The following is a 72089-nucleotide window of genomic DNA, read 5'->3' on the forward strand; positions in this document are numbered from 1 at the left end:
GAATGTGTGTATTGCAGATTACTTCGCAAGGAATATAAATATATTTAAGTAAGTTATCTTTAGACAATAACTGTATTATTTCATGTAGATTAAATAATAATTATATTGTAAGATTAAATTATTAAAATATATTCATATAAATTTCATATTTTTTAATTATCCACTAAAGCTAACCTATCTACCTATCTATCATATTCATGAGTCATGAAATAGAACAAAAACTTAATAAACTAATTTAGTTTGAGCACCAACCGTGAAGAAGTGGCTGCGTAATAATATGAATTATTTATTTTGACTTTATTCATAATGCGGCGGAAAAATCCTTAATACCACTGGCACTGCTTTGGTTTCATCAAAAGTTGCAGGTAATTTCTTAAGTACTTAATATAACCTATTTTATGATATTGCCTGTTACATATTCCAATGAACTTTGTGATTAATCTTTATTAAAAAAGATAAATAAACAGTAAAGTATATCTCGTGCGATATTACCTACATCAATCCTACAAGTCGATATTCGTATTATTCTAAGCATTTTTCCAGCACAATAATTGGAAATTTAAATTTTGTTGAATTGGCAAAATGCTTAAGAGAATAGGAATTGTTTCAAATTTAGTCCAATTGCCATTCATTCATTGGCCATTAAAATAGCAGAACCGGGGCCTAGGTTCGAATTACTATTTCCTACACTCTTTGGGATGGCTGAACTAACCAGAACTACCCCCTAACTAAAAATACCCTTATTATTCCAAGAGGAGTCTAAACGCACCCAAAGAAGTCTACCAGAAGTACCACCACCTACACTATATTTCGTATCATCGTACAAATATTTAATAGATACGTAGGTAGACAACTACACAAATTATAAACAATGGTATCATTGTCTAAAGTTCAGGTCGTGGATTAGCGCCATCCATCAATCGGCTAATTGGACCAATCAATGGAGACTTTCATCAATAAAGCTATAATTATTTAATTGGGACCAACTGCAGTTGGAACGAAGCGACAATACATGGGAATCGGGACGGAAGTAACGGGATTAGGGGAATTTAGGGAACCATAGATACAGACAATATGTCACAATTTGCCGTCAAACAATCTTGAAAGATTATTCCATTCCTTTATTCAAAACTACGTAGTGTTTTCAGGTGCATGTATTTTTTAACAAACAAAGTAAAGGGAGAAAGAGAGAAAGAAATGCAGCATCTGTCTTAAGAAAATTTGACAAAAGAGTTTAAATATGACAGAAAACTCATTAATGAAGGACCCTAAAGTGAAAATTGTGAGGTATCAATACTAATCAAAATTAATTGAAAAGGTCGTCTCTCCCAGTCGCAACTAATTAATTTTAATCCTGCACATCGTTTCAAGAATGTAAATAACAACAATATCATTACGTAACTGATAACAATCACAAGTGGAACCAGTCGGTTACAAGCAAGGCTTTCTTGCGACCTTTTGCCAGCCTACACCCGAATACTTTAATTAAATATTAATTAGCAACTGATTTACCGAGATGGGTACAATACGCATTAAGAACTGAAGTTGTTCCGGTTTGTGTTTGTTGACTAACACATGTGGAGTTTCTTCTATTAAGCTTTTGGGCAGTAGAAGTTTGTTTTTTCGACTGTATTTTGAGTGCGTCTTATATATTTGTGTGTGTCCTGTGTGTTTTGTGTTTTTGTGTGTTCAATTTACTGGTAAGTACATAGTACTTCTTTATTTTATGCGGCAGTCGCCGCGCAATAATGGACGCTGACGACCGGCCTCCGGGCCGCCCGCCAGATCCCAATGATCCCCCCATACTCGACCCTAATCCCCAATCCGACCCCAATCCCCAAGCCCTAGACCTTTTTTCCTACACTCCCGTTGTAACAGCTCCTTTGTCATCTTTTGAGGCAATGGAGACACAAACCTCTACTAAACGAAAACGGCCAATTGATAACAAAGAAAACGACACGAACACCGAGGACTCAGTATCTTCGGCATCGAAACGTGATAGAGTCTCCGCACCATCACTCATAGCTCGATCGAAATACACAGATACCGACGTTGCCCCGTATATAGTATTCGTATCGTATGCAGAGGTGGACCCTAAGGCGGGTTCAACTATGCATCCTGTAAGGTTTGGTCAGTTGCTATTAAAAAACAAGGTTAGAAACATAACTGAGGATGGCATAAAAAAGGTAGGTAGGAACCGTATCTCTGTGGAATTTAAAGCCCCAGCAGACGCCAATGCTTTCATGGACAGCAGTTTCCTCAAAGAAAAAGGCTATGTTACATTGATCCCTACTTTTAATATTACCCGCATGGGAGTAGTAAAGGGTGTCCCAGCAGACTGGACAGATCTAGAATGCTCGGATAACCTAAAGTCCCCTACAGGTTGTGGAAAGATTCTAAAAATAAGGCGGTTGAACAGGAAGGTTACCAGTGACGGAAAAGCAGAATGGTTACCCACTTCTTCAGTGGTTTTAACTTTTGATGGGAGAGTTCTTCCTGAACGTGTATTTTGCTGTCATAATTCACTTCTTGTTGAGCTTTATAACTACCCCACAATTCAATGCTTTGGGTGTTGTCGGTATGGTCATACCAAGACCCAATGTAGGTCCAAACCACGGTGCTTCCGCTGTGGTGGAGACCACTTTGGTGAGGGATGCTCAGCGGACGAAACGACCTGCCTATTTTGCGAAGGAAATCATCTGGCCACCAGCCGACAATGTCCAGAGTACCAAAGGCAGAGGAATATTAAATCCTGCATGTCACAAAAAAACCTATCATATTCTGAGGCAGCAAAAATATTCCCACCAGCCAGAAAGTCCTTTGCTGATGTTGTTGCATCAGCTCCCTCCCCCCAACAGTCTCTCCACACACCCCAATTAGCTCGTCCTTACCGCTCTCACCAATCACCCACTACCACATCTTACAGGAAAACTGTTTTCCTGCCCCCAAAATCCCATGCTCCCCTCTCCCCAGGGTATGATCGTCAGGCCCACCAGAATATCCTGAATAGTTTTACTCTCCCCACTCCCGCCAACGGCTGTGCCCTTCCCAACAGCCCCTCTCCCACTGAAAATATCCCAGCAGTAGAGCAAATAGTAATGTTGCTCACATCTATTCTCACATCCTTCCCATTACCAGACCACGTTGCCAATAACTTGATTCATCTCTTTTCCAACCGCAAAATTCCATCTCCTGCAGTGGAACGCCAGGAGTGTCCTTCCAAAAAAACATGAGGTCACTCACTTGGTTAACCTTCACACTCCAGCTATCTTTGCTATAGCAGAGACGTGGCTAACGCCGCGCCTCCATTTTAATGTCCCCGGATATAGCGTGCTCCGTGATGACCGTCCCGACGGCTATGGCGGAGCCGCTATACTCATAAATAATTCCTCCTCCTTCTCCCCTCTCTCCCTACCCCCCCATGGAGATGAGATCAATGCTGTAGGTGTTAACCTGCTGGGCATTGATTTTATTTCTATCTATATCCCATCCCCGAATCCCACCTGTCTCCAATACGTAAAAAATATTTGTACCGCCCAAAACCCCACTATAATCTTGGGTGATTTTAATTGTCACCACGTCCTTTGGGGATCTGACCACTGCGATGGCCCGGGGCTGGACCTTGTCGATTTAATCGATGAGGTCGGGCTCTGTGTTGTCGACGGTGGGCTGGAAACCCGACTTCCCAGACCCGGACAGAGTAGAAGTTGTGTGGACCTTGCTATTTGCTCAACCAGCCTAACGGGCCACCTGGAATGGCAGCGCCTAAACCACACCCACGGTAGTGATCACTATCCTATCCGCACCACCCTTACTAACAGATCGCTACCCAGTAGAGACAAACCTCCTCTCCTAAAATACAAGCTCCCGAATGCAAACTGGGACTTGTATTCCCAAACTCTTGACTCCCTGGTCCCTTCCTTGCCAGAAATTTCTCCAGATAACCTCGATGCCTGTATAGAGCAATTCTCTGAGGCTGTCTCGTTGGCCGCTGAACATAACATTCCCCATAAAAACTCGGCCTCTGGAAAGCTTTCGTCCCCACCGTGGTGGGACCGTGAGTGTTCCGCCATGGTAAAAGCCCGGAAGGATGCCGAGTCTAGGTACGTGGGGTCTATGTCGGTGACCAACCTGATTGAGTACAATCGGATTCTTGCTAAATCCAGGCGTCTCTTTAAAAAGAAGAAATACGAAGGTTGGAAAAACTTCTGTGCTTCCCTTTCTCCAACGTCCCCTTCCTCGATCATCTGGAAAAAGTTTAAGGGATACAGCCGTGGCTGCTCAACCCAGAATCCTTCCACTATCCCACATGATCTGGCTCCCAACTTCCTATGTAAACTAGCCCCGCCCTACGTTCCGCTTAGCGAGGAATGTCCCTCATCCCCAAACCCCCCCATCCTGTCCAACAATCCCTTGGATCTACCGTTCTCCATGTCTGAGTTAGAAACAGTTCTGAACCACGTCCGTGACTCAGCTCCGGGGATTGATGGCTTTCCCTACTCCTTTTACAAGAGGTCTGGAGCTCTTTGCCGCCAGTACCTCTTATCCCTTATCAACTCCTGTTTCTCACTCTCCCATATCCCAGATAACTGGAAAACCCAGCTTATCATCCCTATCCTGAAGTCAGGAAGAACTCCCGACAGCGCAGACCATTACAGACCAATTGCTCTTTCTCCCGTCATTGGTAAGATTCTTGAACACCTCATCAAGAACCGGTTGGAATGGTTTGTCGAAAGCCGTAGCCTTTTGGCCGAATCCCAATTCGGCTTTCGCAAAGGCCTCAGCACCATGGATAGCATTGGCGTCCTCGGCACGGATGCGCGGATCGCTCTCTCAAAAAACGAGTCCGTTTTAGCGGTCTTCCTAGATATCTCAGCTGCGTATGACAATGTCCTCCTTTCCGTGCTCAGTAGTAAGCTACGCCAGCTGAGCATTCCGGCTAAGATGCGACAATGCATTTGCAACTTGTTTTCCGGACGATTTGTCAAGCTCCACATTCCCGGTGTAGAATCTGTTACCAGAACCGTTTGGAGAGGTCTCCCTCAAGGCTCGGTCCTCAGTCCTCTGCTTTACAACATCTACACTTCTGATCTCCACAGATCCCTTAACAGTGACTGCCGGATCTTGCAGTATGCGGATGATCTCTGCCTATATCTGCCGTATGAATCTATAGATCAGGCCTCGGCGTCCATGCAGGTATCCCTCGACTCCCTAAATCACTGGCTCGTCTCCCATGGTCTTAGTTTATCCGCCCCCAAAAGCTCAACACTCATTTTCACTCGGAAAAGAGTTATCCCGGATGTCCGCCTGGAAGTTGAAGGCCTCCCTATAAATTTAGAGGACCGCGTGAAATTTCTGGGTGTCATCCTGGACTCCAAATTAACAGGTGTATCTCATATTGACTATGTCACGGGCAAATGTGAGAAGAAATTGAATTTGTTGCGAGCTCTCGCAGGCGTTTGGTGGGGCGCTCATCCGTTCACCTTGAAGCTCATTTACAATGCCACAATAAGGAGTTTACTGGACTACGCCAGTTTTTGGCTGGAGCCGTGCAGCAAAGCTGCACTGGCTCGGCTCGGCGTGGTTCAGTCAAGAGCCCTCCGCATTGTATTGGGTTGTATGAGGTCTACACCGATTAACGCACTGCAGGTTGAGAGTGGCGACCCTCCTCTTCTCCTTCGCAGGCAGTACCTTGCTGATAAATTCGCGTACAAGATGGTCCTTAATTCTAATCACAAGCTACTGCCGAAGCTGTCCACTTTGGACAACTTGCTCGGACGTAGTTCATATTGGAGACACAAAGATCCCCCTTTAGTTTTAACCTCCTTCAGAAAGCTACGTATGGTTACAGAGAACGCCCCGATTCGCCAGTGCACTAAATTACCTGTCTACACCTCCCCATACAAGGTCCTACACTTTCGCCCTAATTTCACCCCTTTCATTGGCGTTAATAAGGACACTATTCAGGCAAACGTTTGGTTTTCCCAGTTCGTCAATGATAAGTGGCCTAACCACACCCAATTTTACACAGACGCTTCAAAACTTAGTCCGGATGGCAAAACTGGGGTTGCCGTCTACCTTTCCAACTTCCAAACTTTTCTTCAATTCCAGTGCCCTCCAGAGACATCCGTGTTCACTGGAGAGTGCATTGGAATTTTAGAGGCATGTAAATTCATTTTTTCGCATAACAATATCACAAAAGCTATAATTTTCTCTGACTCCAGAAGTGCCCTGGAAGCTATCGTTAAAAACTCTTTAAAAGATAACCTTCGTAGTCCGATAATTATAAATATTAAAGAACTTCTGTGCCTTCTCTCCAGTAAGGATATAGAGGTTATACTTGTATGGATACCAGGCCATATGGGCATCACGGGAAATGAGTGCGCAGACTCAGCCGCCAAGGCGGCTATCTCCAGCAGCTTAGCAGACACGACACATTACCGCATAGAAACCTATGACTTGATCCATAAGGCGAAAGCTGACCTCTTCAAAGCCTGGCAATCTTACTGGGATGTTTCCAGTAAGACCAAGGGTGGAGCACTGGCAGCAATTCAGCCCTCTATCCCCTCCAAACCTTGGTTCCACAAGTTCAAAAAGGTTCCAAAGCGGGTTACGTCAGTAATATGCCGTATCCGCATTGGTCATTGCTGCACTCCAGTTTTCCTACACAAAATCAGAGTCCTTAGTAATCCCCTGTGTGAGTGTGGTCTAGAGGAGGGTACTTTGGACCACATTTTCCTCAACTGCCCCCGGAACAAAGCTTACGATATGGATCAAGTCATAAGCAAGCTTAAGATCCAAAACCCAGTTAATGTCCGCCACCTCCTTTCCTTTTTCCCAAATCCCCAAATTATATGTGCTTTTATTAAATTTATTCACACTAACAATATAAAATTGTAAATATTATATTTAGTCTATGGTTGTAAATAATCTCTATGATAAGTATGTATCTACTAACTCATATTTTGTGTTGTTACAGGCAGCGAAATATCGCCTGAAAAAACTTAAAAGTTTTAAGCCCGCAGAATACCCATGTGTGGTCACTACGCGACACTGGCAGTAATTGTTGCGCAAGTTAGCAGATTGCCAAAACACTAAAAAAAAAAAAAAAAGAACTGAAGTTATGCAGGTCACCAGGTTTGACTAAAGGCCCATACACAGGGGAGTGCGAGTCTCCGATACCTGACGCCTTTTGGTTTCTGTAGAAAACAGTACTTATGTACGAATTTTGTATGAGTTTCCATGGTTTTAGACGGAAAAGTTCTCGGCACGGATTTACTCATAATTTTAGTCTAAACAGTTTTCTTGATCATCAGCATTGTGTATCGCTGTGATTAATAAAAGCAGCACTAAAATTGTTAGGCAACGCACGGCAAAGAGAGAAGCATTCTTTCATTATTATTTATAAGCCAATTAGACAAAAATAAACCAGATTGTAGAGCATCATTAAGTAAAATATTTTCTGTAATAACTATTATTTTAAAGACAATTTGGAATCTTCATTAAAACAGAATTTGATGAGGGACTACAAGTAGCTTATGATTTTCGGCAGAACCCGTCCTATTAGCATTGACCACCTACAGTGTGTCACTTAAAACCTTCCAACAAGCGGTATCCTAGAAACCTACTATTACACAGAATTCCTCGACACCTACAGCTCGAATATTTTAGACAAATACCGATCTACGCGTTTCTAATGATCGCTGGTCCCAATCAATTAGTGTTACTTAGATATCAACTGACAATGTACCAGAGGAAATAAAAACAAACGCCTTCGCGAATCCAGTCTTAGAATCCAATGAAAAACCGTATGAATCAAATATATCATTAAAACTCGAGAAAATATGATAAATTACCAATAAAGTATGCTCTCGGTAGCTCAAGGCGTTTTTGTTGAAGATTTTTTGAATTTGAAACGAATTCTGCAAAGAAAACTAAGCTTAAGCTTTACAATTTTGTAAGACTATCATTCAATATTGAACTTTACAGGTTAGTAAATACGGTTTGAGTTAAGTTTGAGTTGATTTAATTACTGGTTGCCGTCCTTCAAGTAATGACCAATTAGTGCAAACACTGGAGTTATCTTCAATGAAGAGGATTCTGTTACAGTGCTTTTTGTTGTGAACACTCATGAATGAGGCGGCGTGGAACGCGTTTCAGACTTGTTTTATATTTTCGTTTATACCAATCTATTTTATAGACGGGTGTAAACCTAGTTAAGTAATTCGTTGTTTAAGTTTAAATGCGTCGATTACTTTTTGTGTCTCAAGCTTTTCAATTTCGTCGGAAAACTCACGTGTATTGTGGGTTTCTCAATCAATGTACTTTATTTTGAGATTATAAATTCAATTTCTAGGTATTTCTTCATATACTCGGAATAAATAATTATAGGTACCAATATGACTTCCAACCCATGTGTTACTGCTTTACTTTTTAATTCTTAAGCCGGCTTTAGCAAAACATAAACATACAACTGTATTGACAACCTCCTTCTTTCAAAACGGATTAAAAAGTAAATTACGTTCTTAATTTAAAAAACTGTTGGCTACACTCATTATACGCTTCAAATTAAGGTTATGAGCCACAATCAATTTTGTTTTTCTTTTTATAATTATTATTTACAAATGAGGGTTTAATACTATAATAATATATTAGTAATCAATTATTATCAAAGTATCGCCTTCTCGAAACATTTATATGTAATTGGATCCTATTCATTTGAATGTCCACAATCGTCACTAATCCAAACATGGGATAATGACCTTTATCACGTAAGCAATAAGTGTTAAATCACGTTAAAAACCCACTTGAGCCGTTAATTTTAATGTAAACAGTTTCTTACCTAATGCAGGGTGCACTGGAATTAACAAATCTATAATTTCTGTCATTTTAAATATCAGTAGCTTCTATTCCGATGCGATAGAGTTGAGTTTTCTGTGTCTTTAAGTTTATGGGTTTTCCGTTAAGATTGTCGATAAAAGGTTGGTTTCATCCTTTATATGGAAAATCTGCATCATTCTTATGCGCGTGCGACTCGATGAAGTTAGATTCGAGTGTTAGGCACCTGAGTGAGTAATGATAGATGTTATGGCCTAATTGAAATGTTTATAGACTCTTAAATTCTAGGTCTCAATGATCTAGGCTAAGTTATTCGTGTATTGATCACGATTGTTTTTAAAGCTAAGTAATAAGTAAGTGGGAATGAGATGGCGCGACGAACTGGATGCATATCACAAAAAAATGAAAGGAAAAAGCAATAGACCGGACAGAGTGGAAAAATCTAAGGGGGGCCTTTGCCCTGCAGTGGGACAGTGGATCAGTGGGTCTACCATGTTAAAGTGGCAACAGTATCATTGGTTGTGGAAAAGAGACAATGCTTTAAACTGTGCACTGTCTCCTTTCCCCAACTGCTACAGTCTTCGTTCGACTAATAGTGCTACGCCTTCTAGGAGGCTTTTCTTGTAAAGTGAAGGAACTAGGATCATATGAATGTTTCTTTAGGCTTTTATAGAACAGCTAGATCTCAAGTTCATCCTATTGCTACAATTTGGCTAGTGCTCTTTTCAATTCAATGGCAATTCAAAAATAACATAAAAAGAGAACTAAAAAATGGAGTGGAGCAAAGACACCATTAAATAAATAAAAAATGTCATGACCTTCAAATATATACCAAGACCAACACACGATATGTGTTAACGCACCCACGATAATCCAAAACCGGCGTGGGTTATAATTTAAACAAAATATGCATATTTTGACACACACAGGATGTTACGTCACAAATTTTTGCATTGGCCATAAATTCTCAATGACATTTATTGGTAAATGACGTCTTTTTGTCTAGATTTGGTCAATTAAAACATTTCCGGTGTCGGCCCACATAGAATTCCCAACCTAAAGTAAGATAGAACTAGATTTAGAAAAGAGATGCCGCTTTACACCACGTAGTGCTTTCTCGCTCTATCAACAGGAACAACACTACTTTAAGAGATAGTGGAAGACCACCCAATTCATATAAAGAAGACTAATGATCATATTTAAGTTGCCTAGCAGTTTTATATGAAGTTGGTCATGTAGACAGTTAAATTCGACCAAGAGATCGTATAATCCATAAGCTACGAGGGAAAATCCTCCACCTCTTTAAAGGGTATAATTACTGTATACAGGGTTAATTTATTATTTTTTGCTCTAATGTTACGATAGAAAATATTCCTGCTCCTCTAGCTAAGTAATATTGCTACAATCATAAAATTCAATAGAAAACGCTCGAATGTATGAAGATGACAGGTCAAGGTCACGTGACTTACCAAAACGAAATGTCATATCTATACATTTGAACGATATTTGTCGATTTCACGATTATAGCAGTTACTTGGTAAGAGGGACTGACATCTTTTTAAGTACAATATTTAAAAATATGCTCCAAGCGTGGGGCACAATTTTAAGAGATAAAAGAATATGTAGAGCTTCTGAAAACACGTGTCATCTTTATACATTTGTCTTTTTTCTTATTAATATGCATATTATTTGCATGCATATGACGGTTCTGTTACAAGTGTTCTGCACCTGATTTGAAACAAATGAGAACTTATATTTAAAGAAATAAGTAACATAGGGTTTGTCATGGGCAATATGGATTGTAGAGACGAACCAATATTTAATTGCATAAATACTAATATCACTGTCGTTTAGAATAAAGTTTAGATTTATACATTATAAGTGAAACATTTGGTTATAGGCATTTTTGAATAATTAATTTATTGTTGAAACAAGCTTTTTTGAGGCTTGAAATCAAGGATCGTACTAAATTTTGTCATAATTAAAGACTCATTACGCCGTTTGAGCGTAAAAAAATAACAAACATACACACCCTCACTAACTTTAATCTTTATAATATGAGTTCGAATGGGTGATAGCAAACTGCATTATTAACCGATCTATACTGAACCCCGGTTTCGTCTGCGTTCCCTTACAATAAACTAAAATGAAAAAATATTTTAGCAAAATAAAACTCTTCCTCAAACCTACACCTTACAAATGCGTCATTAGCTTATCAACTAGATCTTAATGATTCATCGAAATTAGCATACTACCTACCGCTTATCAGTGAATCGAGGAAATCTTACTAGAATGAACTTATACGGTCTAATGACCATATATGACCATATGAGAAGACGAAGACGGTACTGAGTCAGTGGTATTATTAAGCTTTTGTTTCCAATAGTTTATTTATTATCGCGAGAATTTGTGGCTACATGTGATTCATTGAATATGTCGGTCAATATTTTGTTGCTTCTTAGAAACTGATATTAATAGTTGTATCATTGTTTTATGTTTATTGTGTATTGGTATTTATTAGATGGTGTTTAGCAAGCTTAAGAGAGGAAATTATGTTAATTCAATTTGTAAATTAGTTTTAGAAGGGTAGTTTGACACAAAAAAGGAGAGTCGTGTTATTTTTTGTTTATATTCCTTATGATTTATTTTATAATTAAGTGTATTCCTATCGTTACTGTAATCTAAAATACTAAAATCGCTGAACATAAATGGGGCTGATTCGGGTATCTCTAATTGTCCTCTATCATTAAGCAACTTGTCATCATTACTTCTCTAGTTCTCTTGACAGCCTGTATTTAAAAACTAAACACTCACCAACTATATTGAAAACATTTAAAAACTCATCGATGTTTCAGCTTCTGAACTTTAAACACATGAGTCATGAGTTTCAAAAATGGAAGGATTCAATTGACTTAATATTTAAATGAATGTCATGGTTCTCTGATAAGCTATTGTGTACGTCACTAAGTTAGTGTAGAGATGTATTGAGAGTTACTGTAAATGTAAATATTATCACGACATTAAGATTGAGAGTATTTGAGAGAGCTTCTTTCGTAATTATTTTTCGTTTATTCATAACAAAAGAACAACGACACCATTTAATTATCCAGTTTCTTACTCGCTAAACTAAAACAGGGACAGTTATATTAATTTTACAAACGCAGCCCGTGGAAATCTTCCCATAGGCCGATACAAATTCGTAAAACCTAATCTACCTAGATACCACGTTTCAATCAAACCTTAAATCATAAAGTACTGTAAAAAAACAGAGTTCGTTAGCATTGTACCATGGGCTGCAGTTCTAGGCCTCCTTCCAACACGCTCACCATACCTAATACGACTGTGTCAGGTGGACCGATCCTATACACACACCAAATTAACTTTACAATCAACAAAATCTATTCTCAACCTTTAACTCTAAGCAATAAGGGTTATGTAACAACCTTGATGCGAAAATAACTTGGTATAATAGAACACGTCGTGTGCAAAAGCTCACGATCAATAGTTCATATTGTATTTCTTTATAAACGTCAACAAAAATGAGCGCATGACCATATATAAAATTTTACTAGAACATAATGGTGTGACATAGCACATAGCACGTATCGTACAGGTTTGGTGAACCTTGGGGTATTTGGCCGTGGGAATGTGAAATGTTATGGTTTTCTAATTCTATAGCTTTTGTTGAAGGCTTTCATTGCGCAGGCGCCAAAAAATACAAGATGTCTGACCGGCAACTGTCAATTTTGACAAAAGCCACAACTTGACGAAGTTGCCGCCTTTTCTATGTTTTAAAACGAAACGTCGGTAACAAGTGGTTTGTAAGTGTAAAAGGACTTAATTAGGTCAGCCTAACGCCTGGTTTAACCATGCTAGTCGTTCAGACAGCCTATCCCTACTAATATTATAAATGCAAAAGTAACTCTGTCTGTCTGTCTGCTGTTACGCTTTCACGTCAAAACCACTGAACTGATTTTAATGAAATTTGGTACAGACATAGAGTGACCTTGAGAAAGAACATAAGATAGTTTTTATCCCGGACTTTTGAAGAGTTTTATTGGAAACGCGATATAACCGACATCGACGCGGGCGAAGCCACGGGCGAAGAGCTAGTATCAAATAAATTCATAATAATAATATATTCTAAAACATTAGAAAAAAACTAAATTTAAAACAGTTTTGTTCAAAGTAAACTACGTGGGCCTCTGAAAGCTAAGACCCAGAATAATTACAAGTTTACAACAAAAAATGAAATAATTGGATCCATTTTTATATCATTTTAAAACGAATTAGTCATGTCTGTTGTCCCTAGCTCCATTTAAGTACGTATTGGGCTGACAATTTAATTAAGAATGTTAATTATTTTTTTAATAACATAATTGAGTTTATAATACAGATTTGACGCGGAAGTGATTGAATATAAAATAATCTGTTTTTTGATTGGCAAATTAAATTAGAAACTATTTTATTTTGGGTCGTTCTAGATAATTTCAAAATTAAATGTATCAATTATTTGTTAGAAAATGAATGTTATTTTTTAAACGTCTTGATTAATGTAATTTACCCATTACCATACCAGCTAATTGCGGTAATTATGTGTTGAAGTGTCGAACTACATGTAATGTAGAGCAAGTACTAGAAGACGTACATTTTCTTCATCTAGATTTATTTGTATTAATCAATTACTTGTCTAGTTGATGGCTTTTTTTAAACTAATATTCTTGTATTAATTTTATTGTTAAAACAACAACATACTGAATATTACATTTTTTACGCCTAGGGTAATTAGTAATTACGTAATTAGTTAGGTAATAAAATTAAAGGATCATAATTTTTAATTTACATTAAAGTAAAAAATAATAATTGTGTCATTAAACATAATCTGTCATAATATTTTCTGATCCCGTATCTTCCAATCTGTAGAACGCTGCAAATAATAAAAAAAAACAGAGCCAAGGTACTAAAATCGTCAGCCACCATAAAAGTAATGAACGAGTTGCTTGTTATAATCGGTGTCAAAGTAATGACAGCACTATATTGACTTGTTAATTGCTGCCGTAATAATATTTCCCGCCATATCGGGAAATTCGCGCGCAAACATTGTTAGCAGAAAAAGACATAAATGTCACTTTGGTTTTATTTTTATGGGCCAGTATTTTTGTTGTAGAAATATAGTATAAATATTTAAAGTTATATAATGTGTTTGCTAATAATAAGTAAATTAGGGATCCGAAGAACTCAGTTTATTAAGTGGAAAAACTTAGGGACTTACCTACCTTTATAACATCAAGCCAAGTCTATAAAAAAGTAAAGTGTCACACAATCGATAAAAGCACAAAAACCTAACGAGTACCGCGAAACTGTGTAATGAAACAAATTATAGCTATTTCATTAATATTTATGTGAATTGAGAGTCAAATATTTGCTTGAGAAATTCTATCGTATAAGATGGCAATAAGCAATGTTTTCTACCATTAAGCTGCCGATAAATATCTTCTAGCACATAAAGTATTCGACACCCAGCAGGGCGTTAGGCATAGTTTTTGTAGCCAGGAATCCTGCGTAGCGATTACTTAGCTGTAATGTTTTTAAGTTTGCGCCTCGAAATATTTACTGATGTGTAAAGGTGCGGATAGATTGACAATAAAGTGTGAATTAACAGAGGAAAATATCAATCTTAAATGAATTCGTTTTTGTATTAACTTAACTAAAAGTTTTTCTAGGTTACGAAAAAGCATAACCCCATTTTGCTTTCGAATTAATTGATTAGGGAATCAAAGCACCTAAGTTTTCAAACACACTCTTTTTCTCATTATCATATATTAGACAAGAATACCCTTTAGAAAAAAATCTCAAATTCAAATTTAGAACGCTGTGATTCACGAAACAAAACGACCGCAAACTTTTTTCCCACACTAAATTACCATTAACGGCAACAGAAAAATAAAAGCCGCTCGTATTCTAAGCTTTATTTACAAGACAGCGGGCGGTGCAAGCAGTCGACGCGGGGAGTTAGCCTAGGTCTCAGTCTAGTACATGTAGTGTGAGAAAAATATCCTAACCCTCACCTAGTTAGACAGGCGCCGTCAGCGCTTCGCCTGTCCTTTACGTACTATTTATTGGCATTGCCAAGTAAAACGTGAGCTATGACGATTTAGCGCATACTCAACTTGTCCTGCGCACCTACGGTTTGGTCATTTTTGGTGCTGTTGCTTTATGAGGTAGACGTCAATCAATGTCTGTTGCCTAGGTTTAAAGCTGCTTGATTTTGCGTCAGAAAACTTATCATAATATATTTTGCAGTAAGTCAAACGGTATTTTCTATTTCAAATCAATATTTTCTTTACATATATTCTGTACTATTTTGGCATACTTGATATCAGTATTGTGAAGATATTAAAAACACTTCCAGCATTTATTTGTTTTATTTGAAGCACCCATAAGCTCTAGTATTCCAGATAGTTTAAGATTAATATTACTTGAGCCTAGATCAAACTCAATCTGGAGATACAAGTCTGTGGCAATAGGTAATTAATTTAAAACTGTGTAAAAAATACTTCAATTAGGTATCTGACACCCGCTGTAATGTGCCGATATGTTGATCTAATTTGTTACTCAAACGTCATTAATCATCGCTAACTACTTTTATAACATAAACTTAGAGATTATTCCCTCATAGAATATGTCCACAGATTCAATCAGTGAAACTTGATGAAATAGCCTGCTAAATTTACTTTTAGAGTATCTATTTATTTTCCAGTTTTCCAGATTTAGAATATGGTGAAACATGGTACCTACGTATATCACCTGAAGAGGTAATCACCTAAAAAAAATTCAGGAATCATCTAGAAATGCAACTCCAAAGTGTTTGTGTCTATATGTTGGGTAAAAGTTGCAGTTTTCAATAGAGGAACCAGCATTGATCACCACGAAGCTTCTGCTATGAACCCTGATTGATAAACACCACACGCAACGGGTGCAACAACATCCCATAAAAAGGACCACCAAGAAAAGAATTAAAATTATTTATAAGCCAAAAATATACCGAATCCGGGGCATTGTATCGTTAAATAAGCATTTGTGCAAACTTTATCCATACTGCGTCCGCACGACCCACGCAGGCCCACCAACATAACAAAAATGTCGTTTTATATTTACTGTAAGATGCCAAATGACCTTGCATCCAGCACGTGTGCCGACCTACACGATTTAGGAACAAATATTAAGTTCTTTATCACTTTAAATCATCAATTCACAAAAAGAAGACCTCATCTCAGTTTGAAATTCATTGCGCGTTTGGTTTACCTTTCGGGTAAGTTATGCTTTACAATCAGCCAATGGTCATTGTGGCAGCCGAAATAAGCATGATTTTTGCTCTTGATGTAGAAAACCAGTTAATGTTAAATTGGTGAACTCTATCTATGTTTATTTCGCTTTATGTCACATTGGTGACTTGGCGATACTCTGACTCTCACCTGAAGACCATTCCGCAGAACTTCAAAAACAGGTAAAATGATCCAATGATTGAGTGACGTTGAGCGTTTCTGCCAGCGGCAATTGGGAAAATGTGAAGCATTCCTTTGATGTAAGACGGTAGAACTCTTGAAGATACCGGGGTGTGCACCCCTCTGTCTTCTTCAGGGCAGAGAAAGTCTTTGTAGGAACCAAAAAGGAAACGAATGAGTAGTCAATAAGATCATGGTATTTTTCAGTAGGCTCTCACATTCTTCGCGGTAAGAGATTGAAAAACGGTCTGTAGATTTTCACAACCGACCACTTTCCTATAGTTCTTACCATGAGGTAAGAAAGAGTAGAACTCTTGAGGACTTCTACTGCTGATTTGCGGTCAGGAACCACTTAAATGAGGCAACCGGTTTCATATTATTATTCTTTGACCACAGAAAGAACTGACTGCTTTTGTCTGAGGTCTTTCGATAAAAGAAAACTCCCCTACTAAGCCCTTGACGACTACAGCCGTGATCATAATAATATGCATGTATGTCCGTAGAAACATTAACTTTTTTATTTACCTCCCATTAAGGACAGTGTTATGCATTATACTCTATAAATCAACTGGTGTCGAGTTTATAAATACTTTTCCTTAAAATGAGTCACTTTGATTAATTATTTATTTTACCCAGAATGTATATTTTTAGGTCACAGTTCGTTTTAATCCTTTAATTCGAAGTAAAATTACCAAGGTACAAACCTTGTTACATTGCATACTTGTGTGATTAACCCATTCAACTATGGCCCAGTTTTAACTCACTAATTGATAATTATAAACAACGTTTAAACTTAATAAACGTAATGTGTGTACGCTTTTTATACCAGTTCATAATTTTAAATGACTTTGACGTGGTATGATGAATTATATGCTGCTAAAATAATAAAAAAAAATGGCAGGAAGGAGAGGACTGGGAGTTTTGTTAATACAATATTATGAGACGATAAACTTTTTGTTTTCAAAGTAAGAAGTAATAAAACAGCTCCTACACGAAGGTCATAATATGCTTAAAAGGCATTGTGCACTAATTTAGGCTAATAAAAAATCATGTCGTGAACAAACAATTAAATTGCAACTTAAGTAGAGCGAATTAAAAAGGTTTTGCATTTAAAACATTCGTTCGTAAATGAAAATTTCGCTTAGCGACTGATCAATTATTCAAAAGGGAATGTTGCGTTATCTGTACCTTTCGATTAATTATTCTATTTTTACACCAATCAGCAACTAGTACCTACTAACACTTCATATCTTTTTTATCAAAGTAACATTACAGTCATTGTATCTATCTATGATAATATCTATACTAATATATAAAGTTGAAGAGTTTGTTTGTTTGTTTGAACGCGCTAATCTCAGAAACTACTGGTTTAAATTGAAAAATTCTTTTTGTGTTCAATAGATCATTCATCGAGGAAGGTTTGATGCTATAAACCATCCCGCTGCGACTAATAGGAGCGAAGATACAATAGAAAATATGGAAAAACAGGGTAGATATAAATCATAACTTATATCTTCTAACCACGCGGACGAAGTCGCGGGCAACAGCTAGTAACTTATACTTACTTAGAAGAAACTCCTCACTGAAAATTCACTTGCATACTACATTTTCTGGTCAAAGCAATTTGCTGAAAGCTTTCGAAACTTTGAGTCAGAAGACTGAAAGAGTCTACAAACTTTCAATACTAACGTTGGTATTAAATGAATAAGTTAGTTTAGGAAAGTCGGTATTCAATCTAGTAACGTCCCTGATTGGCATTGCGGTATTTTACATCGTCTTCCTGTGGTCTCAGGTACAATGGGAAGGGAGTCCAGCAAAAATCGCTTCGTCTTTGTCGTCTCCAAGAAAGTCTATAAGCATTACACCGGTTAAAAGAAAGTATGTTGGTATTCCTTACAAACAGTTCAATAGCTCCAAAGACCAGCATAAAAACGACAACAATATATAAAATCAGTGTTTAAGCAACCAAAATGCTGTCAATCACATTCCCTTTATGGCATGACATTCTTGGTTTGGCAATGCCAATACTTTAATGAATACTCCATCTACGTACATACGATGTATAACTGTCATCGTACACAAAATCATAATAATATGTGATCATTGATTCGCGGGCCACAGTCACATAATCGAATAATTCACTGAACTGTCATGGCTGCCGTATTTGGCGGGAAAGCAATCAGCTTAGCCGAAATGGGCGATGGTCGGGACAACATACAGCTTTGAGGCTTTGCTTCTTTATTGCATGTTGTGTTGCATAAGAACTGCATTTTTAACTAACGCAATGCGTATACATTACTAAGTTAATGTTACGTCAGTTTTAGCTGACTTTAATTAGGATTACGCAATATACCTAACAAGCTTTTTATGTTTTTGTCACCTTGTTTATAATTAAAAGGTGAAATGTCTGTATTTTATAGTCTTGATAGAAGTTATTCCATCGTGTTAATGTCAGAATTTTCCGCAGCTTTATGAAGATCATGTTCTCTTAGCTAAATAGTCTCGTATATCACTAACTCTCACACTCTTATATCTCTTAGTTCACTAACAGTGATCAATCTACAGCCAACTTAAAAAATATGAATTAATCTTCTGTCAAATCTCATTTTCAGCGCATTGACTTACTAATTATTAAAACCCATGTCCAACCAACCATAGCAGTGACTTGTTGATTTTACCGCATATCTATGAAATCTAAGTAGAATTCTCTTAAATCTCACAAAATTTTGTTTTTGATAGGAATCGAACCAGTGTCAGTCCACACGCATTTGTACATTTAAACTTAAACAAGCAGACAAATATAAGATGTCTCTGATGAAACAACACGAAACTAACGAGCAATAATAAATTAGTAATTAGCTAATTCAAAGACAGAACGGAAGAGGTTACACGCTAAATTAATCATTGCCAATAGTAAAAAGTGATTACATGTATCTTGTACTGGCAACTTGGGTGGAAACAATGAGAGAGATCGATGCGCGTGGGCAGACAAGCCATCACCTTTAAGACGCTTTTACATTGAATCTTGGTACTTAATTAATTCAATTGATTTAACCAACAAGATATATACAGTTAAATTGAGGATTTTTGTGTTGTATCTTGAGTGGGAAAATAAATGGTTTGAATACGATGTACACACTTTTCGCATGGTTTTTCGTACAGGAAGCGAACCTGCAGATTTTTCAGGTTTCAAAAAGCATAACCCACCTTTTTGCAATATGTATAACGTAGTCTAATTTTGGCTTATTTAACTTTAAATATTTTATTCTGACAATGTAAATAAATGTGAAAGTGATTGAACTTGGCCGCTTATCAGATCGTGTTTCGATTTGTAAATTTACTCGAACTTGGCCTTTTTAAAAACATGTTTTAAGTTTTGGTAGGATCTTCTGAGAATTGGTTGGTAACGAATGCACGGAGCCGCGGATCGAACGGGATATATGTGGGTAGAGTATAAGGAGGTACAATAAAGTCAGCGTTCGTTTGAGTAAGATATAAATTGCAAGTGGAATCATGCCTTATGAATGTAATGTATTTAGGCTCCTGCTAATTCTATCGTTGCGAGAAATAGAGAAGTAAGGTGCGAAACAATATAAAAAATGCATAGGTGAAAATGGTCGAAATGAGAGTCGTTTAAAAAAGAGTCCTAGATTGGATCAAAAAGCTGGATAAAAGAAAAACAATGCTAATGAATAAATTGGTAAGGTGAGAAAATTTAATTGGGTATTTTTTTAATTGTCCTTATTAAATAATGTGACTGTGTCTGAATCTTTATAATCAAGAAGTTTCTTTTAGTCGTACGACAACAATAAATCGGCCAAGCCCACGCTTCCGCAGCCTATTATTTACATAATCAAACCATCATTCCGCATCGCTTGGCAACTTGGACTCGTAACAAAACGCTCATGAAAAAAAAAAACAATTGTTTTTAATTTATCTCTGGGTGGCAAACGTCGCGAACTCGCGGTGCATGTAGGTGGAGATTACAGTATTTGTTTTTTTACGATTTCGGTCAATTTTCCTTATACATAAAAATAAATGAATTTTGATGTTGATTATGACTGTATGAAAAGTGAAATTATATTTAGTCTGTCATTGAGATAATATAAAAAACAGTCACATAATTTTTGCTTAGTCGTATTACCTACGAGTAAACTAGTCCAGCACTTACATTTTGGGGAACGACGTCACAAGACGATGACACTGGCCTTATGAAATGAATCGGTTAATGACGAAGCGAGTTAATTTAATTATGCTTGTCTAATTATTTTTATTCACCTCATTGTGCTCACTTCAAAATGGAATCTAGTAAATCTGAAGAGTTTACAAGAAAAACAAATAGAAGTTTGTAGGTTAATAAGTAGGTAAGTAAATACGATTTTTAAATCACAATACAATTTAAAAATAGTTACCGTAGTATTATTCTTAGCTACGACAGAGAATTTCACAATGTTTTAACTTCTTACAGTTTTCTGATCATTTTAATTGAGATTTAAATGCTGAATAACTTCCTGAGCTCCGATTCAGCTATTTACAATGTCCGATGAATGAATGGCAATTAGACAACATTTTAAACCTATTCTGTTAAGCATTTTGCCAACACAATTACTGGAAATTCATTGTATTGACCGTGAGTTTTCCGGTTTTTTCTAATTCTTATGTTTCAAAAATGCTTAGAATAATACGAATATTGCCATTTTTTATCCAAAATCCTTCATTTATCGACCATTGTAAATAGCAAAATCGGGGCCCAGGGTATAAAAACGAATAAGCGGTCTAGATGTGGTATTGAACAAATAACTTTTCGAGTTATCAGTATTTTCAACTTCTCACAAACAATATAGGTACTTACAAATACCTATGTGTTCTCACTAAGTCAAAAAGTCATCACATTACAATAGACTATTAATTAATAAAAATATTTAAGAGCCAAGTATTACTGTAAGTTAGCAAGTGTATTTTAATATCTTAATTATTGTTTTGCAGCAATCAGAATAAAAACTAATTCATTTACTTAAATGGATGAAGTTGTAGACGATAATAAATGTTTTTGGGTTTTAAAAGGGTGTCAATAATTGGATTGGTAAAACTGCATGAGTTAATTAATGTGTTCCCTTTTATAAATTCCTTATCTATTTAGCTATTTAGCACGTTATTAATAAATATTCCTGTTTTGATGTACCTAATTGGTCCCAGTACTTACCTGTAGATATAGCCTTTTTCCCTAAAACTTGAGGTTTCAGAATCGAGGTTAAATTATAGCCATAAACAACATTTTACCTTTTAACGATAAACAGTTGGTTTATGTTTGTTAAATCTTATATGACTAGTTAATAGAAATACCTAACACTAAGACTGCGTTAATTAATTAATGAGACGCAAAGGGAACTCGACCAAAGCTTATCATTTGTTATGAACTCTACAAACACGTGTTGGAGTGAAAAACAAAACACACGAGGTAATAACGATAACAATTAAAATTTATTAATAATAATAATAAATAAATCTCAAAAAATATATCTCGTACAAAATAAAATAAAGTTAATAATTAATAGTATGGCAAAAGGAGAATTAAATAGTACCTAATTGGAAATAGTCCGGCAGTGACGTCACTCACAACACTATCACGCGAATGTCCTGTCGATGTAGTCGCAGTCGAACTCGGCGAAGAACGAGTCGAAGGGCGACAGCGAGTCCTCGGCGAACTCGGAGGGCGTCTCCAGCTCCAGCTCGGGCTCCGTGCTGAAGCCCGAGAGCTCGGAGCTCAGCGGCGAGGGCCAGCGCTCCGGCCGCAGCCCCGCGCCCGCCTCCGGGCCCGCGTCCAGCGCCGCCGCCAGCGCGCTGATGTAGCGCATGGCCAGCCGCAGCGTGGTGATCTTGGTGAGCTTCTCGCAGGGCACGGGCGCGCCCGTGATGGCGGCGGCGGGCACGGCGCGGCGCAGCGTCTCGAAGGCGCGGTTGATCTCGCGCATGCGGCTGCGCTCGCGCGCGTTGGCGGTCTTGCGGCGGTACTTGCTGAGCGGCTGCGGCGTGCGGCGCGCGCGCGGCTCGCGGCTGCGCGCGGCCCGCGGTCGCAGCTGATACTTGTCGTGATCCGGCATGGAGTGACGCCGCCGGCCGCCCCACGCGACCACGCCGCCCGCGCGACCACGACGCAAGAAAAATACGCTCACTCCGCCCACTCGCCCCGCTCCGTTCATGTACAATCGCGCGAGGAGCTTTTAGCACTGAGTTACATTGCAATTAAAAACTACTCAGTGATGATAAACATACCTATTAAATTTTAAACCAAACCCAGGGTAAATAAAGGATGAGTAACGTTACGTTATAATAAAGCAATGACAATTTATTTTCGGAACAAAATATTAATTAGATCTGTCATAAAACGATGACTTGCAAGTACCTAAGCAGTCTTTGCGTCTGAGTTAGGACACAATTACTTGTGAATTTTTGGAGTAGTGCAAAATAATCAGCATTTTCCAAGATAAGGTACGATATACGTATGTTGATAGATAAGCTTAAAACACAATGTTGTTGTTGTGCATGATGGTGCTGTTTGTGATAGTGAGAGTGAGTTTCAGCTCCGTTACAGGTGCCAGAGATATCGACCAAGGTAATCACACATTGTAGATGTTTCCTGATAAGATAAGGCATATATAGGCCACAACAGACGCTGCAATAGTGAAATATCTTGCTAAATCTTGTCGATCCCAACTACTAAAACTAACGCCTGATTTTCTAATTGCGGTTTTACTTTTTGACACATGATTTTCAATAGTTATAAAACATTTATTTTTAGTTCTAATCAAATTGTGCAATTCTATAAGTATTTAATCAAAAATTTAATACAACTATTAGTAATATCTACTCATAAATAACTACAACTACGTTTTTCATACTTAAGTACACATGCACTGGCATATCTCTAGCGGAAAACTTTAGCGCTCAACTGTACCGCGGTCACAATGAATGAACAACTTCAAGCCACATAACTCATTGGGTAATGGGTAGTAATCGGACTGATATCATTTGCATATTCGATTCGGCATTTCCGCCGCGAAGGCTCTGCATCTACTAATTGTTTACCGACCTTGCAGATGAAGTACTCGACTGTTCCTACGTGGGCCATGATAAAGTCATGTGTAGGCGATCATTGGTGACGCAAATGTCATTACTTATGTAATCTGCCTACCTGCATATTGCTTCTTGCAATTTGGCCCTTCGGCTTTTTGTTGAGTAATATGATATTTAAAAATTATATTTTTTGCCTCAATCCTGCCCACATCTCAAGTCATCTCAAGACCTTTTCATTTTAATTCTCTTCACCGATTGCATTGACCGTCTTTCTTTTTTTCATAAATGTCACATAAGCACAATTAAATTATTGCGTGTCTTACTCATAAAGTTATATTAATAAGTATTTTTTGTTTGCAATTGGCTGAATGCTGTATATATGCTAACAAAAAAAAACGGAATACAGACCGCAAGGAAAAACGCGCGAAATTCAAATTATTCCGTCTAAGTACATACCGATACGTCTATCAACAATGATAGTCTAATTTTAATAGAATAATAATAATAGGAAATTGATATCAATATCACATTCGTTTACTCATCGTATCTAACTCGCGTTAATTTTATCCTTAGTATTAGCAATGGAGTTACAGCGCGAGTTATTGCTATACTTTGACAGCAGGCGTTATTTAGATAAGATGAAGCAATACTGTGAAACGTTCTTAAAAGAATTAACTGAGAAAATGTTAAGTAAATTTCCACCATTGAGATTTATAATGGAAATCGATGTAATGGATTTATTGGATGCTCATCCCGAAATAAAAGACTCAGTGTTATCAGAGCCAATGAGACTGCAAAGAATGTGTAACGAAATATTATTTGCATGTCTTCAAACTTGTGATTGCGAGAGGAAAGATGACATACAGTCTGCTCAGGTTGCCGTGATTTTGAGATTGAAGTGTGTTCCTCGTATTCATAACAGCAATACGCTTTACTACAATGGCTTAGTGACTATAGAAGGACTGCTTTTAAATATTTCAAAACCAGAAACCTACGTACATCATTCCGTTTGGTCCTGCCCTGAAGAATGTGAAGGCAGTGAGGTGATCCTACAATATACACCGAAACATCCCCCGAAATGTTACGTATGCCGAAGTATTCTCTTTGAGAATAGCGGATCAAGACGATGCGGAGAACAAGTAAGCGCCACCTTCAAAGTAAAAAATCAGGAGTTGCCGAAGAAATTCTTGATAGCCGACGATTTACTGACTCAATTAAATCTCGGCTGTAATTATATTTTGCACGTCGTTATTATGAACAAGATTGTCAAATTATGGTCGCTAGAGAAAGTTAATCTTCGGCCCGCGCCTTCGACCACTCGGAGCCCTAAGGACATTGAAGACTTATTTAAAGCATGTAAACGTATACCTTGGAAGTTCATCTACTGTCTTGCTTCAAGTATCGGAGTAAATGTTTGCCCCTTAAACTGTTTCATGCACCTTAAAATAAATCTTTTATTAAGTCTTACCAGTATCAAGGCTAATGCGATGACAGGCGCGAGTATATTACACGTGTTAGTAGGCGGTTACGACACTCGATTTGTTGGAGAAATTATGACGGAAGCGGCGAAATTAGCCGACAGGTCTGTGGTGCTGGGGATGACTAATTCCGTTGTGTCCACGGCACTGATCGGTAGCTCAGGTGGAGTGTGCCTCTTACCTTTGCCACTTCACATCTACAACCACAAGCAAGTCTCGTCTGTATTGTCAGCAATCGAAACCGGAGAAATTAATACAGGGACGGGAATGATAAAGATGAAGTCAGCAGTGTGGGCGCAAGGAATGGATTTTAAGAAAATGATATTGTACAATGTAGCAAGCGTTTTTGGGAACGTTAGTCGCGGCGATTTCGGAGAATATTATGATGATATTGTAGAATTCGTTCTCCAACAAGCTGTTGACCCAGTTGCAACAAGTCGTGAGGAAGTCAAGGCGTTGAAGGATGTCGCGGATTATATTGATTTAGTTGCAGGAATAGAAGTTAATATGAATGATGCAACGGAGAATTTATTGCAGAATTACTTTTTGGCAGCTCGTAGAGAAAGTACTAAAAGCGTGTCGCCGGGCAGCATGAGTGCACTGATAGCTGCTTGCTTGACCTCAGCAAGGCTATGTCGTAGAAATGTTGCTAATATTGATGACGCGGTTTTCGCTATTTGGTTACACGTCAGCGGCAGCCCCGAGCCGCGGTTCGCCCCCGAAGAGTACCTACAGACCCCAGCCGACGTGAAAAAATTACAAAAAGTTATCAACAACTTCAAGGCTTGGTTAGAACAATTTACTGGTACATGTTTACGAGAAGATTTTCCTGCTTAAATTATAGATATTCGTATTATTTGCTCAATAGATCCGTATTTACTTAATATTTTGCCAAGGCAGATTGTGCTTTATGTCACAAGTCTTAACATACTTATTAGTTTGAATAATGTTGTAGTAAAATGAAACAACATTTTAAAATATAAATACCCAATATAATTATTATCCTTTTTGAGTTTTTGACTAGAAACCAAACGATCAACAGTTATAAAATGCATCATCATACGTCATACATACTTAAAAGTACAATAACCTAATTACAGTAAACCATCAATGAGTTAGTAAGAAACATTATTTATAACATAAAAATAATATATTAAAGTTAAAAGCACCATCTTTTCTTACATCTAAATAGTATTATATTGCAAGGCACATTCTTAAGGAACACACTTTTATTTTCTATTAAGCATCATTTAAGAAGCTAAAATCTAGATCAGCATTCTTCAACATCTTCTTTTGTGAATTTAATTTCATGGACAGATTAATTTGGCTCTTCCTTATTTTCACACTGTCCTCAATAAGGGACTTAAGAGCTTCATCATCTCCCAATTTTTTCTCCATTTTAATGCAATTATTTGACACTGGTTGTCCAATCTTGAAGTCCTTTTTTTCAAAGGACACCACACTGTAGGGTACATTTGAAATGCCATCTGCATCTTTGACTACAAGACTTATTGTAGACCATGTACATTTAGTAAGTTCTTCCAAAACACTGGTCAAGTCAGTAGCTAATTTATTCGTGTTATCTGCAGCATTTGTAACAATATCAGAAATTTTATAAAACTCTGTGCTGACGTCTAGGAGTTTAAGTACAAATGCCTGTTGGCGAACTTCTACTAATATCTTGCTCCTAAGTTTAAGACAGTCATAACACACCTTTATTATGTCATGACACTGTTTCTCTCTTCCTCGGTTCATATGTTCACTTTTCTTGTGAGCCAAAAATGCTTTGTAAGCATTGGTGTACACTGTTTGATAGTTATATTTGGCTACAAAATTGTTGATGTCTGATGTTATCACTTCATTGCTGCGTCTTGTAGCAGACTGTAGTCTCACCGTGAGCTGATTCCATGCCATTTGCAATTTCTGTATCCTTTCTGTAATATCATCTGCATCTTTGAATATTTTGTCAAAGCCACCAAGTAGGTGAGTGCCATTAGAGGACTGTCTCAAGTCTGTAATGTGCTGCTTTCCAGCATCAGTCAACTTTTTCAGAGTCTCATGTCTTGCAAGCAGGTTCCCAATATGTTTATCCACTGAATTATGTTTGAGTAACAAATGTTTACCTTCACATTTCAATGATTCTGCTCTTACAAACAATCCATTGATGAGTAAGTCATACAATTCCATTTGAGACATGACAAAGAACATGCCATTTTTGTATAAATTTTGACTGTTTTTGAAATTATATAAAGCTTTAGGGTGTTCTAAAGATCTTTGAACAGCCATTGGCACTATTGGTTCAATATTATCTTTGAGAACATATGACTTATTGTATAGGAAAAACATGGTGTTTTCGTTCCAATATTTGACAACGAACTCATCATCCATAGGCTCAGAGTAGTTCATTTGGGTAATTAAAATCTGTTCACCAGTAGATATTTTAGTTTCAATATATATTTTAGATTTAAGCATCAGTATTGTTGTAGAATCATCCACTTCATATGCAAGGGGAGTTAAATTTGCTACAGAGAATACTTTAACAACTTTCTTGGATAGAATCCTCTCCAATACATCATAAATGACAATATTACTTGTGGCTTCTTTTTGTTCTGTTGGTATGTTGAATGTAACTCTGGATGGAGTGTCCCTTCCTCTGAGTTTAGGATCCCATTCCAAAGCAATTTGCAACCAGTGTTCTATCATAGTTTTGAAGGGCTTAGAAATGAAATTTTCTGGGAAAACCTCATTTGAATATTCAATGTCACCGTGGAAGGTTTCATACACACAAATGTTTTCATGAGCCTTCTTCTTGACATGTGGCATCCATTGGACAGGGGCCATAAATGGGAGGAATGGTCTTCTACCACAAATCAGTTCAAATACAACTAAGCCGAATGACCAGAAATCTACTGAATTACTGTAGGACTTGCTGTAAATTATTTCTGGAGCAAGGTACTGTAAAGTGCCAACAAGACTGGCACACACAGAGTTAGAGTCAATTTCTTTAGCATAGCCAAGATCAATGAGTTTGTATATCACCTTCCTTTGCCCTTGTACAGCTACATTAGACTGCACAGTATCCAGTATGTTCATAACAATATTTTCCGGTTTCAAATCTCTATGTGTTATCTTGTTTTGATGGAGGAACTGCATCGCATTTCTGACGTCACTGAGTATCTGTCGTATTTGTTGTTCTTTGAGGCCCGAACAGGATTCCGGCTTGTTGAGCACTTGTCGTAGGTCACCGCCGCTGCAGTACTCCATACACAGAATAGGTAGGCCCGATGGGTTGGCGCGCTGTAATCCGGTTATGAACTCTGGCGGTAGATCCTTCGTTCCAACAATATTAGGGTTCCGGCAGGTCTGTAACATCTCCACCTCCTTCGTCCATCGCTCTCGATGTTTATCACTTAGCTCGTCTCCCCACTGACATGTCTTGATTGCGAGTTTTTCATCGGTTCTTTTGTGTTTCCATAGCACTACTGTGCCAAAACTTCCTTTTCCAAGTTCCCTTTCTTTTATCCAGTCCCCTATGAATATAATATCTTCCATTTTGCACTTATTTAAATAATTTTAGAACAGGAAATACAAGTTTAGAAAATTAGGCTACATGTAAAAATAACTTTGCTTCCAGTTTACGTGAGACACTACATAGATGAGGAAGATAGATAGATACACTTTGCTTCACAAATCAGAACTTTATTTGATAACTAGGTTTTTCATATGGACTATTTCCTAAACTTTTGTTTTAAAGTGAAGGTAAAACTAAATCAAACGCGCAAAACTTTACCAGAATGTACAATTCTTTTGAATTTAAGTTACTTATTAAAGAACAAAATGCTAAGATATTCCTCAAATTCTAGCATTTTGACGTTTTGCGGTTTTGAATACCTACGCATTTAAAATTGCTTGAATCGTAGACAGACTATTCTCTGTCTACGTCTTGAATAAATATGACATAATAAAAAACCCCCTTTTCCATTCCTTTTTACGAATAGTTCGTAAAATATTTCAAATGGGTTTAGTGCAATTAATCAGGTATAGTTTAAGCTTGACGAGGAATATATTTTATTTAGTTTTCTATTATCTAGTTTTTATAATTAAAATTAGGAGGTGATTGAAACGCACAGAAGAAAACTAATTTTAGCAATTTGCCAGAAAACAATTAATGATAAAAGCACAAACTTGTCAATTTGTTGTGTCAAATTAAAATGATCACAAATGTCATTTCACAGACGTATGTGATGTTTATTGTTAATTCAGCATTTTCAAAATAAATTCAGAACTGAATACAATTTGGCCTTAACTAATTTAAATTAAGCTAAAATGCTAGACATAACAACATCATGTCGAACCTGTATGAAAGAAAATGTGAATTTGATAGATATAAATGAAAACGTGAGAATTCAAGAAAATTGTTTTCAATTAACTGAATTGCTTGTTCTGTGTACTGCAGTAGAGGTTTGTAGAACCACTTAAATACCGATAATTTAATGAATACTCCATATAATACACGTAATTATGGTTTTTTTGTTTTCTAGGTATCAAAGGAAGATGGGCTGCCACAGAAACTTTGTGATGAATGTGTTAAGGACTTACAAATTGCGTACTCATTCCGTACGCAAGCGGAAAAATCACAAGAGGAGTACAAAAAGCTTCTACAAATAAAGTCAGAACCACAAGAAATAGAGTTTAAGGCTGAAAATGATCATGATTATTTAGAAGTCTATGATGACTTTAAATTCGACACGGATTATTCAAAAATAGAAGTCAAAGGCAACCACTTATTATGCTCGAAATGCAACAAACAGTTTTCATCTGAAAAGAAGCTGTTAAAACATTTACAAACTCATTACAGCTTGCCATTAGAGTGTACCGTTTGTAAGAAAAGATACCACAACACTACATCATTTGAAAAACATATGGCTAAGCATGATAATGTGGCTTTGGAATTATTGTGTAACAAAAACATTGATGAGAATGACTTGTTAATGAAAGTTGAAGCTAGTGAAATAGAAGTAAAGTTGGAGAAACTTGAGAATATTCAGGAGCAGACATTTAAGTGTGGTGACTGCAGTATGACATTTACAAAACAAAGAGCCTTGTCTATGCACATGAAGAAACACCGAAACAATAAAATTTTGACAGAGTTTATTTGTGATACTTGCGGAAAGGCGTTCAGGATGAAACATTTACTGAAACGTCATTTGATGATGCATGGTGAAGTAAAACCATATAAATGCGGAAAGTGTTCTAAGACATACCCTAGGCGGGACCAGCTCCTATCTCATGCCTATACTCATAAGAAAAATAAGCCATATGTGTGCTCATATTGCAATAAAAGTAAGATAATTTTACATTCATTATTTTATAAGAATAATATAAGTATAATAAATACTAAAGAATCACTGTCTCTTTCCAGGTTTTGCCCAGTTATGCAGTCTCAAGGACCATGTCCGCAGTCATACTGGTGAGACTCCATACTTATGTTCACAATGCGGCAAGGGATTCAAGAACAATTCAAATCTCAAACAACATATGATGCGGCATACTGGGCTAAAGCCGTTCGCTTGTAACATGTGCCCAAAGTCATTTTGTACCAAAGGTAAGAAATACATGCTTATGTAAGTTCTTGAAGTGGGGACTGTAAAAGCGAGACACCATGTCGCGCAGTGTAGTGCACGATCTCACTTCTACCTAGTATTTTTTAAGTATCTTAGTATAGTTTTATGTTTTGTCCTAAGCCAGTTATGACGTAACCATTACAAGCCACTTCATAGTACATAAGATAAGAGATATAATAAGATATAAAAATATAAGTTCAATTTTCTCACTGAAGCCTACAGTTAGCCTGTTCTAATCGGCACCCCATTATATTACGTTGTATAATAATTAGTATGACCAAAACCTACTTAAAAATTATTCATGGATATTTCCAGGTCAACTGACATCTCACATGTCGACGCACACAGGAGAACACCCCTTTAAATGTGAGGAGTGCGGCGCCGCCTTCACGAAACAGAACTCCTTGAAGAAACACTCCATGATACACCTCGGCGTGAGGCCGTTCGCGTGCGACAATTGTAATATGAGGTGAGTATATTAACGTGAACGAATACTTATCCGAGACGAAACGAGCGACGAATCAATCAAAGCAAAAGAAATTCGTTTTTTTTTTACTGAACGCCTAGCCGAGTGGTTTAGGTCACCACATCAAGTCCACAGATTGTCGCGGTTTCGATTCCTGCGTAGGACAAGCATTTGTCCTGAGTCTAGGTGTTTTTGTGCATGTAATTTGAATGTTTGTGAAACCCCCGCGACACAGGGATTTAATTCCTTAATGTGGCATTTGTTTCATTTAAAAGCAAAAAAAATGAGTTAAAAAAAAACATCTCACGTATTGAGGTTTTAATATTTGTGTCGGAGGGTTTAACACAAGTGTTACCGATGCCATTGCAGTCTACCACTTACATATTCCGTAACTAATTGTGATTTATTTTTTTCTTTAATACACTGTCTCCATCAAGCATGGGCGGTTCTTCTGCTATTCGTTAGGTTCGTAGTGCGCGATCACTGTAATAAAGAATTATAGGTAGGCCAATAAATAAAATAATATTAATAAAAAGTAATTTAATAATTTGCATCTATTTAGCTTCTAACAATGCTAGATATAGAGTTCAGATTGTTCAAAAATCGGTCGAGCCATTGAAAAGTCGGGGAGGTTTTTATGGTCTAGGTTTTTGACATTTTCAATATCATCTTGTATTAGGTTCACCTGCAAGGACCATTTGAAGCGTCACACCAGGATCCACACTGGAGAGAAGCCGTACAAGTGCAAGTACTGCGAGAGAGCGTTCTCGCAGAGTAACGACCTCGTCAAGCACACGCGCCAGCATGTCGGACAGAATATATACCAGTGAGTATTTGTATTATTAGTAGATTATTCAGTTGTCAGAAGTTAGTTTGGTAAAAAATTCAATAAAATTACGGGGCTAAAAATAAGTGGCTATAATATTGTTTTGACAGGAAATCAATATGCAGCCGACTTTAAATAAAAAATTGAATTAGTGGGACCAACTGACAGCTTTTTAAAGTTAAATGAAAAAAATATCAATACAATTGGTTCTTCCAGTCCAAAGTATTGAAGTAACAAAAATACAGACGAATCCTCCTGCTTTTTGAAGTCTTGAAAATAGAAGTAAAATAAATAACTTGTCACACTATAAGAGTATTCGATATTTATATTCCATGCGTAAGAGTAGGCTGCTGAATGTGACCAGGCCTCCAGTGAGCCCCATTTCATACATATAAAATACAAATTACATAGCTTTATTAAAATACTTATAATTTCAGGTGCACAATCTGCAGTTCAAGATTTAGGCTTCTATCTGAACTAAAAAACCACTACCCTGTTCACTTCGTCAACGGAAAAGACGGTACCGATGGTACCAACCAACAAACTGTCAAGGAAAACCCGAATTCAAATATCCTCAAAGACCTACTAGAAAAAGACAGCGCTATACCAAAAGATTATCCCATCCTGTCTTTAAAGCCTACAGAGGAATTCAATCTCCAACCATTGAAAGATGAAACTTCAAAACATTCTGTAGATAAAGACTTGCCTTTATTAACTTTGAAAACAGCTTCCCCTGTATTTGAGGCTGACAAATCTCAAACGAGTATTGATAATAGGATTGTGATAACTATAGATAGTCGTGATACGAACGGTTTGGTCAATGGTATTACGATAAATTTGCCGCCTAAGGAGAGCTAGTAATTGGTGTTAAGTTATGTTATTATGGGAAAGTTGATCTGGTTTGTTCTGGAATATTCTCGAATATTTTTGTTTGTCTCAAATCTCTGGAATTACTAATGGTATATCGTATTATGTAGTTTCGCTTTTATGTTTTATAGTTTAAAATTATAGTTTTGTTCTTAAATTAGTTTAGTGTTATTAAATTTGTTCTTTTTGATAATTATTATGTCAGATCTGATTTCTTTTTTTTTATTATCGTACACGGACTTATTTCTCTATTGATACTTTTGCTGTGAATTGAAAGTATTTTAATTTGTGAAATAAAAGTGAATTTTCGAAGAGAAAAAAATATTTTTAGACTAACATTCGAAATAAAATCTCTTCCTATTTTTTCGATCTCACTCAACTTAATAATAAAAAGACAAATTATATAGTTTTGTTTATGTGGTCAATTTGTAACAAAATGGAAACAATAATTGTGTGTAGTTTAATTAACAATCTAATAAAATATGGCGTAATTATTAAGCTTTAAAGAAAAACAAATTATTTGCAGTAGTTTTAGTAAATTGATTTAAGTCTAAAAATAATATAGTAATTCAATTTTAAATTTATGAGAAATGATTAGTGTTTATTTTGTTGAAATTAGTTCAAGAAGATTTCAAAGTCTCTATATTTTATAGTTATTAAGTATTCCTAGTAAGTTATTGCCGCTTAGTGCCTTTAAGCATGTAGCCTATGATGCTAGTATAATAAAATTGTATACCTAAATAATATATTTAGTGAATTAAAACTGTTGTGGTCGTGGAAGCAGGACAGCGCACTACGCGCTGTAGAACGTCGTCTCTCTTCCACAATTACAAGTTTTACTGTTAGAGTAGTCCCTCTAAACATTGTTTAATTAATAATAAAGATATGGTTTTTACTTTCAAGTTAATTTAACGTTTATATTTTGCGCAGAGTGGCAACATTGTATCTCTTATTATTTTATGAGTTGCCAGCTCGCGCGGTTGGATAGCTCAAAGTATTATAATGTTTTTCTGTTTCCCTTTAATTTGATTATGTCCCTAATTCAACTTAAAAAAAGAAACTGCTATAGAGTCATTTATTGACGCAAAGATACGACTACTATACTTATTTAATTTTAATGTAACATCTAGACACGCGGAAGCGTGTCGGAGCCAAGATCATTGAACATTACAAGTCACTTTGTACCCTTTTGTTATTATTATGAATAGATAATTGTTGTGGAGAACTTGATAACAAGCCTTTTGACCCTTTTTCAGGCTGATGATATGTTGCTTATTAAAAAGCTATAAACAATTCGGGTAAAAATCTATTACAAATTTAACGCTTAATAAAAAATGTAGTTCAAAAATTATTTAACTATTAATTAAATTAATTTATGGATAGGTTAATTAATATAATATATGGTTATAATTAGACAAAAATGCCTTATCTTCATTTATACAAAGCAAATAAATATAGTTTATTAAATACTGTGAATTGAAGTTTTTATTTATCACCTGTCTTAAAATGTACCTTCTAAGAACCAAATACGAAAGTAACTCTTTCTATCGATCAGTGAAGCTTTTATGACTAATCCTTTTGATTTTGTTGAAATTTGGTCTGAGTAGCTTTTTTATTGGCGTGGCAACCGATACCCACGAACCAAACCGGCTATAACAAGGCGATGAGGAGGACACTGCTATTATACATACAATTTCTTACACTAACGATACTGTTCCTCTGATAGGAGCTGCGGTTGTCTGCGACAGCGTGGCCCTCGTCTAAACAAAACGGGAAAGCATTCCAGGGCCCCAATTCTGCTATTTACAACGGACGATGAATTAATGAGATTCGGCTTAAAATTACAATTTTCGTATTTTCTTAAGCATTTTTCTACTCAATAAATGTAAATTCAGTACGGGACAGTATACTCAAGTTCAATACAATTAACTTCCAATTATTGTATTGGCAAAATGCTAACGCAAATTTAATCCAATTGCCATTCATTCATCCGCCATTGTAAAATAGCAGAATCGGGGCCCAGTGGCTTTAGCCGGTAAGAGACCGACACCTTCTAGTCTTCCCCAGGGCGAACTAATTCCAATAGGATTTCCACTGGGTAAAAAAGGTATGTAGGTATGTATAACTCTGTCAAAATCTGTCTCAATTCTTATCAAAATCTAATGTGAATATGAAGTTTAAAATTAGGATTGATAAGATCTAAAAATGGAATTCAAGTAAATTTCTAAGTTTGTATGCCACGCAGCTTTAACTAAAATGAACATAAACTAGAGGGTCATTGTAAGTCGTATCTAAGTAGAGTACTTATTCTGAAGTGTTTGAGAGGTGCGTCATCTACGTGACCCAATAAGGAGGCTGCTAGCTTAAAATGGCGACACACTGACGAATATACAGGACTATTATTTGCTGGACCTGAGGAGCTACTGCGAACATCTATCATTGTTTCAGCTGTTAAAATCATGTTAAGGTGTGTTTTGTATTTTCTAACGTAAAACTTTCGATACGAATCCGTCTCACACTTGACCAAGTTTTTTTTGTTGAGATGAAACGTACTCATAATTTTAGCACATCATCATCAGCCCGTATTCGTCCACTGCTGGTCATAGGTCTCCCCAATAACACGCCGTCGAGATCTACCTTCGGCTGCACGTATTCAGCTCCTGCTAGCCATCTTGCGCAGAACATCCACCGTGCTTGAGTTTTGATTTTAGCACATACTAGTAGGTAGGTATTTCAATCTTCGATTTAGAATCTTCGGTAACATTAAGCTACTTACTCAGGTACCTGATTACGCAAAGGTTTTCTAGCGCACTGTGAGGGGTTCGATATATCGTTAGAATGTAGCCACATTCAGCTATAAATTTCTTAGAATACGCTTCAAGTTATCGTAACTACCGACCTAGGTACGTACCTACCTAAGAACGCATTAACTTGAAAGTCATGTGAGTGGGACTACCAACATATTATTATCATACAGTATCTAAGTGGGTTCCTAAAAACTGTTTTTCTACAACTCTCTTGCTAAAAAAATTGGCAGGCATTGTTGGAATGAAATATTTAAATTAAAACGGTCTAAATAATGATGCTATCTTCTTAATGGAATTGACAACAAGTAACAGTCTATAAAATACGTACCGCTCGTAAACAAGGCCGTCTATCAAGTCTGTAATTCAGTTGGAAATTCGATCAAATTTGTTTTTCAGGCCAATAAAAATGGGAGTGTCGGGGAGACGCCGACGTCCTCAAGACCTTGACATTCAATTACTTTGTGTTACCCTCACAACGACGTTTTACACGTAGAGGGTAGGTATTAGTATAGTAGATAGATATATATGTGTGTCCATCGTAATAAGTAGTTTCAGCCCAAGAATTATTTCGCTTTAAGAGAAACAAAAGGAACGAAATTTTAACGAGACTACATTAAAAAAAACATATTTCCCAAACTCCATAGTTCAAAAATTAAAGTTACATAATTATTGCCTCTAAAAAATCAATTTTAGAAATCTATTTACATACTTATATTTTATAAAGCTTACAAAGGAATGATTTGATAACACAAATTTACAGCATAAAATTGAAATCGAGCAATAACAATCGGATGCCTTTATAAAAGCCCATGCAATACATCCATAACACCTTTAAAATCAATTGTCAATATCTACAATCCGGCCTCGTTGGTCCACGCATAATCTATGCAACGCTAACTGGGGTAGGGCGGGCGACCCTTATCAGTGCGCAGCGGGAGCTCGACGCCTTCGCACGGTGAGTACACCTCTAGTCGCTCTTTTTTAATTACTTTTTTTACTACTTGGCTGTATGTAGATACTAAAGTATGACTTAAATAAAAAAAGTACTAGTTTTTTTTATTGACTGTGAGGTCGTGTTCGATTTTTAAATGTTGAAGGTTTTAGTTTTTATCTTTTTGTTAAACGTTTTGTTGTGGCGGGCGGATTTAATTCGGCCTATTTTCTTTTTCTGAAATCGTAACGGAGAATGGTACATTGTTTTTTGAGCTGTCTGCTTCTATTTTGTGAATGTTATTTTATTAATAATGTTGACCTAAAATGTTTCATGATAATTAATAGAGTTATAGTTGTTTTATATAGTATATCCGATTTTTTCTCCAGTTTAACCAAACTTTAACATACACAATTCATTCACTGCCTCTAAGATGACCCACTGACCCATTCTAAGGCTTGATACTGTTTTCTGTTTTTTTTGTGATAAGTTTCAAGTGACAATATAATATTTTTAATATCGCGCAAGACGGTTCTCCCTATCATCTTGACTTCCCCTCATTTTTACGACGACTATCCTTATTTATGAGCACAACAGGTCAACGTGTATAGTAAACAACATTGGGCAATATACGATTAAATATTTCTTGTAGGTATTTGAAAGAAATAATACCTAATAAATTCAAGTGTATATATTAGCTGTTCTTTTTCCGATCTGTTATTGTTTTTCTTTCTTTTCATTTTTAAAGGCATTTTAATACATTAAGTTGAATACACAGTACCTACATACGTTTTTTCGGTATATTTCTATTGATATTGCAAATAGGACCCTATACACAAATGTACATTCATAGCTTCTTGTTATAATAAAGGCGGAAGAATAAAAGGTTTTGCTTGTAGCCAATAATTCCTTTCTTTAGTAGATCGTTAGTGAGTAGTTTGGTGTGAGAGTAGTTCAAATCAAGCGAATTTGTTTATTTGTTATTCGCAAGAATTCAAATGTCAAAATTCAGATTATTATTATTTTGAGAAATTTATTGAACGAAAGTTAATTATCAGTAAGAAAAACGAAACTTACGCCACTTCTTTTTTTTCGTTATCAAAAGTATTGTTTAGACTTCGCGCATTTTATTCTTATCGAAGCAGACTGTTGTAGCTGAAGAGAAACGCCGCTGCGATAGCTAACCATTAAAAGATGAGCCATTAATTGAATCAACTTTCAAAGAACCATTAAAACATTTTTCTAAAGTTATAACTCAATCAACCTCTTTTCTGCACCGAGCCTCTACCATCACGTTTGTGAAAGCGTGACAGCGCTATACATGGTATGCGGCATCTCTCTCCCACATCCGCAGTAACATAACTTTAAAACCTCGTAGTAGACCCTCTGCTCAACAATAACTTATTTACCGTACCTACTATATCGTTATTGGAAGTTTGGGAGGAAATTGTGTGCCCGTAAAATGGTGTTAAATTATATCGTCGAAGTGAGCGCTCTCGGATGTTTTCAAATATCAATTTCCCACCTGCGAGCAACGTCAGCGTTATACCCCGGGAGATAGGTACTACGTAGGTACTTATTCATGGTATTCATATGTAGTCAGTTTATTGAACGATTTTGTATTCCAAACGATATTGCTTTTGGTTCGGTGAAAACGTTTTCGGTTGTGTGCGAAGGTTTTGAATGTGAGATTAAAATGTATACATACGAACTTGTATTATAGAGGGAGTGTGTGATGGATATGTAATTGTTAAAGTGCGAAATAGCATTGTTTCGCTGTTTAATGGTTAAGATTAAATGGTTGACGAAATCATTCTAAAAGATGGATATTTTTTACCTTACGAGAAAATATATTAGAGGATCTTAATCTCAAAAATTGCACGAGCATTGCTTTTCGGACTGTAACTATTGCATTATTGTGTAACACAAAAACAACTGAATATTTTTTGTAAAGAAATTTGTAAACAAATCTCGTACAAATTCAATCAAGTACCTACTTCTATACATCACAAGGAACATACATTAGAAACAAAGACCTAAGTCCCACTTAGGCATGGGGCCTCACTCCATAACTAGCTTCGTAAACTTTCTGACGTTGTCAAAGGACTTGTTCCTACAATGCTAACTCACAGAGCGACGCGACCTATTTACAAGGGGTCGCCTTCCAATTGATTCCAATATGTAGATACATATTACAATCTACTATGAATTTAAGTTTATTATATCTCTGTCTCTTCTCTCTATAGAGGAACAATTAGTCCTGACAGCGTGTCACTGTCTTTTCAGCCTCTTTGATCAAGTCATATTTTGAAAATAGTCAGCGTTGATAGAAAACGTTCTTGAATTGTCAAAATAAAATGTCATTTACATCCGTTTGACCGTTTTCAATTGTCTATTCTCTTAAAATTTATGGTAGGCTTCTAAAATACACCTCAATTTATCATTTTCTCGTTTCTACGAAATAATGTGAGACAAACTGGCTAACATTGGTCAGGCCTCAGACCTTAAAGAGACATTTTGATCTGTTTTCAAAACACTTGTACTCTTCACACAAAAGACTTCATCATTTTCATCTTAATCACCAGCCAACTCAACAACCACCACCTAACCATTTTACACTTCACGTGAAACACTTATTCATCTACCCATCACACACACACACACACACAAATTCCAGACCCCACATAGCTCCATAACCTTCATACCACCTTACAAAGAGCTAGACTTTGAACTATTCTCTCAAGACATTCTCTAAACAATACAGTATGTTCTTGTTATTGTACTATATGTTTATACTGTGGATTCTCTCGACATTTAATTACCGCGTCCCTCTCGCAGTTGTTCAAAGCTTACAAAGAGCGTGCTTGTTTGTATGTATGTGTGGTTCAGAGTGTTTCACAGCTCTGTTATGAAGCTTGGACAGAAAGGAAATTGATAAATATAAAGTGATAGTGACTCTGGCCACTAAAGGAATTGTTTAGTTTTCTTTGATGTATGTGTCGTGTTTTGCGTAAAGAAAACCAAGTTTAATAAAACATTTGTCTACCCATCAAACTGGTACTAGTATCAGCGGTTGTTAAACTAGATATTTTTTTATTATTTGTTTTGATAACGGCAACAGAAATGCATCACCTGGTAAATTACAGCCTGGTGATAGACGGTCTCTCAGGCAATGTAGCCTTAGTGATCCTTGGCAGAACTTTAATAAGTCACTTATGGTTTCTTCTTACACCGGTCTATTTAGTGTTCAACGTCTGCTTTTTTATTTAATTAATTGAACATTTACGTTTGAGTCGGCATAATTTCTGCAGGTTACTCAAAATACTCGCAATTATATACTTTATAAAAATAAATTGAGATATTAGGGACGTGTCTTGACATTCAAACAAAAAACTACGTGTTTAATTTTCTCAGAGTGCGTTATATTAAAAACTTTGACTAAATATTCTTAAGTTATTCAATGTTGGTCGATTAATAAAAAGACATTCGAATTTAGAGTGGCTGTAAAGTTCTCTATCAAAACTAAAACCGTCGTAGAGAGAGAAAACCGTTTTAAATTGACACGTCAATAACTAGTACCGACCATAGACAACAATAGACACATTTCACCTTAAAACTACAACCTTTTTCGCAGAACCCAGTTTACCAAGAACTTAGCCCCATTGTTCAGTTCCAATCAATAAGGTCCACTAAGAAAATAAGTTTTCTATCTATTTCAATTCACTGCTGACCTGTTTTCAACTTTATTGCTATTGAAATAAAATTGAAGTTTCTTTGTTAATACTTGCAGGACTTGGTCATTGGAAATTTCTTAGTAAGCCATTGGCAAGGCCTATTGAGAATTGAACTTAATTTTGTTTTAGAGCTCTTAGGCTGAAGATATTGATGTTATAACAGGTTTGCGGTATATTTTCCTTCAACCATCGAAGCCCAATTAAAGAACCTACCTTTCTATACTTTACCATGTTAAATAAAATCCATGTAGTTCCTATAAACAGTTAGGTTTTTTGGTTCTCTCTGCTCTGTTTGCTATTATAGACAATAACTGTACAATATCAATTATGTAAACCATAGAGCCAATTATACCGTTAGATTATACTCCCTATAATGCTTAAAAGACTAGATAACATACAAACATACAAATTAACAATCAAAAATTAATTAAACGTAAGCCTAAAACATCAAACAAAAAACAAATCATGTTACATCTTATTAATTTGTCAAATCTTTTACAAACTACCCTCAAATGTGGCCTTGTCAAAAATTCTCTCGACTAATGGTCCGTAATACCGTATCGTAAAGCCTTAGGGAGGAGTGGGGAGGAGTTGGGAGGAGTGAGGAGCAATGGGTGGAATTCCTCTCGCTGCCTCCCCTCATCCCGAACAAAGCCTATTGAATAAGGCGAACTGCTAAAGTCTAGAGGTTTTATTGATAAAAGTTTTTCTTTTATTTTTTTAAACTATTTCTAATTAATTTGAAAGCTCTTTGGTATTGTTTTTATTTCATGAAGTATAGTCTTTTCTGTTGACCCGAGTCTAGACTTAGGCCGTAGACTTAACCTGAGTAAACTTAAGACGTCTTATTGAACATTTTTTAATAATTATTTATGTTTTTTCGGTACTATTACAATTTAAGTAAACATTTGTAATTTGTACATTATTCACACATTTTTACAATAAAAAAAATTATAACAATTTTATACATTATATTTAAGAATTTAAAACGACTACATATTTAACTAGCTACGATAAAACATTCTGTCCTATTTAAACTCGTAGCATAATCGTAGCGCGTAGCTCCTGGTTCGTAGCTCGTAGCTCGTAGCGACGTGCCCGCGCAACAAGGCGTGAGAAATGATTAATTGTCAAAAGCAGAGTCACCCCACCGCCCGTTGTCTATGGCTAGGCGTTGTTTATCATCATGAAGGATTGTTGTATCTTCAAGCCTCGTTAGTCAGGGGCTAGTGTATAGTTTTATCTACAGTTGCAGTAAACAAGTTTTCTCTTGATGCTAATTGTTATTGTGACTGTTTTATAATTTAGACGATTGAAGACATTATTTTGTATTCGTATTTCCACGTTCACTTTTTATACATGAAGTTGAGATCAACAAAAATATAAACCTCTTTTATGTTTACGTGTTACAATGCATATTCTTATCAATTTTAACGCAAAATTCAACGAAAAAATCGGTTCAACGAACCTCCTTCGTCACTTTAGTATTAAACACTCTTAATTTCCATATTCAGTATCTAGCTGTGGTATCAAGTCATAGTTTGACAATCACCACAACTGTATCAAATACAGATTCACATATCAGTTTTCAACACGAACATTTAACTTGAGACATCGACGGAGAGCTACATAATACCGTCGTCTCTTTCACACTTTCTTTTCACGCGTAAATGCGTCTCACTTCTTCGTTCTCTTGTCGCTTTCAGCACGTACCTTGTTATGTATAAGTATGTTGATAGATTGTTTGTTGGAGCTGAGTTACATTATTCATTTGATTTTATTAACTTTGTTGCCTCGACGCGAGAGTTTTATTATGTTTATTAATGTGAAAGTATCTTATTATAAAGTGATGTCGTGTATCGGAGGTACTACTGCTTCTACTACTTCTGCTGTGCCCGACAGGGTCTACAATGAGCTGAGAACATAGTTATAATTTACCACCTATGTAACATTATGTAGAATAGGGATGATGAAAAATTTTTTTTGCAGTATCCGTCCCGCAAACATAAATTGACCAAATTACAGTGAATAAAACTTACGCGTGACGTCACGATTGAGTATAAATTTTACCATAACGTTACGTCACAGGTCTCCTAAACTTTAAAATCTTTGTCAGTTCTAGTTTTTCTGAAAAAGGAAAAAATACATGTCTCATACTTTTCAATTATCTAACTGAGGGACTAATGAGATTTTTCTTTTTATACCCATTCATCAATCTTATTATTGCTGTCATTTTGTAGTGTAACTTACTTTGGCTTTGTTTTATCTTTATATTATAGGATCGATTATAAATAAATTACTGTAAGATTTTAGGCGCTTTTTTGCGATGCGTATCCAAGTATTCCCGGTTGTTTTTTTTAAGTTTATAGCCTTCTTTTAAAAATACAATTACGAGTAACATAGCTTCTAGAAAAAATATCACTTTTATTCCTGATTGCGAACATATTCCTTGAAAGTGTGTTAAAGTGAGCTTCTAGCGAGCTAGGTCATTTATTCCTTCGTCGGATGGAATTTAAAGTAGTGACTTGTCTGAATTTTAAGTGCCATTGTTAAAGAAAGTAGCTTTCAGTCACCTCTGTATATTGACACCACTTAAGTTTACAAAACTGTCTGTAATTCTGATACGCCTTTTTGAACTTCAAGTTTCTAAGGCAGTATGCGACTTAAAGGCAACTTCAAACTGATTAACGTTTATACTTCTCAAATACACAGGATACTTGCATTTCTTCGATTAGAAACGCCTTATCCTTCATGTTTGCAAAACTTGACCACTCACAAGGCAATGAATTATTGATACGAAAGGCCGCACGAAATAACTTCATTCCTTGATTTGGTTGGTTCCATCCTTGGTTAATTTATTAATAATTTATAGGTAAATGTTGTTTGCTATTGAATAACATGTAATAAAGTTTGGTTATTTGTTTGGACGTGTTCATATCTGAAATCACCTGTCGGGGTTGGTTACAAATATAATGTAGATTTAGTTTTGTACATATAATATCTGGTAGTAAGTATCGAAATTGCGATCTTCGTTTTGAATATGATATCCTGATTCAAAAGAATGATAAAAGGTAACAACTGTTTAAGTTTGAATTGGTTTGCTAAATTATCCCTACTAATATTATAAATGCGAAAGTAACTCTGTCTGTCTGTCACGCTTTCACGTCTAAAGCATTGAACCGATTTTAATGAAATTTGGTACAGAGATAGAGTTCACCTTGAGAAAGAACATAGTATAGTTTTTATCCGGGACTTTTGAAAACTTCTCTTGGAAACGCGATATAACCAACATAGACGCGGGCGAAGCCGCGGGCGAAAAGCTAGTACCTATATATATAGATGACTTAAAACAATTCAATCAATTTCCGAAAAAGTTTACTCAAAAGTAGAATTTGTAAAACAACCTTTACTGTGCTTACCTACAAAAGGCGCTGAAGAGTATTGAAATGTATTGTTTTGTTAGTATTTAGTAAAATTAACTATTGGTTAGTTTTTATAAATCAATGCGTTACAAAAAAAGCGCAACGCTAGTTAAAACGGAGCACAGCTAGTTCATAAATAACGAACCCTTTTTTATTCAAGTGGAGTACTTAAAAGGTGATTAGCAAAAAGTATTTATGTCGGCGATGTTAGGAATTCAGGGAGGTCATCCCGAACGGACAGCTGACCTGACCTCTGTTAGAATTGACCTTTAAAAGGTCATTGTTAATACTTTTGGAGAGGTGTAGTCTGAAGATGAATATTAATTGGGTATATGAATATGTAGAGTTAATGTTTTTGTTTAAGTAGTACCGTCTGGTACTTTGAGATTTCGTCAACTCATTTAGAAAAGAGTAAAAGTTGTTGTTAAACATTTTCAGAGAATTTTCGATTCAAGTCTGCTAGGACAAAATGAATTGGTCTTCAATAACAAGTCTTCATTTTGTGATATCAATCCCGCGTATAAGAAACTTGCTTCATTCCATAGAAGTATATGCCATATAGGATAGATAGAGCTCTAAAGTGAACTGGGACAACAATCTTCTAAAAACTTCGATTGAACTTAGCTTGAAAGTCTTTCAAATAATAATTGAAATTGCACACACTTAATTCGCTAAACTATAGTCCTTATAATCGAAGCATCAACACCCCTGGGGCAAATATACCGGACTTAACCCAACCAGGCAGTGATATATTAAATATTTATGATCCCGTCGGTCAGCATTTCAGCAAAAACATCAGATAAGCAGGATACTCAATAATTACGGGCTACGGAGAGTTCGATCGCGCTCGGCAATGTTCGGTAAAGTTCGGGAACTCTCGGCAGACCGGGTCTCGTTTAATAAGTCGACGCGCCCCGGCGGCCCCGCTAAATGGATTGAACATTTATAGCGATCTAATGTTTTAGATAAGGGTAAACCTTTCGGATGGTCTGTGTAATCTGTACACACCATTTGTTGAACAAATAAAGGGTTGTTTTTGTAAATGTGGACTAGGCATTGAAATCCAATGAAACCTTATCATATTTTGATCAAAGGAAATGCTTTTATACTTATTATTTATTATTTCCTATACTTAGGTAAAAAAGATTTTTTGTTTCTCGTTCTATTTTCTGTAGTGGACAGTAAACAGTACAAACATCAACTGTATCAATCATGTTTTATTTTGTTTCATTGGAAAGGCAGCGCAAAGTTAATTGTAAACCGAATGTACCAGAAATTAAGCGACTAAAACCTCACAATTCCAGTTGTGAGATATAGAATGATTTGGAACTGGCGCTCATGGGGCTTCAAGTTATTTCAACACAAGCATCTTGAAATGACTTCGTCACTACCATCAAAACCGTTCCCCCAAAAAATTGTGCAATAAACCATGACATAAACGTACATACATTTCAAGACATAAACGCTTCATAACCATTTTTTTCCCCGAACTGAACTTCCTTTGCCCTGTGGAAGACTGGAAGATGTCGGACTCTTACCGGCTAAAACCACTGGAATGCTTTCCCGTTCCCTTTAGCCTGGGGCCAAGCGGGAACGCCGCGAAAACACCTATTAACCTACAAAATATCAAATTATCAGATGGCGCGCTTCGTAACGATAACCCCGGACATGAGCGAGGCGGTGATCCAGCACCTCCGGGACAACTTCTTCGCTGACGAGCCGCTGAACAAGGCGGTGTCGCTGTGCGAGCGCGGGCAGCCACACGCCGCGCTCGAGGGGCTGTGCGCCGCCACCATGGCTGATGGACTGTCTATAGCCGCCATGGAAGGCGATACGGTGAGTAGTAGATAGACAAGCGGTGTTTTTATTATCATTTGATTTTTTTGACTTTACCGTTTTCCAACAAGATAATACTCTACATTATACACTCCACTACACATAACAGAGGTTGTAACGTTATTTGGGGTCAAATGGGTTTTCCATTGCTCTTTTGCTTTTTTAAGAGAACGAATCTCTCTCTCTCTCTCTTTCGCAGTAAGCATTTGAATACTTGTTGTTTTCTATTTAATAATAGTTGTATGTTTTAATGATAACAATGTAACAAAAATTTTAACTATAGTGCATGTTACTTTTTTATCCAGAATGTCTACACATAAGTCATACACACAAACACTCCGAATATACATATATATCTCTTCACTACACCTACTTGCTATATACACTTATAAAATAAACAACTTGATAGATTGTGCGTTTATTATATCGCATTATAGTAAACCATCATATGGAATATACTACAAACACCTAAATATCGACATCCTACTAAAAAAATGCTACATGAAACTTTTGTTACTTAATCTACCTAATCTTATTGCTCACTTGTTACCGCCACACATGTTCGCTCCAATATTAAGCTATCCTATTCGTACACATTTAAGCGTTTCTACATATTTAGCTACCACAAACCTAGTACCGGCATTTCTAAATTCATGTTTTGATTTATCACAATGCACTGACATCAACTCTTATGATTACATAAAATAATGGATACTACTTTACAAACAGTAACAGATATAGACAATTTTGAAGTTGCGCGAACTTTTCAATGTACCTGCACTGAGTTACATAAACATGTCAGGGTTAATAAAAATGATTTGACCATCGTTTCGCAAAATATAAGAAGTATTTACTGCAATTTCGACGACTTTGTACTTTTATTGTCAACTTTTGTTTTCGAAACGGACATAATAATTTTGACGGAATGCAGACTGAACTCAAATAAAAATATTCCACAAATTGATAACTACAACTCTTTTTTTACCACTCGTCACCTAAACCAAAATGACGGCGTGGTTGTTTATATCAAAAATTCATTAAAACCTAAAATTACAGAAGTAACACTGACACAAGCATCGTGTATTCAGGTGAAAGTACTTAATAATATAATTCTTTGTATCTATCGGTCACCATCTAACACGAATGCGGACTGTTTCATAGATTCTCTAAGCTCTCATATTAATACGTTGACATCTCATGGTAACATTATTATTGCGGGTGATATTAATATCAACCTCACTACGAAAGACACTGAACCGCCACAAGAGCATAAAAATAAGGTAAACTACCTTAATATGTTATCATCTTACGGCATACTACCCGGACACACATTGCCTACTCGTTTAGCTAACTGTTTGGATCACTTTATGATCAGGATAAATAGAAAAAAGACCACAGCAAATATTGCTATTTTACACACGTCCATCACTGATCATTACACAACATTCTTATCTTTATCCAAAGTAAAACATAAACTAAAGCCAAGAAAAACTACAATATTTATAGATTTCGAACAGGCTCTAACATATCTGAGGAAAAATAATATTTCAGATCTTCTCCTTTGCCAAGATCCTGAGCGTTTAACTGACCTTTTATTATATAGATTATCAGAATCTATAAAAAAACATACAATTATTAAAACTATACCAAATAGGGAGCGTATCATTAAACCATGGATCACGCCTGGAATATTAAAATGCATTAAAAATCGTAACAAGCTACAAAAACAAACCCGCGATGATCCATTTAATGATATACTTAAAATAACTTATCGCAGATATCGCAACTTCTGCAACAACTTGATCAAAAAACTAAAAAGAAAATATGAACGGGAACTACTAGCTAAATCCGTGAAAAATAATAAGTTATTATGGAAAAATATTAAAACCTTAACCTACACTAATATAAATGATAATCAAAGTTCAGAATTATTAAATATTAAATCTACCCCAGATGAATCCATTAATTACATAAATGATTTTTTTGCAAACGCCGGTAAAAACCTAGCTTTACAAATTCAACCCTCATCAGTCCATACTTTTAATAGCTGTCAGTCTAACCCAACTGTTGTACATAGTAACTCTTTTGTTCTTGTTGATACTGATTGTCAAGAAGTACTATCTGTCTTGATGGGCCTTAAATCTAACAGCGCACCTGGGTGGGATGGCGTATCAACTCGTTTCTTAAAATTTATGGGACCAGAAATTGTTCCAGTCATTACTCACTTGACTAATCTCTGTTTTTCGAAAGGTGTTTTTCCTGCTGCTCTTAAACAATCTGTGATTATTCCAATTCATAAGAGTGGGGACAGTGACGATGTTAATAATTACAGGCCAATATCTATTCTACCAGCTATATCAAAAATTATAGAAAAGTTAATAAATAAAAGACTTCACAATTATTTATCAAAAATAAACATATTAAGCAGCACTCAATTTGGATTTAGGCAAGGTATATCAACTGAAGATGCAGTTACTGCACTCAGCTCACATATAGTTGATAATTTGGATAAGGGTAATAAATGTCTCACTGCATTTTTGGACATAAAAAAGGCATTTGACACCGTCTCTGTTCCCATTCTGCTCAACAAGTTAGAAAGCGCTGGAGTTAGAGGAATTCCACTGAAACTCTTCAGAGATTACCTCACTAATAGGAGACAAAGGGTTAAAGTAGGAGCATACGTCAGTAGTGATGCTGACGTCACGTATGGCGTACCACAGGGAAGCGTTCTGGGCCCCACGCTCTTCTTGCTTTATATTAATGACCTTTGCAACCTCAATCTCAATAATGCCAAAGTACTATCATATGCCGATGATACTGCCATCATTTTCACTGGCAATTCTTGGCATGAGGTTGCACGTTCAGCTGAAACTGGTATGGCTCAAGTGGCTAGGTGGCTTAAAGCTAACTTACTTACATTAAACTCATCTAAGACGAAATACATATGCTTTAGTATTTCTAATCGTACCCATCCAAACTCAGACTTCAACATAAAAGTTCACACATGTGATGACCTAGATAATTGTCTGTGTCCAACACTAGAGAAAGTGTCACAATGCAAATACTTAGGTATCATTATTGATCAGACACTTTCCTGGTACCCACACCTTGACCAAGTTTCGACCAGAATCAGAAAGCTCAGCTGGATTTTTAAGAACCTCAGACACATTGTGCCAAAAGCATTACCCACTGACACGAAAACACCTAGAAATGTGCTCAGTGAAATATACGTGGCTTTGGTGCAGTCTGTTCTGGAATATTGCATTCCCATCTGGGGAGGTGCAGCTAAAACTAAATTTATTGACCTCGAAAGAAGTCAACGTAGTCTAATAAAAATAATGTATTTCATGAACAGAAGGCATCCTACACACGCTATGTATCAAAAAAGTAACTTACTTTCAGTTAGAAAGTTGTACATACTAAAAATCATTTTGAAGAAACACAAAACCCTACCGTATGTTCCTGACTCAATTTTGAAAAGAAGAAAAGATAAGATAGTTGAAATTCCCCGAGTAAAAACTAAATTTGCCAGCATTCAATATAATAAACGATCTCTAAAATTATATAATAAAATAAATAAGGATAGCTACATATATAGCAAGCCACTATATGAATGTAAAAAAATAGTGAAAGATTGGGTTAAACCACTTACATACGATGAGGTAGAGGCCCTGCTTCAATAACATAATAATTACACACATGCACACACGCACAAGCACCCACCCACCTCACTCATCTTCTCTCTCACAGACACCCACACTGCCTCACTCATGGTCACATGCTACTCTGTCATAGACTCATCCTTACATTCTATCACACACACCCTATCACACACACCCTATCACACACACACAAATACACCCCTTCTCTCACACAGCTTCTCACACTAGTAAACTCCAACTATCACAAATTTTATATAAACTCTTTTTAATTATTTTTAATTATTTCTAGTTGTTAAACCTGTATAACCTTTACTATTGTAACCCTTATAACAAGTTTGTGTTCTAACTACATATATGAAAGAGCGGAGTTTCCCAATACAGGCTTTTTGCTTAAAGGGAGGCTCCAATCGATAGCCGTTAAGACAACTTGTTTTTTGAAAATAAAACATTTTTTCATTTTCATTTTTCATTTTCATTTTCATTTTCACTTGTGTCGCGGGGATGTATCGAAAAAAGTAACGATACGTTTAAAAATACGTTGCGTTCCACCAGTCGTTTAATAAAACGTATATTACAAATGTCAGGTCCTTGGAGTGGGTTTAAACGGCATCTTATGACCCGGCGACATCGAGCAGTCATTAGAGAAGATCCACGAGTCAACAGACGAGAAGTTCAACAAGATATTCACGATCCTGTACACCGTCAGCCGAGACCTCGACCTCTTCAACACTTATCAGGTGAGAATATTTACCCATTGTACTTACCAAAGTACTGAACCAGGGACTTATTTCATACGTTCAATCACTTTTGTGTTGTTACTGTTACTATGTATTTATTATAATGATTGAAATGTTTAATATCCTTGTGTTGCGTTTGATAAATCGGGTTCGCCAATCATTTACTTGAACAGATCTAAATATAAATCATCTTTAAAACATTTTTTTTTTAATTTATGATGTTTATCCTCGAAGCGGGTTTGGTTAAGATTTCATCATCATTAATTATAAGCTACCATCAAATATATTTAATTATGTTGCCCGCGACTTCATCCCATTGTATCTTCACTCCTATTAGTCTCAGCGTGATGGTATATAGCCTTAAACCTTCCTCGATGAATGGTCTATTCAACACAAAAATATTTTTTCAATTTGGACCTGAGAGTAGTTCCTGAGATTACCGCGTTCAAACAAACAAACAAATTCTTCAGCTTTATATATTAGTATATAGATTTAATAAGGTTTTTACAAGCAGGTGATGTTAGCAATAGTAAGTGACGTTTTTAGCTAACACGACCATACTTAGGTGCTTTTTATCTTCAGTACGAATTATCAATATCCATATCATATTTCCAGGTGGACAAGATCCTGGAGTGCCGCATCATCTCGGTGGACCAGGCGGCGCGCGGCCGCGGACTCGCCAAGGAACTCATGTCGCGAAGCATTGATATCGCTAAGGAGAACGGGTTTAAGGTACAATATGCATAACTGTTCTTAATATCTGTGATAATGTGTCACCGTTTAAATTATGTCTAAGGTTTTAAAAAGATGCAACTTATTATGTACTCTCAAGTTTAAGAAGGAGATACAAAATAATATAATTAAAAAAAATTGGACGAGCCAGTTCTGATTGTTCTGTTGAGTGATCTTTATTAGGACTAGAATGTTTAATATGTTAGTGGTGTTCTCCAAGTTTAAAAATTCAGCAACAGAACGATTTTATTTCATTTGGTCAAAAGTAGCAAATATTTTTTTTGTATTAAACTCTTATATTAATATTTATAGAGGGTTGCAATCAATAAGTCTGAATGTCTTACGACTGTGTTTGTTACGGTCCCCTTCGTGCTCCCCTGCTTGTCCTAGTGCCCTATTTTATGGTATATTAACATAAGTCACGTGATTTGAACCAGAATTAAAGAAATGTTGGTGTGAGAACGATATAAAAAGAATGTTGTTTCTGGATAGCCTTTTCGCGTAATACTGCATTTTAAAGTTTAAATTTACTACGTTTTAAAAATATTAGAACGTAGTAACGTTAAAACGTAGTAACGTTACTCCTAGTGATGAAAAATTGGATATCACATTACAAGGGTAATTGACAAAAAAACTGTTTGGTCCATCAGAGAGGTTTCCTAAAAATATTAAAAAACGAATAGGACACAGTGATTTAAAATCTCGTGTGACGTCACTTACTAGTACCAACGCTTTTTACTAGCATCTGATATTTTTAGCCCTCTCGGCTAAACTTAGTGCTTTTTCTCCTTTACTTTAATAACGTTTTACTTTACTTTATTAACCTTTCTTATAATAGTCCTCACAAATATATTCCAGCTGTTCAAAGCGGACGCGACGGGCGCGTACTCGCAGCGCATCTGCGTGTCGCTGGGCATGCGCGCGGCGCGGCGCGTGCGCTACGCGGAGTACGGCGACGCGCGCGGGCCCGTGTTCCAGGTGCCGCCGCCGCACGACGCGCTCGTCGTCATGCTTAAGGAGATAGCCTGAACTTGGAGCAAAAAGGCTTTATTGTAGATATACAATATGTTTTAATGACACATCGTAACATGAATTTGTTTGCAGTTATTAAATGATGCAACAGTTTACTCGAGGGCATGAGAAGATTACTTCTGTTTTGCAGCTAAAACATTGTCTCATAAACTTGTTTGCTGCTATTAAATGATGCATTGGTTTGCTCACGCGTATTTATAGGGATTGCCCGACTAGTTTCGCCTGGTCGCGAGTCGAGTCGACCCCACCGTGTCAGCTCTTGAGTCAAAAGCTATTTCGGCAATTGTGATAAATACGAAACCGTTGCATCATTTAATAATTCATCATTCTCACGAAAGTTATTATAAAAATATAATTTGTTGTTTCTGCAAATGATATACAGCGTGGAGTTAAAATGTTAACATTAATGAAGACACGGCAAGGTAGATAGTTTGAAAATAACTTTTTTTTTAGCCCTCACACGCGCTGTTTTCCTAAATGAGTAAATCTAACTTTACCAACAAAACAAAGCTAAGCTGTTGCTAACTGTATCGGCCTATATATTTTGAAAACATTGTAGAAATAGTTTTAGTAAGTAGTCAAGGAGGTTTTATGCGCAAAATGTAACGGCACAAGTGTAATAGACGTGCTCTATATCTTTATAGTTGTTTACATAACAATATTATATCTATACCATGTATTATAAGAATTTCTTCACAGGGGTTGCCAACATTTTTTTTAATCTGACCGCAGGTGTGGAATATGCCGCTGTGTAGAGCTCCTGCTCATTTTCACAGCTGTTTTACTTTAAGAGACGTTGGCAGCCGGCCTGTCCCACTAGCTAAGTGACATTTCTACAATTGTTAACTTCTTTAAAAAAGCTTGAATTTTAGGAGAGTACAGGTAAAAGTCACGTGTTCGTCATCCTGGGATTTTCTCAACTTTGTTGGGGTCGGCTTCTTTTTTTTTTTTTTTTTTTTTTTTTTTTCGGGGGGAAATCCTCATGGACTTCCTCCGCCCGGGGAGAGGCGGAGGGGTGTGCCGGACTCTTACCGGCTAAAACCCCCCGGTGTCTCCTCGCACGTGGGCACGCGGGGCCGCGGGAGTCCAAATTCTTCCGCAGCCCCGCACTAGTGCTGGCCCGGTCAGTCCAGGCCTCGCCTCGTGCACGGGGTAGTGAGGTGTTTGCCTACCCCGTGCACCGCCTCAGAGGCGCGCGCCGACACTCGCTCGCGCCTCCGCCTCGGGTCCATGGAATAGGGGGCGGGGGGCTTCCCCAAGTCCCGCGCCCCTGAACCCATTCATGGGGGCTGGAAGAGGGCGTTGTCCGCCCTCCTCCTGCGCCCGGTGCGCTTTCTGCGGCCGGGGAAGGGAGTCGAGATCTCCCTCTCCCGCTCCGCAGCTTCCTTCTGCGACATCACGTCCTCGCAGAAGGACACCACTGCGTCCCACGACTCTGCGCTACCGACCATCTTCCGCACTACGGCCGGCAGCGACAGATCGCCTCCTACTTCATTTGTGAGGACACGGCGCTGCTCTTCCCAAGCCACACACTCGGCGAGAGTGTGTTGCGCCGTGTCCTCCCCGCAATGGACGCAGTGGTGGCACCGAGCGTCCGGCTCCCTGTTTATGCGACACAGGTACTTGCCGAAGCAGCCGTGCCCCGACAGCACCTGCGTCACCCTGAACGACAGGGAGCCGTGCCTTCTCCCGAGCCAGTCGTCGAGCACTGGCCGGATCGCCTCGACGGTTGCGAGGCCGGCGGCAGGGCGCAGAAGCCTTTGCCGCCATTCCGCCACCAAGACCTGACGGAGCTCTGCTCGGCGCAGTGCGATCTGTCGCTGCGCCGGTCTCGAGCCCCGTGCCCGCTCTTCCTCGCGCCATCGGTACAACGACGCGAGTACTTTCGCCTCCAGGTCCCAGGGCGGGGATCCGGCCAGTACGCAAGCCGCCTCGTAGGAGATCGTGCGGTACCCGCGGACGACTCTGACGGCCATCGCCCTCTGCGGTTTACGCAGAATGGCGAGTGTGCCGGCCGTCAGGTCCATCGCCCACACAGGGGCCCCATACAGGGCCATGGACCGCACGATTCCCACGTACAACCGCCTACAGGCGGTGCTCGGGCCCCCCATGTTGGGAAGCAGCGTTGAGAGCGCGCCCGCCGCGCCCAACAGCTTGGGCGCCAGGCGCCGGAAGTGGGGTCCGAATTCCCATCGGCTGTCGAGCACCAATCCCAAGTACTTCATGGTGGACTCGACAGCTATCCGGGCCCCACTGACCACGATGTGTGATCCCGGCGCCGGCGCACGTCGGGGGCCATGAAACACCATGGCCTCCGACTTATTCAGGGCCATGGGGTCGGCTTCTAGTCTAACTGTATGCAGCTAAGTACTAGCATTTTATAAGGAGCGACTGCCTATCTGATCTCCTCAATCCAGTTATCTGAGCAACATGATATCCCTTGGTAAGACCGCCACTTTGTCGCAACTAACTGACAATAACGAGTGCCGGAAATGTATAAATTACCGCCGAAGTCCCACAATTTAACGTGCTTTCCAAAACACGGAAGAACTCGTAGTGACAAAGAGCCATCCACGTACCACCGTATCAAGCGTAGCTTAACCTGTGTTCGTCGTCGAAGTCAACGATGATGAAATGTCACTTGACTATAGAAGACTATAGACTATAGAATTTAAAATCTGAATACGTGACAATATTATATGTATTTATGCATGTTTGTATTTATTTTCAAGTACCTAAAGTTATATTTGATAAAACATGTATTTAAAAGTTGACATATTATACATATTATGTAGTGTACTTAATCATTACAAATTAATAAGAGTATTAATTTCCAATCGTATTCTATAAAAAAGGCTTAAAGTTATCCAAGTATTTATTTATCGATAAATGTTACATGACATATTGTACTGTTCACTAATTTTATCTATTTTATTCTTGGATAAATCCCTTTATAACTAATATGTACTTAATATAAGCCAGACTTGTTAAACATGATAAAATACCAGTATTAATATATTGTAGGTACAAATAACACTTTTATATTGGCCTGTAGGTCTAGTGGTTAGTAACCCTGACTGCTATACCGGAGGTCGTGGGTTCGATTCCCACACAGGGCAAATGTTTGTGTGATGAGCACGATCATTTGTTCTGTGTCTAGATGCAATTTATATTATGTATGTATTTCGAAATATATAACTATGTTTATCAGTTGTCTAGTACTCATAATACAAGCTTTTCTTAGTTTGATACTAGATGGCGTTGTGTGAAAGTTGTGGAATATATACTTAACTTTCAGATTTTGTTATGAAGTTGTTCTTTCTGGCCTATTGTATTATTATACCTATGTATCTCTATACATGTTAAAGTATATCTGTACTTTGTAGTAAATTTACACTCTAGTAAACTGTAGTTACTATTAGGATAATTAAATAACTATTATAGTGTGTTTAGTCCTTTTATACATGAGGTGACTCAAAACTCCTATACTTTTTTAAATTTTTCGTTAGAAAAGCACTTGTTTCAATATTTAATTAGGTACAGTATCTAACAAAACTACACGGCCATAGTTCCTCAAATCTCAAAGACTCATCATGCCTATGTACTTACAAACTTGTATAAATTTATGTATCGGCAGTTGTTTGTCAGAAAGTCTTTATCACATTTTTGTTAGAAATTGTTTTACCAATACGACCTACAAAAAATGAATGCAGTACTGATGTATGACATCCACAGACAATTAGTCAGAAGAGGTACTTGTATTTATATGGACTGTAGAAGAAATATTAGTCTTATGAGTCCTTGCAAACTTTTTTTTGATTTCTGTATGAGTAGGTGCTTGGAGAATAGAGTCGTTGGGTATCCGAGATCTACTGAGGTATCTGGGTATCAGCCTGAACATGGGTTTTGTACTTTTTCACCAGATTTTTTACGACTTCCGCACTAAGTAATTCTATCTTTGTGTTGCGGTGGGGTTTCACAAACATTCAAGTCACATGCACAAAAACACCCAGACACAGGACAAGCATTCGTTGATCACGCAAATATTCGTAACACGCGGGGATCGAACCCGCGACACGTCATTCTCAACCATTCGGCTATCCATGCAGTCACTTATTCTCGAGACTACACGTCGGTGTAAAGAAATTGGATTTTAGAAATTGGAGACCTGCGTCGCCTCGTGTAACAAGACCTTAAACATTACGTCAAATGTTACACAATGTGGCTAATGAATTATATTCAGTGTTAGTTACGTAGATAATGTTGTTGAAACTGTATTCGATATAACATATATGTATTAAAGTATTTTTAATTGGATGAGTTTGTTATTTTCAAGTCTTCCTTAATGTTATTGCAGAAAGTAAAAAAAAAAAATCCTTTCCGACTTACTTCCGATGTTGATGATGCTATCACAAACTTTGCGATAAATAATTCTTACCCTTTGTTATCACAAAAGAGACTCAAATACCTGGGCCCCAATTCTGCTATTACAACATTAACAGCTGCCGATGAATGAATAAAATTAGGCTTAAAGTGACAATTTTCGTATTCTCTTAATCATTTTTCTATACAAAAATTGTAAATTCATTACGGGACGGTACACTCAAGGCCAATACAATTAACTTCCAAAAATTGGATCGGCAAAATGCTAAATAATATAAACAATATCAAATTTAATCCAATTGCCATTCATTCATCGGCCATTGTAAAATGGCAGAATCGGGGCCCTGAACGACTCATTGCACTAAAACTCTTCTTTTCAAAACAATTGAAGAAGTCTTGGCTGAAAAATCTTATGAAGATAATCCGTTTTATGCTTTTGGGTACGAAATGTTCATATTCTTTTCTAATTAGCAGAGTGTGGTATCCATTGTACCACGAGAACTTATCGTTAAAAGGTACGGTTATAAAATATAGGTTCGTACTGTATCTATCTAGGTGAAACTCATTCAAAAGGTTCGCAGCAAAGCTGTGACGCTGTAACGCCTTAGGTACAAAGAATGGGTTGTTTATTTCCAGGCGCGATAGATGTCGCTGTAAGACTATTTCTACGGAAGCCGCAGTGTAGCGACTCCGAGTCAAACATAACCAGTTTTTTTTAACTTTTCGGTAAGGGTTGTACAGTGCCATCTTGTGGGATAATGGCAAACTATTTAAAAGGGTAACTTGCTACATTGACTTAGTCTAAGAGTATAAAAAATAATATACAAAGTTCTCGTGTCACTTTGTGCGAAATTAAGCTCCTCTAAAACGGCTAGACCGATACTCAAGAAATTTTGTGTGCATATTGGGTAGGTCTAAGAATAGGCCAGAATACGACATCTATTTTTCATACAGAAATACATACATAACTTATTTGTATGGCCAAACAACGTCTGCTGGGAAAGCTAGTGAGATATGAAATAAAGCATAATGTTTTCTTTAACCAATATTTATTTTTCACCTTAAGAGATGCAATGCGAATATTAAAATTTTGTAAACTTCAGCACTTCCTTTAAAACTGGTTGCTTTTAAGTCCTATATTTTTCTACTAAATTACGAAATTTCTTTATTATCTCAACGTTCTCAATGTGATTTAAATCAAAAATTCAATAAGTGAACATAATAAGGACCATCTACCTTATTAAATAACCGTAAAGACAATTTTATGGCAACCAAACCGAATAAAAAAATATCTTAATCAGTTTTAACAATATTATTGAATTATTTGTGCCTATTGGAAACAAAAAAAACATAATAAATGCAAAAGTTGTTATATGACAGCGATATTAGCAGAGCGTGGTTTCGATCCACGGACCTCTGGGTTATGGGCCCAGCACGCTTCCACTGCGCCACTCTGCTTATACTTCTACTGCGCGAAATATCCATTTGCTACAATGCTTTTTCCTGATTTATAAGTCGAAACAGAATTGTACTCTTATTGTTTTATTGCATCATGGAACGCACACAAATTACCATCCCCTATTTTAGGGACTTGGGGAAATTACCAAAAGATATAAGACAGGTTTCCTTCGGTAACAAAGAAACTGCACAACAGTTTTCAAAATGGCAAGGTAAAAATTAATGCACCGGCTCTTTGTTCTATACACCGTGATTTTTTAGTCGTCTTACAAAAGCAGCCCAGTTCATGTGGTTCATGTTCACCCTTTCCTTTGGTTTGGGGGACAGATTTAATTGAATGAACCTTTTTTTCATTCATTGAATTCCAATGATTCATTCCAATTTGAAGAAATAGTGATAGATAAAGGATAAATAGAAAGGTACATTCTGAATATACCTTTCTATTTATCATAATCGACCTCCGTGGTCGAGTGGCGTACGCACCGGTTTCAAGGTGTCGCTAGCTCTGAGATTTTTTACATTGACCCGGTTGGGTCAAAGTAAAAAATCACATTTCTACATTGTCTCGGGTCTGGGTGTTTGTGGTACCTTCGTTGTATCTGAATACCATAACACAAGTCAACAAGTGCTTTAGCAACTTACTTTGGGTTCAGAACAATGTATGTGATGTTATCCGCATTATTATTATTATATTGAATATATAATTCTGATATTAGTTTTGTATTCGCTTTATCGTCATGTAACGCATTTTACTCTAGGTGTCCTCTATTGCTCTTAAACTGCCTTTATTTCTCTTATCTTGGTGTATTACTCATAGTTATGTTGATGCCTTTCAACTGGTTCAACTACTTATGTGATAACAAAAAGTAAAAACTTTTATCGCAGGCTCGGTGAAATAAACACATAACAGTAATTAGGATAAGTGTCTATGTACCAAATTTCATTACTATCGGTTCAGTAGTTTTGACGTAAAAGCGAGCCAGACGGACAGAGATATTTTCGAATTAATAATATTAGCCTAGATATTGGGTAAAACTCCACTTTCGTTCTGTTCGTAGACCTCCAGTCCAGCTAAACTTTTTAAGAAATTGGACCCTATTTTTATAAACTATCGTGAGACTAATGCGAGATCGCTGATGTCAGTTCGACTCGCGACCCCGCCGTGTCAGCTCATAATAAGGGACTCCGGTTGGGTCCGACACTAGTCGAGCGCTCCCGATAAATACGCGGACCTTGTTCCGTAACCCTCGTTTTTAAAGCATCTTCTTATTATTCTCAAATCCCTTAGCTACTAATATGATAAATGCGAAAGTAACTCTGTCTGTCTGTCTGTAACGCTTTCACATCTAAACCACTGAACTGATTTAAATGAAATTTGGTGCAGAGATAGAGTTGACCTTGAGAAAGAACATATTATACAGAAATATAGTATATATAGTATATAGAAAATACATTCATTTATTTCGAATGAGAAACTCTTGTATTAGTTTTAATAGAAGCACTTAAAAGAAATTGAATTGCCATGGGTTTTATTTAAGGGGTTCCGTACCTTTTCCAGTAAAGAGTTAAAACGAATCAATATTACTAAGGCTGACTATCCGTCTGTCATCAAACTGTATCTTATGAACTAATAAGTTTTACTTTAATATTTTCACAGATAATGTATTCTGTTATAACAACTAGTAAAAAACCGGAGTTAAGCAACGCTTGTTACGGATAAAGAATTTAATGGGTGATCATATTTTTTGTTTTGGTTCTTCTGCGTTGGAAGAGAGAAAAAATGGAATAAATTAATTTCTTCTAAATGTACGTAGGTATTAAAACTCATACAAATATGTTTTTTCATTAAAAATCAGTGTATTTTCACTGATGACACCCCTGGGTATGCCGATTGATTACTTGCTTGATCAACGATATTTACGATACATATAATATTACGAGTTATTCCTTTAAATTAATTTTGAATTGAATTTTACAGAAGAGAAAATACCTCCAACTTTTGAATACCAAAAACTCAAATAAAATAGAATCAGCCCTTGTCCATTCATAAAAAAATAGCGATCGCAACTGAGAACCAAAAGAAAATACAAAATGAACATTTCAGTTCTAATACATAAAGTTTGATTAAATACTCTTGGAAACAAAGATTTGAACACGTATAAATTATCACACAACTCTGAAACGCTTGAAAAGGTCAAAGGAGTTCAATCTATTAGATACAAGACCAAAGCACCTACCAACAGGTCTTTATATAATATTGCAGTAGTGGAAGCGGGACAGCACTACTCTGCGTAGAGCGCCGTCTCTGTCTCTCTCGAATATTACTTTAAAACGTGATGGTAAGCCTTTAGCTTCAGTAATCAGATAAATTCATTCGTTGAGTTAGGAACATTAGCAACACCCACCTGTTAAAGAAACTCTCGATTACATTTCGCCATTAATGACTAAAATTAGATCTAGTCTGGTTAGATAAGACTTAAAATTAGGAATAACATAACTAAAAAAATAAGTTTTTCAATCTGATGCCAGACTATAATTATTCAATCAATGAATCAGCCCAGCCTGGGATTACGGTTTTAACAAAAGAAATCTAACTAACTTGAAATCGCACCATCAGTTCGCGAGGTATGATGCCACAGACAGACATTACATCCCTCAAACGTCATCGCTGATTAGTCAGTGTGATTCGAAACCGCTACCAATGTCTAACTACATACATATTTATCCATCAGGCGTCGACTGTGTGCGGACAATGTGACAGTTAAACAAGAATAAGAGGTGAAGGTTGATATTCAGTTGTCTATACCTAGCTTTGTAATATTTTGAGATAGCTTGTTATGTATTAGCCACGGTTCAAGGCAGTCATTTCAGGATATAAAAATTAAAAATGAAAATGAAAAATTAAAAAGTTTTTATTGACATAAAAATACAGTTCAGCATAAATGTAACCCTGACGCCTGTGCTAGGCTTAAAGCCTGTGTTACAGGAGCCAGTGTCTTCGCCCGCTTATATTTATATCTTAATACTAACTTAATGTTAAAACTGAATTTATATAAAACTTATTATTGTTTAAACTATATTAATGAGATCATGTTTTGCGCGTGTATGTGTGTGTGTGTGTGTGTGTGTGTGTGTGTGTGTGTGTATAGGATATAGTATGACAATATTCAGCCGATTTTTTCTATTAGAAGCTAAGTTCAAAAGAGGTTACAAAAAGGTGATTTTTGATACTTGGGCTTTACTAATCATTAAATAATATTCGTGACGTACACTGTTAAACTTTTTCCATGCAATTTTTGTGTTTCGATGAAAAACGTGATTGCATTTTTTTTGCGACGATGGCCGATGAAGTGTTTTCAAACTCAGTTATAACAGAATGATAAAAGCTTGATTTAGCCTTGGCTTAAAATAAAAAAAGGAATGACTCTTTAAGTTAACAGGAAAATGAGTTGTAAGATATCAATTAGATTTGTATGGACGCAGCCTACTCTAAGTGAAAAGCGAAACATTCCATCGTTTTCTCGAAAGTGGGTCGTAATATACCCACGCAGATAAAAACCATTAAAAAACTTCTTTGATGCTTACAAATACGTACTGTAAAGATTTTTGAATAGAGATGTTTACGGTGATAACAAATACTTAAAAATAGAAAGCCTTCATCGTTTTCGTAGCAACTAATCGATGATTAATCGTTTGATAAAAGTCAATGATGCGATTTAAAATATACTGATCGTTGTGTAGGTACTGTTATTGTAGACTAAATATCTTTGTAATCGATAGTTTTTTGTTTTGTTGTGCCCGAATCGGGTGTTCAAAGGTCACAATTTAAAGTTCAGCGTAGTAAATTCAATTGTTTTTTTTCTATCTTAGATAGACAATAACATGTATAGAGTCTCAATAACTTAATGGTAACATATAGAATAGAAACGATAGAAACTTCTATCTAATCGAAACACTACACCATAGCACGCTGTCTCGCCATTGTCTGATAATTTACTGCTTTTTCATGAGGAATCTTTATCTCATATCTCGAATAAGGGAATGTGATGACCAACAGATACTATCAGCCCTTTGACATCTACCACCGCTACCAGCTGGCTACCTACTTCATCTTGTACCAACTTCGGATCTGGTTTGGTATAAATTTAATCATAACTCATTATTTTATCAAGTTCCATTATAGAATTTAAAACAAAACATTGTTAGAGGATCATAACAACTAAATAATTCTACGATGTCATATTAATAGAAAACCATTTAAATTATTAATTGCCACATGCTATTAAATTGTTGTCTTCACTTACGTTACAGAATTCTCCTTTCTAAAATTAAAACTAAGATATTTTTTGCTTGTTAACTAACTAGAGTTCAAGAACTTCAATTACCTAAGTTATAATATAAAACCTGTACAGAATGCTCAATTTTGGTGACTTTTAGAAGGTTAAAGGTGTTAAAGGTTGAGGGCGTTACGCACTACGAAGAAAAGCTGCGTTTTTATTACTAACGAAATTTGACTTGTAAAATAATGTAAGAATTAAAAATTATTATTTGAAGGAAAGCTGTAGTAACATGTTTTATTATTCATGATTGTCGTATGTCGTAAGTAATAAATTAGTGTATTGTTTTTTCTTTGAAATTTTATTTTTCATCCATTGTAATATACCTTTACCAATTAAATTGACAAAACGGAAAGCCGAGTGGTTGAGGTCATCACGCACAAGCGTATGTGTGATATACGAATGCTTGTCCCGAGTCTTGCTTCTTCTTGATCTTTGTGACTTGAATATAAGGGAAACAAGCGCAACACAAAGATTTAATTAAGAAAAACGAAAAAAAGGAATTAATATAACGACCGTTTGTATAGGATGGGAAAATTACCTGGTGCGTTTCGCATTGCCCTGTATCACCTCTTTGGCAGTCGATTGAAGTTACAAAGTGGTTTATGTTGTGCAAAATTGAACGTCGCAACAATATTCAAGTTCTAAAATTAGAACCAAAGTCAAAATTTGTCGGAAAATAAATATACACTTAAGTACTTTTAGAGTTTATTCAAGGTGATGTCATGGACTAGTTAGATAAAGTAATTATGTAGGTATTAAATCTAGCGTATATTCCAGTATGGTTATATGCATGGATCAATGTTACTATGTACTTTCTTAAATAAGCTAAGACATCGCTGTAAAACGGTGCAGAAAACATCATGAAGAAACGTGGATTCAAAGCAAAAGGTTAACAATCTCTCTTTTGTCTAAAAACTGAGTTAAAAATGAATGTAAATCAACGACAAAGATTAACAAATATAACGCTGACATATGAATCATTTATTTACTGAGCATATGCTGTATAAAAATGAAATATATTATTTAACAAATTTTGTGTAGTTCGAGCACCAATTTGCTTTAAAAACCTACGTAAATACCATAGCCAAAGCATAATCACATCAATGCATTGCGTCGTTCAAAAATATGATCTCGATAATATTTATAAAACAGTAACTGCCTCTATGTAAGGGCGACCGCATACTGATATATTGTACTTATTAACTGTTTATTGAGCGAATAAATAAAAAAAATATTAACAAAAAAATGGTGTTTAAAAGAAAAACCAAGTTATTATTTTAATTAAGAAGTCCTACATATTTCAGATGCTTTGAAAACGTTACAATGCGAATATTTTCTCTACTTCCATAAGATAAATGCGAGAAATTTACTCATTTATGTATCACACACAGGTAAGTTTAAGATTAAGTTATAGCTGTCTCAAATGATGCCCTAAATAAGTGTTAAAAAATCTCATTTAATTCGTCTTTGGTCTTATCAAATCTTCCCTAACTAACCTTCTTCATCTCTTCCGAACATATACAAAAAAAAACATTTTAAAACAAATGATTACCTACACAAATAAAAATAAATTACATATTTCGAATCTATTAATATCAAAACATTTCTTCAGCCAAGGACCAAACCTACTTTGTGTGGTGTGCACTTGTGCAGTAAAGATAGATATCTAACTGTCTATCTACTATTAATTCATCACCCTATATTTCCAAATCTTTAGTCAAGTATACGTTGCTCCTTAACTAAAGCTAATAAAATAAAGGGGCGCCGGACTGTCGCGGGTCGCGCTGGGAGCCGCTGGGAGCCTGCCAAGCATTGATTGAAACAACTCTCCGCGGTATGGAGACCAACACCAGATACATACTGAATAACTGTGGGGGGGGGGGGGCGCTGGCAACTGTCTTCTTATGGGGATAATACAATAATAGTTGTTTTTTTATTTAGGTGACGGCAACTGTTCTGTTTTCTTATGGGAATGTTATGTAACAATGGTTTTCGCGAATCGGCCAGTTAATTCTAAAATCCTATGATGAGCAAAAAGTCGATTATTTATGTTTTTCAATAATCTATACTAATATATAAGGCTGAAAAGTTTGTTTGTTTGAACGCGGTAATCTTAGGAATTACAGGTTTTCAATTATCTATACAAACATTGAAAAAATATTTTTGTGTTCAATAGACCATTCATCGAGAAAGGTTTTAGGCTATATAAGATCACGCTGCAACTAAAAGGAGCGAAGATACAATGGAAAATGTGGCAAAAACGGGGAAAAATATTCATCTTCGAGGGCTTAACCACGCAGACGAAGTCGGGAGCAACCGCTAGTCAAGATAGAGATTCACAACGTTATAATATGTTTTTTTTTAATCTGACAGTTTTTAACGACACAAGAAAAAATATTAGCCATAGAGACATGCTTTCCTTGAAAAAGTTTGTTTCAATACACAATAGCAGTAAGTATATAAATAGTGCCTAAGCTTAATCAAAAAAAGTCGTATGCCGAATATATATTATAGAAAAGTATTTGAACTCAGAAACAAAACCAATAAATATTAAATACATGATAATCCCGATTTCTAGTGACGATTGATGTCCGAAGGAACCAATTCATAGAAGTTGGAAGAAACATCAATGGAAACACTCTTTACGCAATTCGTAATAGGTGCGAGTGCGATGGAAAACGTTTCTTACTCCTTCTGTTACGGAGATGTAGCTTTAAATCTGTAGTATTAGTTGATTATATTTTATGTAGATCCTTAACGGGAATTACTATAAAAGGCCGGTCCCGCTAAAAACAGAGGCAACATGTATAATTTATTATTTGAAATTTAAAGCTCTTGAATAATCCATTAATTATATTTTAATCATCAATAGCAAAGACGGATAAAATAAGCACAAATATGATAGAACTGCGTCGATTCTTTACTGAGTTCCTACTCAAGAAACAACTTAGCAGAAGGCCATACCTTCATATTATAAATAACGCTTTATATATAACTAGCTGCTGCCCGCGACTTCGTCCCCGTGGGTAGAAGATATAAGTTATGATTTATACCTGCCCTATTTTTCACATTTTCCATTGTATCTTCGCTCCTATTAGTCGCAGCGTGATGGTTTATAGTCTAAAGCCTTCCTCGATGAATGGTCTATTCAACACAAAAAGATTTTTTCAATTTGGACTAGTAGTTCCTGAGATTAGCGCGTTCAAACAAACAAACAAACTCTTCAGCTTTATATATTAGTATAGATTTCCACATCTTTTTATGGTTTTAATCGGCAATCTTTCATCAACTAGATAAATTGTGACTAAAGTCCCACTGAAAAATAAATTGAAATTAGATAGAAAAATAAATTATTTTGGATTGAGCAATTATTGAAATATGGAAGCTCAACTTCTCTTACATCCTACACAAATCCTTCGTTAATTAAAATAAATCATCGTTTTTATCGTTTTTAGGGCTTTCAAATACTGTACCAAAATAAAATGTTTAATTAGTATTAAACCTGATTGATCATTTACAAGGCTTTAGCAAATTTTCAAACCAATTACGAGTATGGAAAAACTAAAAAGTATTTTCTAGACTACTAAACTTATTAATTATATCTCACCAAAAACAAAGACCTATATAGTTTATCGTAATAATGAAATTTTTATGTAAACCTTGGCACATTAAAATTCTTTAACCGAAAACCAAAGATACATTGGCTGAAAGGTTAAAAAACCACTTTCTGGTTTGACACCAAAGAATTCTTTTTTTTCATAGGCCATACAACCATATTAACCCTTTTTAAACGACTCCAGCCAGTACCTGACCGAAAATATATATATTGTCAACCAGCTTAAATCATTGCTGTTTATGTTAATGTTCGGTTTAATTTTTGTTATTAATATTATATAGCTTTTTAAATTGTTTCCAATTCTATTGTGTATCGTTACATTAAATCATATATTATTTGTTTGCTTTGCTTTATGTTTATCAGATCAGATAGTTTCACATGTCTTGCTATGCCAGCTATTATCATAGTACTTCAGATACATTTGAGGAGGACTAGTAAATGTTATCAGAGTTAATAAAATATAATTTCAGAATGAATTCTGATTCAGAAAAATTAATTAGCAACGAAAATTCTTGTGAACATATTCTGGGCTACTAAAAATATTGGAGTGTCTTTATATGAATGATCAAATAGTGTGTAAGTCGTATACTCTTTACAATACAACAATGTATATATATTGATAGGCAACGCAATAGATACTTCTTGGTAACCTAACTAAACTAAACTGTAAGCATATCCCATATCAATGTATATACATATACCACAAGCTTATTTAATATTCGTAGCTGGCAATCATTGAAAAAGTTTTGTTTCAAAATAATTGAGTAGATTTCATTGCACGCACCATTACATTTCTATGTATAACCTAAAATATCCCAAAACTAGTAAGATTCCTCCTCACTCTTGTTCCAATTATCTGACCAAACTTTGTTATCCGTTTTTATTTTCTAAACATTTTTCTTTTTCTAAAGCATCTGCGCAATTGAAATGAAAACTCAAAGATTGGCCATCAAGAACAGCAGTAAGGTTTATGACTCGAGGTGCGCCAGTCGTTAGATATCGTCACACAGCGACTATCTATTTGCACTCCCGATGAGTAATGCGATGCTAGGCATTATTATACGGAGATAGAGCCTTTATTTTATCACAAGTTTTATAAAAATCGAAATGTCTCCTGATAAATCTTTCTTGCAGAACAGAAGGTCTACCTGTCAAAGTAATATTATTGCAGCTGTGAAACTCATTATGTAGAGAAAACATTAAAATGAAATAATAAACCCAAAGGTATGATTTTTTGTTGAACTGTTGAAATGGATCAGTAAAACATCTGCTAACCTAGCCTACTACAAAAAACCTTCATAATATAAAGACAAACCTTATTATTCTTTCCATAAATCAAATAGGTTTGCCCACATTTCTTCGCTATTATCAATATTTCAGTACTCTACGGCTACGGGTCTACTGCTACGCGCCTACGCGTCAGCTACGATCTACGAATGTACTAAATAAAAGGGTGACATTTAGGACACGGCATCCGAATGTCCTTTATTTATCAGCGGGTACCATTGAGAAAGGACACCGAGTAATTTGCACTTTATTTGAGTACTTTGACTGTAATATAAACGTAATGAGAAAAGCTTGTTTGAGGCTTAATGTCAAAGTGAGGTTATTTTTTGTTTGTACCTGTGAAGTTGTGTTTAATTTGGTAATTAGTGTTTTATATGTAGGGTTAATTTGCTTGATTGATAAAGTTTATTTTCAAGTGCTTTTATAGCTTTTAGTAAAATTTTATAGGTGTACTCAAATTTCAATCAACAAAATTATAATTAACTCCCATATCAATTCGCAACTGTGAGTACACTCATTCTCCGCGCTGATTAGGTCCTCAAAATGTACAGTCGTAGTCTTGTGTAGTTGCGTAGGATAATGAAATAACACCAAGGATATAACAATAATAATCAGGAGATTTGAAAAAATATGTATTCGTTAATTATTTATAACCATATCGTTAATATGATATTTCTAAGATGACGTTTCTTCATTACTTTACATTATGAAATTTAGCTAAAACAAATACATATACAACAAGAACTTTAAACTCCATTAAACGTACAACAACCTACCATTCAATACCAAGCCTTTAAAGACCTGGGATAATTCTAAAATTAAAATCCATTCAAGAAGGTTGGTAGTGTGCCGTCAAAGAAAACCAGACGGGTCCCGACTTTCCCAATGAATCACCCGCAGCGGGTATATAAGGCAGGGAATTCCCGACGCGAGCCAGTACGATGTCTCCTGCCGTGGGGAGAGGTCGCGCCGCCGCTGCTCCCACAAACTTTTTACGTATTACGATCCAAGGAAACTTTCCCATTTGATAAGGTGAGGGAATTTAATTTTATCAGCTTTTGCTTTATTATGGTAGGCAATGGCGATGTATCCGTCGAGTTTGCGCGGAACTTTAAATCGATTTTCATTTACCGAGTTAAAAATAGTTTGACGTGTTAGTAGTTGCTTTAGATTTAAAATTTATGCACTATTCAAGTTTTTTCAAGTTAAGTTCATGTATTTGTTAGGAGGTTTTGAAACGATGCCTTATTACTTTAACCTATCAAGTTACAAGCTTTAATTTTCTGATTAAATAATTTGGAAACCATTTCGGAATTTTTTCCTACTTTTAAAAAAGAAACAAAGCCATAGCTGGAAGTAAAGGTTCCACCTTAATGGCTACAACACTAATTCCAAAAAATGAAAAGTGTATTTTTTGCAAAAGATTCCCATGACTTCAAGAACGTTTGGTTCGTTCATGTTTTTAACACATTAGTTCCGTAATCTCACCTAAAAAACGTATATAAATAATTCAAGCTCGTTGACGATAGCTCAATTATTCACACGTTTGTTATTGAGTGACAATAATAAATATGTACATAATGACTTATTTATTGTAAACCTTTTGTGATTTAAATATTTTTATGGTCATATTTCACAGAAGACATAAGTATTTCTCTCCAAATCACTGCAAAAAGGGAATTAAAATGCGATAACTATCTTAAGGTTAGAATAAGTCCTAAAAAGAGCTTATATTTTTCTATATTATTAAGTCTGGAACATTCTCTTTTAGGTAATGCCGAATTAAAATCGCGTACACGTCGTATGAAGGACTGCGACACTTATTATACTAATGATTGATTGTGTAGCATCATACAAGTGTTTATCTTGTTTAATATACCCAACAGAATAAAAAATTAACTCTATTACATAGCCAAGATTTGTCGTCAGTTCTATTAAAGATTTATTTAATTATCATGCAATTACTAATTTTAATTTGTTATAATTAACTTTCATAAAATCTTTAGCCATGTAGGTACTAAAAACGTTTATACCATTATATCGTAAAATATTTTTTATTGTTCAAAATGTAGCTTTATAAGTCCAAGTCTAGATTTTAGAATACTTAGAGTCTAAGTAATGACTTCATACGGGGACACGTTCGATTTCCGTATGCGGCAAAATATATTAGTGACCGAAGTATTACTAGTACGAGTAAACAGCGCGGCCTTGACCAGCCTTCTCGGTACGCGAATATAAACTATATTTAATCTAAGTTAGATTTTAAAATCGCCTTTTAAATTTTTGTCGAACGCAAAGTAAGAACTGTTATTCAATGACAAACATTTTATAAGGCGGGACTAAATAAAAGTGAGTACAAAAGTTAGTTACAGAATAAAAACTCCTTTTTTATGAAGTCGCTGAAAAAAAAGCCTATGGTACAATGTCAAGATTGATAAATTAAATACTGTAATTGAAACAGCACAATCTCTACCACAGATATAGAGAGTGTGTTATAAACAACGCAATCTAAATATTGAGAGAGAAAGCGAAGGCCAAGTTGAAGACAATATGCATCGTAACGCGTAGCACTCGTAGACTTGTGCTACATATTTCATGGCACAAAGAAATATAGATAGGTCTAATTAGGATGATGACTCAGTGTAAAAAGTAAAAAATTATTTAGTATTCTTGCCTATTTCTGAAGAACATAAATTGGCAAATATGAAATATGACGTTACGATTTCGTAAAATTTATACACAATCGTGACGTCAAGCTTAAGTTTAATTCTCTGTAATTTCATCAAATTATGTATATTTGCAGGGCGAAAAAAACGTTCTTACGTAAAGGAACACTTGTTTAATTCCCAAATCTACCATTTCGAAATTGCCTAGATTTTTTGAAGTTAATGAACAAATAAATTCCGACACGTTTATTTGTTGTACAAATAATTTAAATCACAGCAATCAGTACAAAATAAACCACTATCATAGATTGTTAAAACATCGCATCAAATATTAAAGCGATTGAACAATGAATTATATTGGTAAAGCCACGGCCGACGGGTCAAACATACTTTAAAATATTAATAGTGCATATTAATAGATATATCCAATAAACAAATTTTAACACTAAACTAATAATTATGTAACATTATCATTTCATAGAGCGGAGTTTTATAATATCTTTTAATAAAAAACAATTAAGTGAGTTGGGACTCGCGAGACTAGAGGGTCCGTAGAAATAGGCAGAAAATAACAAATCGGTTGTGTCTATTTGAGGGTCCAATAAGGATTATTTGTCGTATCGTCGGTTTACAGCCGTAACTGCCGTCGCTTACCTCGATCCTTATTGCTAATAATTTCTACTATTAGTTGTTCTAAGGGCAACAGTAATGCATAATTTCACTATTTAGCTGTCACTTTTTATGAGATGCAACCTGGTGACAGACTGACAGATAGCGGCGCCTCAGTAATAGGGATAAGAGACCGGGTTTCTTTACTTGAAGTTCCTCTAATAATTAGAATTATTTCAATTTGCTGAAACTATCACCGGTTCTCTCGGTTCTCTCATGTCCCACGACAAGTTTCATTGGCTGTAGGTATCTATTTCTTTTGGTGCCTGATAAATTGTTCCACCTTGCACGCACCGAACAAATGCGGGAAACAGTGCACGGCCCCGGAGGTTCAGATTTAGGCGGTAAGAAAAAGTCACAAGGCTTTTTGATAAAGGGGGGGGGGTGAATTCTCATGGACATCCACTTCCTAGGGGGAGGAAATAATTAGTGTCACACTCTCACTGACTAAACCTGAACCGCCGAGCCACGTCATCCGCGTTATTGTGTCGGTATATGGCATTGCGATGCAAACCTTGATACTAAATCCACCAAGGAAGTGGATTCATAAAATCAATCAGAAAATATATATTTTTGGTTAATAAAAGTGTATCTGAAGTAATTTTGTCAATTGTTCCAATATTTTGTTTCGCAGTTATATTTGTCTATAGGAAATGTCAACGCAAGAAAACCTTCAAAAATTGACACCCTTTCTGCATAATTTATGTTTTCATTTTCTATTTTCGGGAGATCAGTCGTGGGTTTTATATATTTTTATTTTTCTTGGTACAAGTAAAGTCAGTAGGCAGCACTAGTCATTTTATAATGACCTTAATTACCTGCCATCGATTTGATGTCATGTTTTTTTTTAAGTCAGAAGGTATATTTAGATGATAATGGCTGATATCGATTTGATATGATACGTATGATAAATTATAGGCTCTATTTTTTTAATAACATAGAGTTTTTGCACTTTACAACAAAATATGAAGTTCATAATTAAAAATAACAGACCGACATAGTATTATTCATATGAAAGTAACTCTGTCGTTATCACTTACGAGCTAACTGCTAAACCGATATTCATGATTTTTTTATCGCGTTATCTTTCCCACTCATACAAAATAGCTAGAAAAATGTAAAAAAAACTATGAACTCATCTCAAAGCTTCGTTCAGTATTTATCTTTATTATATTCTCTTTGCATTGACGAAGGCCTTAAAAAATTATACAGAAGTAAACGCCTAAGAAACTCTCAAATAACTTCTAATACCAGTATCCATACAGCAACATAGACTCCAAGACAATTTCAAACATATACCTAACTATTTAGATTTTCACATGCCAGTGTATAAATCAAGAGATTTAAATAAAATAGCAATAAATAAAGTCGCGGTTAATCTCTCGCAAACTTAATAAGGTTAAGTATGTTGTACATTAGCATTCAGGTTTTCATCGGCACAAAAGCTGGCCTAGTATGTAAATGGCGTGCGAAATATTATTGATTTAAGTGGACGCACTTATACAACACCTAGGGAAAAATGTACAAATGGCCAGTCCAGGAACTACCCTGTATTAGTGCATTAGTCTATAAGGCCCGCGAACCGTTTCAATATTTCTTCTTAAGGTAGTCAGATAAGAAATATCAATTCGAGCGTTCTCTAAAAAAATATGTAAAAGAGATGTTACTTTCAGAATAAAAGCTTTAATTTCACATCAGGTTTCCATATTGCATTTAGATTGATAAGGGACAGGTCACTAGCCTTATTCGTCAATAAAATCGTAAGAGAAATATCAGCTTAGCAACAGGAGTTAGCATAATATCTTAAAATTGTGAAGCACCTAAAAACTTAAAAAAAACATTCTTCTAATTTCCTAAAAATTAACACTCCCCTTAACAAGCAATTTTGCCAACACATCGTAAGATCGATTATGTTAGTTACTTGCTAGTCCATGATTCAAAACTATTTAAAGAATGGTGGAATATTTAACATCGCTGAACGCCATTCACCAATGTTCTGTTCATTACGTAGGTTTTTTGCAATTGTTAATCGGTATTACGTGTAGTGGTAATAAGTGCGTTTGCTTCTGTTGATTTATTATCTCCAGATATTTGGGGGC

General features: G+C 36.2%; 5 protein-coding genes and 1 non-coding gene across 6 annotated transcripts; 3 read left to right on the forward strand and 3 right to left on the reverse strand.

The window, feature by feature from the left end:
* Nucleotides 1-21867: 21867 nt before the first annotated feature.
* On the reverse strand, nt 21868-23683 carry LOC113503698 (protein atonal homolog 7-like). Its single transcript, XM_026885760.1, has one exon. It carries the CDS (start codon nt 22541-22543, stop codon nt 21968-21970), a length of 576 nt encoding a protein of 191 aa, XP_026741561.1. The 5' UTR covers nt 22544-23683; the 3' UTR covers nt 21868-21967.
* Nucleotides 23684-23967: 284 nt separating this feature from the next.
* LOC113503697 lies at nt 23968-25902 on the forward strand. The gene has a single exon (XM_026885759.1). The coding sequence runs from the start codon at nt 23999-24001 to the stop codon at nt 25730-25732; it is 1734 nt and encodes a 577-aa protein (XP_026741560.1). The 5' UTR covers nt 23968-23998; the 3' UTR covers nt 25733-25902.
* On the reverse strand, nt 25866-28783 carry LOC113503695 (inhibitor of nuclear factor kappa-B kinase subunit beta). Its single transcript, XM_026885757.1, has one exon. The coding sequence runs from the start codon at nt 28445-28447 to the stop codon at nt 26135-26137; it is 2313 nt and encodes a 770-aa protein (XP_026741558.1). The 5' UTR covers nt 28448-28783; the 3' UTR covers nt 25866-26134.
* A 169-nt stretch (nt 28784-28952) lies between these two features.
* LOC113503696 (zinc finger protein 883-like) lies at nt 28953-32830 on the forward strand. Its single transcript, XM_026885758.1, has 6 exons — nt 28953-29356; nt 29437-30238; nt 30318-30500; nt 30835-30988; nt 31665-31811; nt 32249-32830. The coding sequence occupies exons 1-6, from the start codon at nt 29222-29224 to the stop codon at nt 32667-32669; spliced, it is 1842 nt and encodes a 613-aa protein (XP_026741559.1). The 5' UTR covers nt 28953-29221; the 3' UTR covers nt 32670-32830.
* Nucleotides 32831-36217: 3387 nt separating this feature from the next.
* On the forward strand, nt 36218-52002 carry LOC113503818. Its single transcript, XM_026885916.1, is given in 5 exon segments — nt 36218-36440; nt 45211-45408; nt 49655-49807; nt 50423-50539; nt 51398-52002. Coding segments are annotated over 4 exon segments (639 nt in total). The 5' UTR covers nt 36218-36440; the 3' UTR covers nt 51569-52002.
* Nucleotides 52003-57340: 5338 nt separating this feature from the next.
* Trnam-cau lies at nt 57341-57412 on the reverse strand. Its single transcript has one exon. It is a non-coding gene; the product is annotated as a tRNA-Met (tRNA).
* Between the last annotated feature and the right edge of the window lie 14677 nt (nt 57413-72089).

This window comes from Trichoplusia ni, chromosome 20, assembly GCF_003590095.1.
Source record: "Trichoplusia ni isolate ovarian cell line Hi5 chromosome 20, tn1, whole genome shotgun sequence".
Taxonomy (NCBI): domain Eukaryota; kingdom Metazoa; phylum Arthropoda; class Insecta; order Lepidoptera; family Noctuidae; genus Trichoplusia; species Trichoplusia ni.

Bases quoted from the DNA above. Each gene is read 5' to 3' on its own strand.
- LOC113503695 (XM_026885757.1), bottom strand. From the start codon at position 28,447: ATGGAAGATATTATATTCATAGGGGACTGGATAAAAGAAAGGGAACTT.
- LOC113503696 (XM_026885758.1), top strand. From the start codon at position 29,222: ATGCTAGACATAACAACATCATGTCGAACCTGTATGAAAGAAAATGTG. The intron at 30,501-30,834 runs GTAAGAAATACA...GGATATTTCCAG, and splicing joins AAAGTCATTTTGTACCAAAG to GTCAACTGACATCTCACATG. The intron at 30,989-31,664 runs GTGAGTATATTA...ATCTTGTATTAG, and splicing joins TGCGACAATTGTAATATGAG to GTTCACCTGCAAGGACCATT.
- LOC113503697 (XM_026885759.1), top strand. From the start codon at position 23,999: ATGGAGTTACAGCGCGAGTTATTGCTATACTTTGACAGCAGGCGTTAT.
- LOC113503698 (XM_026885760.1), bottom strand. From the start codon at position 22,543: ATGAACGGAGCGGGGCGAGTGGGCGGAGTGAGCGTATTTTTCTTGCGT.